The sequence below is a fragment of the Malaya genurostris genome, chromosome 3, assembly GCF_030247185.1.
Source record: "Malaya genurostris strain Urasoe2022 chromosome 3, Malgen_1.1, whole genome shotgun sequence".
NCBI classification, from domain to species: Eukaryota; Metazoa; Arthropoda; class Insecta; order Diptera; family Culicidae; genus Malaya; species Malaya genurostris.
The window spans coordinates 160,663,859-160,724,806 of NC_080572.1; the positions used below are offsets into that span (position 1 = coordinate 160,663,859).

The window sequence follows — 60,948 nt, forward strand, 5'->3', positions numbered from 1 at the left end:
GAGGAGCACTTTGTTCCTGGTTCGTCTCGTCATCCATTGTCGCATCGGTGGTATTGTTGTTGATTTCCGTGTTGAGTTCGTTGCTAGTTGCTGTAGATGCACCTTGTTGTACATTGGTTGCAGTTGCTGGTTGGTTGGAGGGTAAGTTGTTAACTGAAGCTGGTGTACTTTGTTCTATAGGGGATACTGATGGTTCCGTTGAAAGGGATGCTTCATTGTTGTTGGTGGCTGCCACAGGTGTATTAGGGTTGCTTGGGGTTGGTGTGAGGGAAGCACCGTTGTCCTTTGGTGTAGTTGTCTCCATCATCTCCATCCAGTTGGCCATCTGATTGTCATAGGTAACAAGTGATTTGCACGGGATTCTTGTACCCTGACCGAATGTCACATAAGAAAGTATAGGCCTCTTCAAGCGTATGCGTAACAAACGTACGCCATTTAGAATACCGGGGAAAAAGTTCTTCCACTTTTCTTTTTCGATAGAGAGAATCTCTCCGTATTGGGACATAGTTTTGCGAATATAAGGATCGATGACGCTTGAGGGAAGATCATGCACACGCACTTCTATAGCACTATCTTCCATATGCTGGAATGTTGTACTTAAATGAATAAATAAAATAATGTTTTAGTGCTCCACATAGTGCACATTGTTATTGTCTTTTGCGAATTGAATTACATCCAACTCTTTATAAAACTGGATGTAAACAACATTATTTAAAGCAAAGTCTTGGCATTACATTCCTTTGGTGGAATTTGGCCTTTCTGTATCAACAGACTTCGCAGCCTATTCTTAGTGTACAGAATCATTGCATGGCTAGTACTATGGACCCTACTGACACTAAGAATCCTTCCAGGTCGGGGCTCGAACATACGACAACTGGCTTGTAAGACCAGCGTCCTATGCATTGAACCGCCAACCCGGAATAAGAGTTTCGCACATTATCCTTGAAAACCTCAAGTAAATTTTCCTCAGGTTAAAAGTCTTGAATATTCAAAAAAGAGGAGGGCGCTTTAGTCAATAGAGAACTCTTTATACTACTTTCCCCTAATGACGTCTTTCTTCTAAATGAGTTTATTACTGTTATATCTGTTGTTATTTATTTCAAGTTTTAAATGACATGCGAACACCAAAGGGTAATGAAAATGGGGAAAAAGCTACAGCAGAGACGGTACTCGAACCCGTAGCTAGTTCCTATCCGGGGAATTGTTTTGTCATTTAAACTACCCTGCATGTGAAAACATATGAAAAAAAGCTGTTTTAATCCACCTTGTGGTGTAATGATGCCTTTCTCATAACAAACATACTATCATATATAATATTGTGGTATTCTTCAAAATAGAATTCTTCGATTCTTGAAAGATTAACCGGAATCGGTTTGTTTGACCGTCTACTGATAGAAACTATCAGTTGGAGAAGATTTGAGGTCGATTTTGAAATTTTTTAGAATTTTTTGCCCTTTTCGGTGATGGTATAAATTTTTAACACACTTTACCCTATATTTCCGGATCCGGAAGTCAGATTCGAATGAAATTTAAGAATTTCGTATGGGACCACAGGACCTTTCATTTGAACACAAGTTTGTGAAAATCGGTTTAGTCATCTTTGAAAAAAGCTTGAAAACATATTTTCATTTTTTTGAACATTTTATCCCATAACTCCGGAACCGGAAGTCAGATCAAAATGAAATTCAAGAACTTAGTATGAAATCTAAAGAGCTTTCATTTGAATATAAGTTTGGTAAAATCGGTTCAGCCATCTCCGAGAAAAGTTAGTTCAAAAAAACGTTACATACATACATACACACATACACACACATACACATACAGCCATTTTCCGTACTCGACGAACTGAGTCGAATGGGATATGACACTCGGCCCTCCGGACCTTGGTTCAAAAGTCGGTTTTCACAGTGATTGCATAAGCTTTCTATATGAGAAAGGCAACAAATGAATAATTGATTAGAAAAACCGAGCATATTTAGCTGTGATCGGGCGTCACTGTTTTTGACTACTACTGAATTTTATCCTAATCCATCATCCGATTTCGGAACTACAGGTCGATGGATGTTGAAAACGATCTCATAGGTGATGGCGAAAAATGGTACGTAATTTAGAAAAGTTGTCTCAAAATTGTTCAAATTTTAAGGTTTTTGTAGTTTCCGGCATGGCATCGTTTTTTTTTTCAAATAAATATCAATGAGAGAAGCATAGTCTCACTACTAGGCGGATCGAAGCAAGTATTTTTTCATAGAAATTGAAATTTTTAATTCATATATATATATTTGTTGTTGTTAAAATGCAATAATCAATCACTTTTTCAAGCGAGTTTTCTAATTTTTAATAGATCATTCAATGCATGTTCATTTTATATATTACAAACACATACACACACAGACACAGATTATTACAAACACATACACACACAGACTTACAAACCAGTTGTCGTATGTTCGAACCTCGACCTGGAAGGATTCAAAGTGTTAGTAGAATCGTAGCACCAGCAATGCAACGGTTCTGTACACTCTGAATCGGCTTTGAAATCTGTTGAAACAGAAGGTCAAATTCCACTGCAGGAATGTAATACCAAAGCTTTGCTTTTCATTTTAATTATAATATTCTAAAAAATAAATCTCGGTTGGAATTCTTTCTTTTGAAGCGAACAAAAATCTTCGTATTGATACTGTGAACTTTGAGCCGAGTGTTAGGTTGCACAAATAGTTACATTTTTTGGGAATACATTTTGATAATACTAGAAAGTGCTATACTAAATAACTTAAATAGCTATAAATATTATGGAATTACATCGATGAAACACGAGAAACGGATTCGATCGGCTCCCGTTCCATGGTTTACAACCCCTGGCATTCTCATCGTCGCGCACGGCTGCTGATGTGCACTAGAGGATGACGAAAACGACGAAGAATGGCAGATGAAAACGTGCTTCGCGATAGTTTTGAATGAACTCCAGGCGCAATGTTTGAATCGCAACTGGTTTTAGTCAGTCAGACGACTTCAACGTGCGCGGTATTGCTGTCAAGTTAGAAACATTAGCTCCGCATCCGTTTCGGCAGTTTGCATCGGCTTTAGCGTTTGTGTGTTTTGATGTGTGGGAAAATATTCCTTATTTGGTTTCGTGTGTTTATGTTTTCAGCGTGCTTGATCCATTATTGTAGTTATGTGCGTAAAGGAAAGAAGTTTGATCATTTTCTACTTTGGAATTAGTTTATCAATCAATCAATCTTATGTGAATTCGAAAATTGTGAACAGAGCTTTAGATCGTTATGGTTTGATTGATGCCGAAGTGAAGAGTGCAGACACATAACAGAGGAAAAAAATTATAGGCCTAAGTGATTATGCTGATAACACAGTTTCCTGCAAAGCATAACCAATATTTCATCATGTTGTGAGAGCAACTTGTGGCATGGAATAATTCAATAAAGTGAGTAAGTTAATATTTTTATTTTCACCGGTTTTACGATGAACAGTGGCTATGCTAACGAAAGATTTATGTGACTATTGAATCGATCCGTGGTCACGAAATAAGTAGAAAGGAAATCAAATGAACCTATGAAAAATAAATCTGATAATCAATATTTCTGGAATTAAATATTATGAAGAATGTGATATTGAAAGATATGTTTGAAATTTGATGTGCTGTGTGATTAATGAAATTAAATTGTGATAAGATACATTTGAAAATCGAGATTCGCATACTGTAAAACTTCACATACCCGATCCTTAGTTCTTATAACCTTCTAATGACCCATTTTCTACACAATTCCATGAAATGTTCTATTGAATCGAATCGCAGTTTCTATAATTATCAACCGTTAAACTTATGAATTATGTTATCGCTATCGTACTATTGCTCTGTATATATATGATCTACGGTTCAAGTTCATGCTTTTATTTTCTCTGTATGCGGTATGACAATGGCGCAGTAGGCATTTATGGGCTAAGTTAGCATATGAGGCTAATAAATAATAATTTCAATTCAACGTATTAAACAAGGAGACAATTTTTTTCACAAAAAAGTCTCAAATTGTGGGGTAATAGATTGAAAAGTTTTATTTGCGATAAATAGTAAACTAATTTCTCATTTCTGGAACATGAAAGATATGCGTGCGATAATAACTTTTTCCAATTTACCCGTACAATGTGTAACTGCAATGCTATTACGACGATTATCGTAATGTAATCTAAGCCCTGTTAGTGGTATTTTGTTAAAAAAATCTTTTTCAAACTTGACCTCTGTCAATTCTCAGCAAAGTAGAATCTCATGTTATTTAATATCAATTAAATTAATGAACGATTCCGGTAGCTGTCGTAAAAACTGCTACGCTATACACTTTTTCGTAACAACTGGGTTTTTAACCAAATGCAATTGTTAGGGATTCAAATATATTAACAACTGCGACATGCAGGAACACCATCCTAACTAGTGTTTGGAAGAAACTTGGGAATAGAAGGTTCGCGGTCAGCGATGCATGAATCTATTCTCTGATAAAGAACCTGTTTCCCTGAATCGTTTCATGCCGATGATGAAACTATAATTAGTTTTGGTTTGTTACCAGCGAAGGGAAACTTTTCTGTTGTGAGCCTTTGTTTTTTTTTATCCTCCCTTAAAACTACACAGACGGCTTTACCTTGTCTGACTGCATAAATGCATGTTTCCCTTGTTGCACTCTTTCGTTTCAATCTTAGACCATACTCCTCTTCGATAGATGGTACAAGAATTGAGTGAAAACAACCAGGAATATAGGTTCACTCAGCTGTATAATAACCACCATCGTCAGGGCAAAGTCATTATGGGATGGAAAAACAACGGTTAAGCTGAGAAGAACATGCACGCGGGTTTCGACATTCGCTTCCGCCAATGTCTTTCCTGGCGTTGAATTTAGGGAGAATAGAGAGGGTTCCCTTAGTTTCTGCCATAGTTCCGACATATGTTCTTCATGTAAACCTTGGGGTTTCTCTTACTCAATCCTAAAGGGATAGGTAAAGTCATAAGAAGTATTAAAAACCAGCATCGAAACTATGAGAAAATAATTTGTGGATGTTGTATGGCGGAAACCAACTTAGGTGCGGGAGAACAAACGGAGCTCATTTAAACGAAATTCATTGTACCATTCGGCCAGTTTGAAGCGTAAATATGGGCATGGTCAAATGTCATGGAATAACTTTTTTTAATATTTTGTTTGTTTAGCAGAGGATGATTTCTTTTTAGTTCAATTTGGTATGTTTTTATATACTTAATAAACAAAAAAACTTTATGTTACAACTATTACTATTCTATATATATTATATACTATACTATTTATGTAGTAGATAGTAGAGTTAGATATTTGTGTCATTTTTTTTGTTCAACACCAACATGCGTCTTAATAAATTTCGAACGCGTCGGTTTCTCCAGGTCAGTAATTTTTTGGCTTACTACACACACTGCTCTATTATTAGTTCGGTGTGCCTTGGCAAACAACAGTTTATAATTGAAACTGAGTTGGTGAATTTTGCAGAAAAATGTAGGCTTGATGTCATTGCATTCGATCTTGGATTCGGTGTTTCGATTTCTAATTGAGGCGCTTTTTTATTTTGGGTGCGTGTCAATGCCTGGGAAAGACATAAGGTGTAGTGCCCCATGAATCAAATAGTCCGCCACGTTGTAGGCTGGGTAAAGTCTGTTGCTTCATTTCTGTTCGCAGTTTTGTGCTTGAACACTAATAAATGCATCAGTTTTAATATAGACAGTTTGTTGTGTGGGCATCAATGTGTAATAGAATAAAATCCTAAAACAATTTTCTTCTGTTCGCTTATGTGTTGACATAATAATAAAGGGAAGTGATTGGTTTAACATATGATATCATCTGAGAAAATATCCGAAAGTTAAAACTAAGCGGACTCTCATATCACTAGGCAATCACTGTGAAAAACGACTTTTGAAACGAAGCCCGGTGGGCCAAGTATCGTATACCATTAGACTCAGTTCGTCGAGTACGCAAAATGTCTGTGAATATTTATGTGTGTAAGCAATAAAAATGTCAACTTTCTCATTATTTTAAATTCACAGTTCATGATAATTGTAATATCACAATCGATGTTTAATCTCTATATTGTTTTCTTCAAATTTAAACAACTGCATAGAACAAAAATGACTATTCTGCCTTTCATTATTATCGTCAAAAAGTAGTTTTGAAAAAAGTAATATCCTGGTTTTATTTATGTTTTATACACTTCTTGCGACTCCATAGTGTGATCGCCACAATCAAGCCAACAAATGTTTTTTAGGTTGCATTTCCGTTATCATTACGTTGGGAAAACCCACCGATAGCTATCTGAATCAATATAGATATTATATGTTACAATCTTATAATATCTAAGTTATTGCTACATCAATTCACCGTAACGATTTACATAACACAAAAAACATCTTCGTGCTCTTGTTGCAACATAGTTGGGCTAAGTGGTATTAGAACTAGTTACGGGTTGCGAATATTGGAGTCAAATAAACTTATTTTTAACTAGTAGCTAGAAGCATAGTTGATAATAAAGATATGTTTGGATTAAGTAACGGTAGCTTATAATTTATAATCAATTCAATATGACAAAAAGATGTGGTGATTTGAAACCTAAATAACTATTTCGTAACTAGTTATGTTATGAAGAAACATTGCTGCCACCTTGTTTTAATCAGTATAACATAAAAAACATATTCGTGCTCTTGTTGCAACATAGTTTGGACTTAGTCGCATCAGAACTAGTTGCGGATTGCTACTTGGGCGTACACCCAAAATCAACTAACTAACTATACCCGCCCAATTTATTTCTAAGACTATTTGAATGGTATTGGCTTTTGATTTTTATACTTATCAGCTTATAATTCCGGAACCGGATGCAATTAGGTATGGTTATATAAGATTGTAAGACCTTTTATTTGAAAGCTTGTGGAAATTAGATGAGCGGTCTCTGAGAAAATCGAAAGCACTCTTTCAGATCATTTTGCAAATTTTACCCCGTAACTATAGAACCTATAGAAAGATAAAACCTTTAATTTGTATACAAGCTGAACAAAATCATTTGAGCAGTATCTGAGAAAATCGAGTGAACTTTTTCTTCACTTTTTTGTTCATTTTACTCCATTACTCCCGAACCGGTTCGAGATGAGTGAAACTCAATAGTAATCTATGGGACCGTGATACCTTTCATTTGAACACTGTACTTGGATTAATTTTGAGCATTCTGAACAAAAGATTTTTTCGTTGTTTATTGTTCATATCTTCATAAAAAGGTTTTGATTGAAGGCGCATAAAAAACAGGTAATTGAAATTTAACTCCGCTCGACAGTTTTAAAATCGTTGTGAAATTTGTACCTTGTATTAAATTTGTAATTTCAAATACTATACTGTCTTTTTATTGTTGATAGAAAAACATTATGGATTCTTTCAATGTTTATAATGTCGATGGCGACAAAGTTTCAACTAGTTTACTTCAAAACAAGTTTTTTTCAAGTTATGAAAAATAAGTTATTTCAGTATGGCATTACAACGTAACGACAACTTATTTTTAGCCGTCATCGAAACTAGTAGAAATTGCGCTTTTTGAGTCACGCAAGTGGTTAGATGTTAGTAACAATAACTCAAATTTCTGGTTGCAAACTAGTCACAAATAAGCTAGCATAACAAAAATTGTTACTTGGGTAACTAACACAATGAAACACGATGAAACAACGTGCTATATTATATACATTCATCGATCTAACTTTCTAACTACGACACACAAACCAGATTTCCAATCACTATAGTATTGACTCGGGATAGAGTAACTCATGCACAAATGTCGGTTTTTTAAAAATATATATACGCTGATAAGTTATGTCAGCAGGTATACGAGGTCTGCTAAAAAAGTACCCGGAATTCTCATTTTTCTAAAAAAATATTTATTTATTCGTCTACATCTATATGGTCCCCTTCAAAGTAATCCCCCCTAGATATAATACACTTATGCCAGCGTTTTTTCCAGTCTTCGAAACACCCCTGGTAGTCACTTTTTGTAATGCTCTGTAGTACTCTCAGCGATTCTGCCTTTATCTCTTCAATCGAAGAAAAACGCTGTCCTTTCATGGGTCTCTTCAACTTTGGGAACAGGAAAAAAACACACGGAGCGATATCTGGTGAATAAGGAGGTTGGGGCATGATTAAAGTCGTGTTTTTAGCCAAAAAAGCGTTTGTTTTTTTGATCAAAATTCAGCAGTTTTGGAACGAATTTTGCTGCCACTCGTTTCATGCCCAAAACATTTGAAAAAATATGATGGCATGAGCCAACTAATATGCCAACTTCATCAGTAACTTCTCTAATAGTGATTCGGCGATCATCCATTATCATTTTTTCCACTTTTCCCACATTTTCATCGATTATTGACGTGCTGGGTCGACCGGAGCGTTCGTCGTCTTCAACGTCTTCGCGGCCATCTTGGAAACGCTTATACCACTCGTAAACACTTGTTTTTTTCATAGCAGACTCACCGTAGGCTCTCTGTAACATTTCGTACACTTGGTTACACTTTATTTCATTTTTACGCAAAATTTAATACAAATTCTTTGACTCTTCAATTCTTCCATTGTTTAAACTAACAAAAATCGCCGAGCTCAAAAAAACACGTCTACACAAGCCGCTACAAGACAGAATGTAAACAATGAATACAGCTGAAAGTTTCACCATACATTAGGGACATATGTACCAACACAATAAAAAAAATTTTGACCACCGGACTCTCCAGACGCGCGCAATTAAAACATTCCGGGAACTTTTTGAACAGACCTCGTATATATTGTACATATCACCTTGAGAATCATTGATCTAACGCTTCCTTGCACAACTTCACGAGCATTAATTTAAATTCCTTCTGCCTCAGCAAAACCGTATTTATAGCTTCGAAACATAGTTTTACTCAAACATTGCTTTCATTCAAACAGATTTTGTTACCCAGACGTATTTAATGGCATCTTCTGATTTCGAATTTTCCAGGATGTGATAAAATATAAATAGTACAAAGAACGGTTTTTGGAAACAATTCCACAAGTTGACGAAAAGTTTGAACTTTCACAAACTTCGTTTCAAATAAAAGATCTTATAGTCTCCTAGCCTGCTCATTGTTATTCCAGTTCGAGTGTAACGGGGTAAAATGTACAAACAAAATGAAAGAAAAGCGCACTCGATTTTCTCAAAGACCACTCAAATAAAAAAAACGATTCTATAGTCCCATAGTCTGCTATTGAAATGTCTTGAAATCCCATAGAACCTTATTTAATTTTATCTGAATACACCTTCCGGTTCTGAAATTATAGGCTTCAGGTCCGCTTTTATAGAAGGGCAGTGGGGGCACGTGCTCTAATTTCTCAGAAACGGCTGAACCCATTTTCCCTCACTTAGATTCGAATGAAAGGTATATTGCACCTAGAAATTGATGCAGAATTTTATCCGGATCTGGTTTTCGGTTCCGGTTATGTTAGTTGGTGACCAAACGAATCGATTTCAGCAATACCTGCTCCCGGTGCACGGTCCCGGAAGTACCGGAAAAAGTGATCATTATCAAAAACACAAAAAACGGACAGTGTTAATGTACGGCGGAGTCGATTTTCACGAACTTAGACTCAAATGAAAGGTCTTACTCAGAATTGCAATTTGTCAGTCACATCGAATGACCTTAAAAGACTGACTAAAATCATCATCAACTGTAATCGGTACTGTGAAAGTGACTGTCAAATGAGATACTCAAAACTTCTATGACCACGTAGAAGTATACTCAGTAAAAGACAGACGACTCTTCTTGTTTTCTCACTCATTCTCCTATTCCCTGTTAAAGTGAAAAAAGAAACGTGTCTAAACCACCTAGCAGTGAGATGATATCTTTTTTATCAGTCCGCATGTGTTGTTTTGCATGAATATTCTTTGGTGTTTTTAGTTTTCTGAAATTATATTTTGACCGTCGTTATAAATGACTGTATGAACCCTGTAATTTTGGAACTGCAAGTTGGATCGAAAAGAGAAATTCTATAAAGTCATAAAATTGTGCCTTTGAATGTTTACGGTACTTCCAGAACCGGTATTCAGGGATCAACATATCCCAAAACGGTTTGTATGTCGGTAAATTATAATGACAAATAAATTTGGGTAGTTTTGAGCCTGACTTTGGGTATCGTAATCTTCCATAACGGTTAAAATTTTAACAAAACTTTCATTTTTATCCGGAAATTGGAATCGGATAAAATTCATCACTTTTGGAAGTCTTTTAATTTAAATTTTTGTTTATGAAATTTGATTGGTCCTTTTTGGAGAAAACGATTGAGCTCCTCTACTTCCGGAATTCTATTACCAGCCGAAGTCAGTTAAATTCACCTAAGGGTTGTAAACTATTTCATTTGATTCGAAATTTTTGAAAATCAACGTAGCCATTTTTGAGAAATCGTAAATTAATTTTTATGTTCAGGTCATTATTTTAATTTCGTTACACATATCACCCTGTAGCTCCGGAACCAGAAGTGAGATTTAAATAAAATTCAGGAACCCTGTATGGGAGCATAGGGCTTTTAATATGAATTTTAGTTTGTAGATGAAACTTTCATTAGAATCTAATAGGTTAAGCAGTCTCTGAGAAAGTTAAGGAATCGATACAGGTAAAATTCAATAGCAGGCTATAGGACTAAGAAGATTTTTATTAGAATCTAAATTTGTGAACATTCGTCCAATTAACTGCGAGAAAAGCGACTACATGTTTTTTAACACACACGCATACACAGACACACACACAAACTGATACTTGGTAATCTCGAAGAACTGATTCGAATGGTATATGACGATCGATTCAAAAGTTGATTTTCTCAGTGATTGCATAATCTTTATATATAAGAAGGCAAAAACGCACAAAATGTCAAACAGTGCTTTGCTTTGCTTCCATCGCTTTATCTCGAAGCGTTCAAAATTGTTTTACTGGGGAAAGACACTTCCACAAAAATGTCAATATCTCCGTTACAAATAGACGGATCTCAACAAATAATGGCTTGTTTGAAAGGTATTAACATGAGGTGTCAACATTTTGGTATCAGATTTGTTTTTGAGATCAATTGAGACAGACATTTTAAACAAAACTGCTAATTAGTTTGTGCTATAAGTAAAACTGTTAAAACCAATACAATGAAGAAGGATGTACAAAGCATTCCGAAATACGTATCTGTATCTCCGATAAAAAACATAACATTTCAAAAAGATCATGTGTTCGGTTTGTTTTCTTGTAATAATATGGTCTACAACTTATCCGAAGAAATGAGTACACTATCACGAAATGGAGGCAAATTATTACTTTAGTCTCACTTCTAGGTGGTTTAATGTTAATTTTGATCATATCAAGTGAAGTGGACAATTCCAAACGAAATTTCTTCTTAAAGCATTAAGGCTCCAAAATCAACCTCAAAAGCGCAAACAGAAAACTCGTTTTGGAGTAACTGGGACCACTGTGCACTGCAATAGGCGGGAAAGTCGCTTTAACAAAAATACATGACGAGATGACTTTTCATTGGCGATTAGTTTGATCAAAATTGATCCTGTCATCTCTGAGATCTCGACCTTTTTGTTGACAATACACATAGTTCTAATTTGTGAAATTCATGAAAAAATCAATTGCAAATTTTTATCACATACACACAGATTCGAATGGCATTTAACACTTGGCCCATCGGGTTTAGATTCAACAGTAGTTTTTCACAGTGATTGCAAATCCTTTCTATATGAGAAAGACAAAAAGACTAGGTCATGAAATGTTATGTAGCAATTTTATTTATGCCTGTGTCGAATCATTTGCATTTATCGTAGTGTAACGAACCATCTCTTGTTTAACCTTTGTAAGGAATAAAATTAATCAATGGTTTATCGATAAGGTTAAATTCAGGTCCCTTTTCCGTTTTGGAAGGGGCCTTAGATAAAAAAAATAGATTATTTATGTACATAGTTTTCGGTGCACCTTTTATCGACGTTTTTAACAGACACTTTAAACGTTTCCAGTGGAACTATCATTTTTAGGTATTAAAATAAAAATTATGACTGTGAGCGAGAAAAGGTAATACATTTCTTAACGTTTTTTGTCATGCTATTTCAGTTGCGCATGTGTAAGACCCCCTAAATGTCCATTTATAAATCACAAAAATCCACAAGACCTCTGATAGATTTTAAGATTCGTGGAGAACGGAAAACATCTTCTAAATTTATAGGTCATATTAGTTGATGGCCGTACAAACTTATTCTAGCTATACAGGTTCCGCAAGTAGTGATCTAAATTTCCATAACAAAATTCACATAGATTTCTCGGAAATGATTTGAGGTTTGGGAACAGATAAAAGTTCGAGGAGGCCAGATCAGGTGAACAAGGTAGATGGACAAGTAATTTTAGCCCTAAACCCTTGATTTCGGCCTTTAATCGCTCCATTAATGCACGCTAATGCTTTTATTTTTCTCTTTTTTGAGGTAGTCCTCGAAAATAACATTGTGACAATCCCATAAAACCGGCATCATGATCATTTCGACCCACTAAGCCCCCTTTCCAGGTATTAGTGCCGCTTCGAATAACGACTTCAGTCCATAATGGATCCAGTCAAAGATGTACTCGAACTACACTCGCGTTCGTTGTTTTAGTCCTAAATAAGTATGTGCGAGATCTAGCGGCAGGATATCTTTCTTATCTACAGAATCTTACCGAACCATCCAGTACAGTTTAGTGTCTTATTATTATTGCTGTTTATTTTCCCCCGGATTTACCCTCCATTTTATTTAGTTTTGACACTGTTCGCTTCGTAGTAAACATTTTTGCCTTCCTCTATAGAAAGGTATTAGAATTGCTGGAAAAACCGACTTTCGAACGTAGCCTCGGAGACCCATAGTGTTATATACCATTCGCTCAGTTCGAAGAGATCGGAAAACGTCTGTGTGTATGTGTGTGCACTTTTCGAAGATATTTTTACCGTTTAATTTTCTCAGAGATGACTGGACCGATTTCAAACGTAGGCTCGTTCGAAAGCTACTGTCGGGCCATTGATCAAGTTCAAAGATCAAATAGCTGTAACATTTGGTTCAGGAGATATGATGGTATAAGTGACGTAGCCGACAAAACGCGTTTTTTACCGCGCAAGTTTCTTAGAGATGACTTAACCGATTTTAACAAACTTAGCCTCGTTTGAAAGCTACCGTCGGGCCATTGATCAAGTTCAAAAATTTTTTTAGATTAGCATCACTTTTCTCATATAAATAGGCAACGCAAATACCAAGCGCTTGGTTGGAAAAATGATGCCGACTATGTGGCTGAACTGAAGCATGCTTTTGCGAACTACTCGAATCAATCTGAATCAATTGAAGTCAAAAATGAGCCCAAATTAGTGTCTGAAATTATTTAATAAAAAGAAAAGAAATAAATATTTTCTTGAGATTGTTATGAAGAAAGAGAAAAGTATCCCCCTCCCCCCCTCTGGGTACGTGCTTGGTTAAGTATTCTAATAGTGTGATGAAACGATCAGCAATCTATCGAAATGCGCACGCAATTACTCGTTTGCAATTTCTAGGGCATCCGAATAAAAAGAACGGATCAATAATAAGTAAAATAGGTCTTCAATCACAATGAGTAACAACACAATGTACAATGGCTGGTTATTGTATCAACCAATAATAACCACATAGGTCTGCTTCCGTGCGTCGATATTGAACACACTTTCTATGTGTTTCGTGCTAATTTTGTGCGGCTCGATACAGTCAGTTCTCATTGATCAACTGAATCCCGACTGGTAAAAATACTGAAGATACATTTCCGCTCTGATCTACACAACACTTCCAATGTAGCGTAATTCCATTGAGCAGCAATCGGGTCACATGATGATTACTATTGATGGTATCTTGTGAGCTCTAGAGGGGTGAAGGGGGCCTGGGGTGGTTTCGCAGCGTTCGCCGATTATTGGCTTTCTTTGCCAGGCAAAATTACGTTACACGTCAATATATACAAATGGTAGTCATGTAGAAGGTTGAATGTTTGAACTGAAGAAGTTTTATAAAGAGGAGTTCGTTCCAGTCATTCGTTAAAATTTGAATAATAATAGTAATCGAAAAGATAAATATCTTTATTTTTTTAATTATTTCTTTTCGATCACCACCTTCTGAACTATCTTGATCGCGCACTGCAGTGGACATCATGAATGTTGGTATGGACTTTTTGTTTTTTTTGTGTTTTTAATAATTTGCATATTTGTCTCGAGTTGATTACCCTTGCGTCAATTTGTAATAAAGAAATTTTTATATCACTCACTTTTTCTTTAATTATGCTCATCTCGTGGTTACTGTTTTCAAGACTTGAAGCCCTGTTTGTAACACCAGTAACTCCAAGGGGACAGATAATAAAAGATAATCGATCGTTTTGTTGCTCGTCTGATGGAATTAATAAAATCGTCATCCGGTGAACAAATCATCATCATGATACATCAATAGACTCTAATAACAGCATCCACAGCACTGGTTTGACTAGATTGTAAATCAGTAATTATTGTTTTAATGCGCCGTATAGCTTCGGGAAAGCATGATCATCATGTGAAGCAAATAGATTGGCCTCTTTGCGAAGAATGCAGGGATTGATCACGTTTCACCCAACGCCAAAACGTGTCACAGCTCTTTATTTATGTATCATGGCAGTGATTATCAATTCTCACTGCGTGTAAGCTATTAAGATTTCTATAGTCATGTAAGACTGGAATTGAATTAATTTTCATTTCTGATTTTGTATTATTACTAGTTAGAATAACCTCGCATACCCATTGACTCAATAATATGATTTACTTCTCTCGTCTCATATGATCTACCTTAGGTTTAATATGTGAATTTAAATTTACTTACATCAAATTAGATATTATTTACGATTGAATGGTGAAATTTTGCTGTGCTGTTCGAAATAATAGCAGCGCTCGTGTATTTTTTAGTAACGGCTCCCTGTTTCATCCGAGCTCCTATTTCAGTTTCATAACTTTGAACATGAATCATATCCTCCATTTTACCTGAACCAAGCTATAAAATGTTTTGATATGTTTATTAAAGTTTTCGTCGCACTTTCTTATTAAAAAGTGATCCCATTTCAACCAGAATATTAGTTTATTTTCTGAATTCGATTGGTTAAAATTTGGTGCAACTAATCGATTGTTGTTTTAACTAAACTGTCATTTTTTTCGATTAGCAGAAACGATGGTTGAAACAACAAATTTAACTGTTTGTTAAAAAAAATGCTGTCAATTAGTGAGGACACATACCTTTCAATTTCAACAAATATTTTAGTTGAAATAACTGGTGTTGTTGTTGAAAAAAAATTCTGTTAGTTGACAAATAAATCGGTTTTATTTGTTTTAGACATTGCAAATAGTAGAATCAACTCGATCAATGTTATTGATTTGCGAAAATAATCAAAATATACTTACTGATACACGTCTTGATCTATTTGTAATAAGTTCGGTATGTTGAGATTCATGATACTTATCGTTGTTAAAATATAAACAGTATTTTATATTGACATGTAAAATCATTAGGACTGGGAAAACCACCGATCACTGCTGATTTCAAGTGATGTTAACCAAGGAATAAATTATCATTACGAAATCAGAACTGATCTGATCTATAAGTGATTTTGATTTTTGTATGATCATGATCATGTCAAATCGAGATCAGTAAAGATCTAAATTCTAAAAAAAATACTTCTGATTCGATCGGAAATGATTGATGTAGAGGCAAGTAAATTGGCGAAATTATTGAATTTACCTAAAATGAGTATTGAAAGATGATGCCTTCAAACGGTTTAACTAAAGTTATGCACTGATAATTTTAGTCAATTCATATGAGCTTGGGTGCATCAACCGCTGGGAATTGTAATTTTGCAGCGCGTTCTGTGTGTTTCAAACCCTTCGCTCCTGTTACTTTTATAAATTAAATTCATGTCACAAAAACGTATCAAACAGCTGGAAGTAAAGCAGTCTGCTGGAAGTAAATCAATGATCGAATTAGAAGCATACAATTTTTGCGCATACCTGAAAGATTACGAGATGATCATTCATTAACATTTTCTAACTTGTCACCAAATCTTTTTCATCTTAAACAAGGTTAACTTTATCACAACACCGCTGTTAGATAAACACTTGTTATCATAAATTTCTCAAATCGCATGAACACAATTTCACGAACGCGAACAGATTTCAACTAAAAACCTGTTTTAATCCACCTAGTGGTGTAATGATGCCTTTCTCATGTACATATAATATTGTGGTATTCTATTCAAAAAATTTCTCTTCGATTTTTGAAAGAAACCAAGTGATTGTTTATGCATAACATACAGAATAAAACAGTGCTTTGATTGCGTAAGCCATCCTTAAGAGAACGACACTTCCGGCACCGGAACCCGAGAAACGGTATAATCGAAGTCGGTTCGTACGGCCACCAACTAACATGACACACAAACTCTTCTAGTACGCACCCTATAACTCAGGATTCGGAAGTCGAATCCGGATGAAATTCAGGAATTCGTATAGGATCGGAAGACCTTTCATTTGAATCTAAGTTTGTGGAAATCGGTCAAACCATCGCTGAGAAAAGTGAGTGAGATCCATTTTGGTATATATGACCACTATTTCCGGTACTTCCGGAACCGGATACCGGGAACCAGGATAGCCGGAATCGGTTTGTTTAGTTGCCTACTGATAATGACTATCGATTTGTGTAGTTTTGAGACCAGTTTAGAAAAATTTTTACGTTTTTTGTTTCGCCGGTTTAAGTGACGGTGTACAATATTGAACACACTTTACCCTATAATTCCGGAACCGGAAGTCGGATCCGAATGAAATTCAGGAATTCCGTATGAGACCGGAAGACCTTTCATTTGAATCTAAGTTTGTGGAAATCGGTCAAACCATCGCTGAGAAAAGTGAGTGAGATCCATTTTGGTATATATGACCACTATTTCCGGTACTTCCGGAACCGGATACCGGGAACCAGGATAGCCGGAATCGGTTTGTTTAGTTGCCTACTGATAATGACTATCGATTTGTGTAGTTTTGAGACCAGTTTAGAAAAATTTTTACGTTTTTTTGTTTCGCCGGTTTAAGTGACGGAAGTCGGATCCGGATGAAATTCAGGAATTCCGTATGGGACCACGAGACTTTTCATTTGAATCCTAGTTTGTCAAAATCGGTTCAGCCATCTCCGAGAAAACCTAGTGAGATTATTTGACACATACACACACACACACACACACACACACACACACACACACACACACACACACACACACACACACAGACATTGCTCAGCTCGATGAACTGAGTCGAATGGTATATGACACTTGGCCCTCCGGGCCAATTTTCACTGGTCGGTTTTTCAAGTGATTGCATAACCTTTCTATATGAGAAAATGCCTCCGGCATTTGACAGAATTCAAAAGAACATATTTTTCTACTGCTTGAATATATGCAAATCAAAAACCATATTGGTTGAATCAAAAAGAAATTAGTTAAATCAACTATCGCAAAAATGAAAAACTGCGATATCGCAATTTTATGATCGAAGGGTTTTCCGTGTGGTTTTTGGTGCCTGCTACCGAAAAAAATGGAATTTAGTTTTGAAACACTTTCGGAGACCGCTGAACCGATTAGATTAAAATTAACGGGAACACCATAGCCTACTATGAATTCATCTTCGGGTTCCAGAGTTACGGGGTAAAATGTGCAAAATGAACTAGAAAACTGCACTCCTTTCAAATAAAAGATCTTACAACTCCGTATAACCCATCATGATCAGTATGAACATCTATCTATGGCTGAGGATGCTTAGTAACGTTCAAATTGAATTACAGCTGCTATCGTAGATTTTAATATCAACGGTAGCTCGAAATACAACGGCAAAAATGCATAAATTACTTGTACATAATCTATAGTCTTAGATTAAAGAACATTTGAATTATTGTTTGCATAAAATATACGGAGAAAAAAGGAAACATTTTTAGCTACGCAGTTGTTCTGAAATTTGTACTAAAATTTAACTGTGAAATCTGTCGATAAAGAACGCTATGATCGGGATGCAATATTAATTATTGCTAAACTCTTGAAATTTCTTTCATTATTTGATTTGTATACCAAACTATCGAGAAATGATGACGAGTAAAGTTTACAATGCCTTAGACCAAATCGAGTTTTTTGTTCAGAATGTTATATTATAACTGATCACCTAATCAGGTAAACATCAACACCTCTTCTAACCCCTTTGGAAACTAGAAAACCAAATTACATAATTGTGAGTGTTCCACGAACAATAATAATACAAAAAAGTCCGGAATGCGGTATAATCCAATATATTCAACGTGATCCGTACCATGTTTGAACAAATGGAATTTTGTTTTAGTCGAACACTTATTAAACAACATACAGTGAGTGTTACCAAATTTAATAAATCGCGAAATTTAGGTTTAACAAAAAAGTGATGTAAATCAAAGACAAATTATTCTTTGTTGAGAGCTGATCTAGACAATCATCGGTGTGATGTGAGTGGGATGTTCTAACGGAAAATCCAATTCGAATAAGATTGCGTCAACAATTTCTGTTTCACCGTGATCGAAGGAGCCTCTCTGATTGATAAAGAAGATAATGAAAATTCAATCGAAAACTTCACACGCAAGTTCAGCCCACGTATGCATGCAAGATTCGAAACCCCTCATCAAGTACTACATAACAACTAAAGAAGTAGGTGAAATATAAAGTCCGATGATAGCTTTTCCCTCTACCGTCTGGCTACATAATCAGCTGCTCAAGCAAACACGGCACACATGGCGTTCGGTTCGTATGCATAACTATAACAAATGATAGTAATTATTCGAAATTTGATTAGTAATGTAAAAGCCCAGCCATCACATGGTTTGCAGAAAATGTTTGTTAGATTTTCCAAATCGCATTGGAATGATGAATCATTCGTTATTTCATTACATTATCATCATATTGCACATAGACTGCCAAATTGTATCGTGTGAGTGCTTTGTTTTTGACGCCTTGCCATCTGTTATTACCTAGCCTATTAAAAATTTCAACAAAATGATCACCAAGAAACCGGACGGAATGCAAAAGTGAAAAAACTTCCGGTTCACGTATGTTTTCGAATTATTGTTTTAGATAAGTTTGTTTTTTTTTTGTTTCCAAATGTATGCGACATAAATTTGTTGTTCGATGTTAAAATGATGAAATTAAATGGTTTAGTGATAGATTTTGATATTCGCTTAAATTACGGTATTCGTCGTCATTGTCTTCGAACTCATCCTTTTCCACGTACTTCTTCCGCTTAAACTACTTAATGGGCAGAACTTAATCGTGAATATTTCGACTTGTATTAATGGCAGCAACATAATTCTTTCACTATTTCATCAAAAATATGATCGGGAATCTAGGATAATATTTTGAACAGTGAGTTACCACAAACCACTCAAAAATTTAGTTTTCTCAAAATTTGAAAACAACGCGGAGAACTCTTTATTTTCGCTTAGGTTTTTCGCGCAAGGACGACGATTTTGAGGTAGTCAGGCACATATCTTCAATTGAACGTTATAAAAGGGGAACCGTGGTCGAAAATCGATCATTCGTCATCTAACACTCGATGTGGATAGACGAATAACCTACTACGACTAATTTCGATTTTGTTTTATTTTTTTATTCGCAGTTGTCTACCTACCCAAGCTATGGGTAAAAACCGCCATAGATCCGAGAAGGATCCAAAGGATGCTAAGCGTCTGAAGCCAAGTGATGTACAGGTAAACGACCGTTTGCTGAGTAAAAACCAATATGCTGATCTGCCAGTTGATGTCGAAGAGGAACTGCAGAAGAAGGAAAAAATGCCGCCTTTCTACCTGAAGGGCTTCCCACCAACTCTACGCTCGGATTTCAATACACTGATCAGCAAAGGACTTCAGGCAACAATCCGTTTATGTACTGAAGGCTACAAAATAACTGTTCCGGCTTTGAACCACTACAAAAGAGTGGAATGTTATCTGAAGCAGACAAAAGCGGAATACTTCACACACGATATTGCCGCCAACAAACCTATGAAGGTTGTACTTCGAGGGCTACCCGACATGATGGAAGCCGAACTAAAGCAGGCACTGTCGGAGGCTGGACTAAAGCCTATGATGGTATTTAAAATGAAACGACATAATACGGACAAAAAGACGATATAATACGGAGATCAACTGTACCTGATTCATCTGGAGAAGGGCTCCATCACCATGAGTCAACTGAAAACGATTAAATCGTTATTTCACATAATCATCGAATGGCAAAAGTATAAACCGGTACATCGGGATGTCACACAGTGCACGAACTGTTTGAACTACGGCCATGGAGCGAGGAATTGCCACATGAAAAGTCGGTGCGGGAAATGTGCCGAACCACACAATACCAACGATTGCCTTCTAGATGACATCGCTGTAAAATGTGTGAACTGTGATGGCGACCATCCATCTACTAGCAAATCGTGTCCCAAACGTGCTGAGTTCACAAAAATTCGACAACAGGCGTCCCGTAAACAATCAACGCGCAAGAATGTTCTACAGAAGGATGAAATTAACTTCCCACGGCTCCCACCGAAGAGGGATATTCCAAATTTGCCGCCACTTCCTCGCAGCAATCCAAAAGATTCAGCCGCTGGATCACAAAAAGAATCTTCCTCAAAAATCTCTCCTGGATGGGGTAATAATCAACCACAAGCAAAGGATGACTCTGGTGATTTATTCTCTGCTGAACAACTGATCGTCATTTTTGAAACAATGACAACAAAACTACGAAACTGCAGAACGCGGTTAGATCAAATCAACGCCTTAGGCAAATTCATCATCGAATATGCAATATAATGAGTTGGTTATAGTAAATTGGAATGCTTGCTCACTCAGGAGCAAAACTGCTGAATTGTCCGACTTTCTTCAAGAGAAGAATGCCGATATTGCTATTTTAACTGAAACTCATCTTAAACCTGAAATTTCTATTTTTATTTCCAATTACAGGATTCACAGGCTCGACAGGACAACTGCCAGAGGAGGGGGAGTTGCCATTGCCATTAAACGATCCATTCAGCACAGGCTTCTGTCAGCCTTTAAATTGCAACTTATAGAAGCCATCGGAATTGAGATTACAACGACGATGGGACCCATCATCATCATTGCAGCGTACTGCCCCAAACAAACCAATCTTCGAGATGGTACGTGTGCATCATTGAAGCGAGATCTGGCTATGCTCACTCGACGACAGAACAAATTCATCATTGCTGGGGACCTGAACGCACGGCATGAGCTGTGGGGAAACAGTAGACAGAATCGAAACGGATTCGTACTTGCCGACAATACAACATCCTCGCTCCGGATCAACCAATGCGACTTTCCAGATCGGGAGTTCATTCCATTTTGGATATATTCATCAGCAACATCGCCATAGACAGCTCTCCGGTTGTCTTCAACGAGCTCTCTTCCGACCACTTTCCAGTAATATTGACGTTGGGATCTTCACCAGAAACAGTGCATATTCAACCTCGGAGAAACTATTATCGCACCGATTGGGTCCAATTTCAACAAATCGCCGACCAACATATTAATATCGATCTGCCACTTGATTCCCCGATGGAAATCGATGCGGCCCTATCTTCCTTCCAGCATTCAATCACAGTCGCTCGTGATAGGACGGTTCCAGTACAACATATGCCGAGTTCCTCTCTTCAAATCGACAGTGTCACCAAGAAACTCATCCGACTTCGAAATATTTACCGGAGGCAGTATCAACGAACTGGCATCCTAGATAGGAAGACTTCTTATAACAACTTAACTAGGATAATCCAAGAAAGGATATCTGAGCTTCGCAACAGGAACTTCCAGGAAAAGCTTCGAGAAATTCTCCCACATTCAAAGCCCTTCTGGTCCTTAACGAAGGTGCTTAAGAAAAAACCGAAGCCTATTCCTCCTCTGCTGCCACCACAGGACGCAGCTGAAGGAATACCTTTAATCACACCAGTAGAGAAGGCAAATGCTCTAGGCCAGCAGTTTGTGTGTTCTCACAATTTAGGACTCAACATTGTTAGTCCACATGAAAGAGCCGTTGCTGATAGCGTAGCTGAGGTTGACCAATCAGACAGCTTGGTTCCTGAGGAAAGTAGAGTGCGAATGAGCTGATGGCTATTGTGAACAAATCCAAAAATATGAAGGCCCCCGGTTTCGACAACACATTCAACATTGAGCTGAAACATTTGAGTACTCGCTCATTTGTCTTCTTAGCTAAAATTTTTAACAGGTGCTGGGTGCTTGGTTACTTCCCTTCAAAGTGGAAGTTAGCTAAAGTTATCCCAGTTTTGAAACCGGGGAAAGATCCTTCCCTTTCCAAGAGCTATCGGCCCATCAGCTTACTCTCTGCCCTATCCAAGCTGTTTGAAAAGTCAATGCAAAGGCGAATTCTCGCTTTCGCAGATGAACAGGATATATTTCTGGAAGAACAGTTTGGGTTCCGGAAAGGAAGAACCACCATCCACCAACTCACAAGGGTTAACAACGTCATCCAGCAAAACAAATCAGTGTCCAAAACGACTGCCATGGCAATATTGGATATTGAAAAGGCATTCGATAATGTGTGGCACGATGGCCTGGTATTTAAACTGCATCGGTATAATTTTCCCATGTATCTTATTAAAATTATCAAAAATTATCTTGCAGATAGAGCATTTCAGGTTTCTCTGAATAATGCACTTTCAGAAAGATTTACTATTCCTGCTGGTGTACCCCAAGGAAGTATCCTAGGTCCCATCCTATACAACATTTTTACATCAGACATCCCACCTCTTCCGGGTGGTGGTGTTCTGTCACAATTTGCTGATGATACTGCCATTCTTTACAAAGGTCGTGTCATTAATGCTCTGAAGAATAAACTACAGACAGGTCTGGACGCTTTAACGGAATATTTTACAAGCTGGAAAATTGTGATCAATGCAGCAAAAACTCAGGTCATCTTGTTTCCACATTCAAGATCTCCAAAACTTGTTCCATCAGACGAATGCAGAATACGATTCGGTGATGAGGTCATTCAATGGTCCGATGAAGTTATCTATCTAGGACTCACCTTTGACAGACATCTGATATTCAGGTCACATGTTGACAAAATCGTTAAAAAATGCAGCATACTCATTAGGTCTCTGTATCCGGTGATTTGTAGAACATCTAAACTGTGCCTGAAGAATCAGATGGCTGTCTATAAACAAATCATCTACCCCGCAATTGAATACGCAGTCCCTATTTGGCGGGGCTGTGCACGAACACACAAACTTAGGCTTCAGCGCATTCAAAGTAAGATCTTAAAGATGATTCTAAATCTACCCCCTTGGACAAGGACTAGTGAAGTACATGAGATGGCCTCCCTGGATATACTAGAACAAAAATTCGAACAATACTGCACGAAATTTGAAGAGAGGTGCTCAATCTCTGAAATACAAATAATTCAAAATTTGTACGTATTAGGTTAGGGATAGTTATAAGTAGGTAGATATTTTAATAATTAAAATAAATATTATGATTAAACATTAGTATGTAAAACAAGAGTAACTAAAACACCTATTATTAATAACGAATCGTATGAACAACAAAGATGAAAGGCCAAAGGGTCAAACACTTGTACTGTAAAATGTTGATGTAATACACAAAAATAAGATTAATAAACAGATATTTATGCAAAAAAAAATGCGAAAATCGATCATTTCTTCTTGTGCGTTGGATGGAAGCAGACGTCGGGGCGAGAAGACGCATTCAAACAGTGGCATCGGAGAGCGCACCTTCTGCGTGGTTAAAAACCTCAAACGCTCAGGTGGTAGTTCTCATTTGCCTTCCGGTCGTCAAGGCGAGAAGACGCATTAAACCAGTTTCGCATCATTTGGTACTGCGAGCGGATGTGTCGTTTTGTACGCAAAGCTAGTTTCAACTCAAACAAGAGCGAGCGATTGCATCATACAACAGAGCTGCTGGTCGTTTGCATTGGAGAGAAAGAAAACGAAAAACTAAAAGTGGCCAACATTATATACAATCAGCCGTTCTAACGGCTAAAAAAGTTATCTAAATAACTATTAAGATTACTTCTTTGTAAATCGAAGGTAAAAATCATCAGTTTTGTGAAAATCCAAAATAATTTGATTTGCTTCGTGCATTTTGGTCCTTCTAAAAGGCAGAAATGAATCATTTACAGCATCTTGATTGTTTCTTTCAATGAAATATGCAAATCCGAAATGAGATAATCGACGTCTAAAATCGTTTAAAGTTCTAATAGTGAAAAGAGGGAAAGTTTCACAATTCACATAATCGATCAACTATCAATTCGAACTCGAAAGTATAAATAAATCGTGACAGTTTTATTCGTATTCACGACATCCAGTTATGTCTCTGACATTACACACCCTCACTTTTTGCCTTTCTCATATAGAAAGGTTATGCAATCACTGTAAAAACTGACTTTTGAACCGAGGCCCGGAGGGCCGAGTGTCATATATTATTCGACTCAGTTCGTCGAGTACGCAAAATGTCTGTGTGTATGTGTGTATGTAACGTTTTTTTGCACTAACTTTTCTCGGAGATGGCGGAACCGATTTTCACAAACTTAGATTCAAATGAAAGGTTTTGTGGTCCCATACAAAATTCCTGAATGTTATTTGGATCCGACTTCCGGTTCGGGAGTTATGGGGTAAAATGTGTAAAAAAAGAAAATATATGTTCTAACTTTTCTCATGGATGGCGCGATCGATTTTCACAAACTTAGGTTCAAATGATAGGTCCTGTGGTCCCATGCGTAATTTTACAGCAATTCTAACTTATATTAATTTTCATTCTGACATATTTTTCAGTGCTAAAATATGTAAATTTACACGATTACTTAAAAAGCGGGGTATGTTTGACGTATATTTACATCATTTTTGTAAAATTCAGTCGTTTCACGGATTACGTTCTTATGAATTGTGTCATATGTGGATTTGCGTTACACACTTAAAAAAAATCCCTGTGATTTTACATCTTATAAGATGCACATAAATGGAGCGTCACAGTTCACGCAAATTCACGTACAAGAACATTTATTATTGTGTCTAAAATTCCATGACATGAAATTCATTAAAAAAAAGAATACTGATAGCAACCGCCGCGACTTGAACCGAGAATCATTGGATCGCAAGTACGTCTGTTAATCGACTGAGTCACAGAAGCATACATCTGCTTGGTTGGTAAAAGGTGCATTTAAATGCATACAGTCGAACCTGCTAGCAAAATTCAAGTTACAGTCGAAACCAGTAAAATTCTAGCTAATCTAACATTAAGTCATTGAAAATGAAATTTTCAGTCATTTGACAAATTGGGTCTTCATGAATTACATCGTAGGAGGAATTAAGTTGCCTGTATTATTCAAAATTTTTTGGTGTGTACCTATAAATTTCATTATAATTTGCTGTGTAGGTTTGAAAATTCGGTTTTCACAGTGATTGCATAACCTTTCTACATGAGAAAGGCAAAAACAGCGAGTGGTATTACTAAGCCACGCTCTGCGATATCCCAGGAACTATATCTAATATCTAAATCTTTTATTCAATTTGTACCTATTTGTTAGTATTATTACAAGTCACGATAACGATTCTTTTCTAAAAAAGTCTTGCCTTTTTATATAGAAAGTTACAATCACTTGAAAAATTGACTAGTGAAAATTGGTGCAAAATAAAATAAAGAAAAATTCTTATTAACTTGACATAACTGGAAATACCCAAAAAAAAGTCTTATTTTATTCAAATAAGAAAAAAAATTCTTGACAAAATCTTCAAGTGATATTTTTGAAAAGGCATCATTACAACACTAGGTGGATTAAAAATAGAAATTTCCATCAATCTGTGCAAATGAAACTTTCTTATGATTAATATGAATCGCATGTTGAAATATTAATATGAATTGTATGTTAAAAATAAACAATCGAGATTTAAATAAATAAAATATACTTACTTCGTTTACAAAATTTTGTGACATAAGAAATTCACACGCGATCTAGACTGTACCTATTATCATTTTCTATTAAGAAATGCACTACTGTGTGATGTTTTCTGCGTTCATTACGTAGCCCTAAAGGTTCCATTTGTACAAAATGTCTCGAGTACCATAAATCACCTCCCCTCTCTGAAATGCACCAAGAGGTTATTGTTTGTATCATGCTTCGGTGCATCGGGGTAGTCGTTCGTGAAATGCCGGGACCCAACGACTCGCCAACTACATACTCTGGCATTGGTTGGTATTATTGGTGCAGTGTTCGGTCAGACATGCATTCAAAAGATTAACAACCTAAGCTCAGGCCGATACAGAAGCGGAAACGCATGATTGACTTTCGGCGGATGTCCACGGCGGTTTAGTTTGGAGGGTGACCACAATTTGTAGCGATTATTCGCTGCATTTCCCCACGGTACCAGTATGGCAACAGTTTGATGTGATCACTATGCACATGTTTAATTGTCTAAATCACGGTTAGCATTCAAGGTTCATCGATTAATTACCATCTATCGCCGGACGGAAGGGAACGGAGCATTTTAATTGCAATCATTCATCCATTGTAATCCGACGTAAGCCATGTGGAACAGTTGGCTATAAATTTCCCTTCTTTTGCCTTTGCCTTATGCCCCGTTTACACTTCTGCTGGCTGCCAGCATGCTGGTGTCAGTGTACTTCCCTCTGAGGAAAAAAACGTTCAACGGTGGTCCTCCGTTGGTCTAATACTTTGAATCATTGGACCATAGTTGAACGTTTTTTCCTAAGAGGGTAGTACACTGACACCAGCATGCTGGCAGCCAGCAGAAGTGTGAACGGGGCATTAACCACTTGCAGCTTCAGTGCATCTCCGATGGTCAAGTTTAAGGGTAATTGGTATCACCATCTATTATTATTGGCTTCGGTGGTTTCAATTGTTATAGTAAGGGAATGCAACACATGTTTGAATTTACACGGGAGTCGTAATGTGTTTTGTAAAATCACAATGCAATCGAAATTTTCGCATTAATAAATATTACATTCTAATCATAGAGATCTTCTTCGTACTCCCCATTAACATGAAACAGTCAATAATTGAAACATTCTTTTCTGATTTACTATGAATTTATCCATCTCTGCACTTATGTTAAATATATTGCTTCGATTTCAATGTCGCAAAAAATTAACCAATGTTTTTTATTATTTTGACAAATGTGATATTATAACCGAAGTATCTTTCATGTGGAACTGCACAATGTATGAGACATGTGCGCTCATTTATGTGTCTTTAATTTGATAGAATGTATCGATTATCGAAAAGGCGTCGACAGCTGCGCGTGTGCATATTATCACCTACCCTTCTCAAACATCTGGCAGTGGAATGTGCGCTTCGCCTAAGGCGATCGATGGATTATCCTCTTACCGCTTTTTATACTGGTTTCCTCTTTAGGCATTCCATTATAAACTGGTGCGATCTTTGTTATCCGTTGGCAGTAAATGTGTCAAATTATAACTGGTAAGCAGATAATGAGTTGACGGTATAATACAATTCTTCACAACCAGTTTCAGCGAAACAAAAAGTGACAGTTCACCCAGTCGGTGTTGAACAGTCGTTCGCACCGCACGCGTATAGCTCTTGGCTCCTGGAATTTTTTTCTGGCTACCTAGAGTTTTATTGATTCAAGGCTTCAGTCTTTTTCAAGGCTACCTGAATCACTAACTAAGTGATATTAGAGTGACTAAGTGATACAAAGAGTGTCTAAGAAATTAATCAGCCTTTTTTAAGGCTAGCTAGGAGTCTAATCGAAGACTAATTTAGCCTAGTTAATTTAATTTAAAATTTCATTGATTTCAAAAATGCCTGCATCCAACCGGAAATGCAACAAGCCTAAGGCTAAAAATAATTCAATACGGAATAAATCACAATCCGTTATTCAACATATTTCTAATAACATTCACGATCTTATAGAATCTGAATGTAAAAATAAAAGACAACGGACGGATTTCCCTTCCGTTGATCCTATGCCGTCTAACAATATTTACGAGATTCTTCCTGAATCCGATTGTAGCGACATAGAAGAAAATTCTTCAAAAATTCCCAAAATGGACGCTTGTCGTTCTGGGAAGAAACATCAATCTATGCCACCAGTGACGGTGATGATTTCCGACTTCAAAGCATTCCGTACTGAGCTTTCTACTTTTCTCCCGGAAGTAAAAGTCTCATTTCAAATCGGACGAAGAGGAGAATGTCGAGTCTTGGTGGATGGATTGGAAGATTACGAACGTCTCATTCGATATTTGTCCGAGAAACTCATAAATTTTATTCATATGATATAAAATCAGACAGACCCTTCAAGGCTGTCTTGAAAGGATTATCAAATGATCAAAGTATTGATGAAATTAAAAATGAACTAAAAGAATTGCTTGGTTTTGCCCCTTCCCAAGTAATACTTATGAAAAAAAGAGCGAATGGTACTTCTAAACCACGCTCTGGAATTTCCCATGAACTTTACCTAATACACTTCCATCGAAGTGATGTAAACAATTTGAAAACTTTAGAAAAAGTACGTTTCATTTCCCACATTAAAATTCATTGGGAACATTATAAACGGCATAATCGTATTGCAAACTTAACGCAATGTCGTCGTTGCCAAGGCTTCGGTCATGGAACCAAAAATTGTCATATGGATATACGGTGTTTGAATTGTGGTAAATCGCATTCGAAAGACGTTTGTCCAATGAATGAAACCACTGATAAATTTTCATGTTCAAATTGCAATGGAAATCATAAATCCAATTATTTGAAATGTCCTGTCAGGGAAAAAGTACGGGTGTGTAATGTCAGAGACATAACTGGATGTCGTGAATACGAATATGACACGCTTTATTTATGCTTCCGAATTCGAATTGGTAGTTCATCGATTGTTTGAATTGTGCAACTTTCCCCTCTTTCATTACTAGAAATTTAAACGATGCGCCTAGACTAAATTACAGATTAGTTACATTAAACATTCTGAAACGCAATTAAATATTATGAAATAAGCAGTATAGTTCTTTATAATAAAAAAAATGGTGACGATTTGAGTTAGTTCAGCACGCAGACTCTGAATTCTAAACCCATATTCCAGAACTAAGCTCTAAAACACGAGGACGATTTTTCGCCATGACTACCAGAATGGGTTTTATAGAGTACAGAGTAAAGTAAATTTCCGCATAATTCTTTAGGAGTATTATTATGGTTCTAAAAAGAACCGAATAGAAGAAGTCTGGAATAAAGAACTGGATCCTGAGTTCAAGAACTAAATTTAGAACCAATAACAGACTCAGAATCCAGTGTCAATTCTAGAATTGCAATTTCGAAACTCAAATTAGTTCCGGAATACAGTTCCAGAATCCAGTTTAAGCACGCAGGCTCTGAATTCTAAACCTATATTGCGGAACTAAAATCTGAAAATTGAACTTCTCGTTACGACTACCGAAAACCAAATGAAGGCAGGTGCTCTCTTCGTCGCTGCTGGTTTAACTCCCGCGATGGCAGTCTGCTCGCCTTGAAGGCCAGCAAGCGAATGAAAGTTGCTACCTGAGCGTTTGAGGTTTTAACCACGCAGAAGGCGCTCTCTCCGTCGCTGCTGGTTGAAGGTTTAACTCCCACGACGTCTGCTTCCATCGAACGCACGAAAAGAAATGATCGATTTTCACCACGGTTCCCCTTTTATACGCATTCAATTAAAGATATGTGCCTGACTACCTCAAAATCGTCGTCCTTGCGCGAAAAACCCAAGCGAAAGTAAAGAGTTTTCCGCATTATTTTGAAATTTTGAGAAAACTTAATTTTTGAGTTGTTTGTGGTTATCTCACACTGTTCAAAATATTATCCTAAATTCCTGATCATATTTTTGATGAAATGGTGAAAGAATTATGTTGCTACCATTAATACAAGTCGAGATATTCACGATTAAGTTCTGCCCACTCTTCCATATGGCTAATTTTGAAAAGGCACCCCATAGTAAAGTAAGTCGTATTCACGACAAAAATTTTAAACGCTCGTTCGCTTCGACAACAAGTCAAATCAACGACCTTAAATTTACAGAACATACCTGAAAATCAAAAAACCGTTACAAGTGCCACGCCTAATTCTTCTAAGGCACTGATTTCTTCTAAACAAAAAACAGGTACGCCTGCCAATTCGTCTTCTAACGAAAACAATTTATTGACAGGTAGATCGACCTCGTCATCATCTTCTTCTAATGTCAGTTATGCTGGTATATTAGGTAGAAATCTATCACCTATTTCTTCTATTGTAAATAATCAAAACACAGGACCGCCTTGCAGTTCTTCTTCTAACGAAAACAATTTATTAATAGGTAGACCGGCCAAATCATCTTCTTCTAATGGCAGTCTACCTACAAATATTCCTTCAATGCCATTCGCTTCTTTAAATGGAGTCGATTTAGGCGATATAACTGAAAATAAAATGATCTACCTACAAGATCAACTTTTTCAAATGATCATCCAAATGAATTCGACTTCATCACTTTTTGAAGCATTTCAAATCGGATGGAAATTTGCAAATAATATTATAATGAATTTAAAATTTAACAGTGATGTTAAATAATTATTTGAATATTTTAAATTGGAATGCTCGATCTTTGAAATCGAGTGAAGATGAATTTTATAATTTTCTCAAAGTTCACAAAATTCATATTGCCATTGTGACAGAAACTTTTCTTAAACCAAATGTAAAATTGAAAAGTAATCCACATTATGTGGTTCATCGATTTGACAGGTTTACTGGAATGGGTGGTGGAGTTGCCATTTTTGTCCAACGGCAAATTAAACATCGAATTTTACCTTCTTTCAATACTAAAGTTATTGAAAGCTTGGGAATCGAAGTTGAAACCATTCATGGAATTTATTTCATCGCTGGAGCATATTTGCCATTCCAATGCACCGGCGAACAATTAAATTTCTTTAAAGGCGATTTGCAAAAACTTACAAGATATCGATCGAAATTTTTCGTAATAGGGGACTTAAATGCTAAGCATGTCCAGTGGAATTGTAGGCAAAATAACAGTAATGGTAAAATACTTCATAATCAACTCTCAGCTGGTTACTTCACAGTTCTTCATCCCAGTAATCCTACTTGTTTCTCTTCCGTGAAAAACCCATCTACAATTGATCTGGTTCTAACGGATCAAAGTCACATTTGTAGTCAACCGATTACACATGCTGACTTTGACTCAGATCATCTTCCTGTAACATTCAGACTTTCCAACGAAGCTATAATTAATCCAATTAGTTCTATTTTCAACTATCATAGAGCTAATTGGTTGGATTACAGATCTCACATTGAAAATCATGTGGATCATGAAACTATTTTAGAAAATTCTGCGGACATCGACACAGCAATTGATAATTTGAATCATTATATTATCGAAGCTAGAAATCTTTCAATTCCCAAAGCTCAAACTAAATTAAATTCTCCTATCATCGATGACAATCTTCAACTGCTCATTCGGTTGAAGAATGTTCGTCGACGACAATATCAACGTTCTCGTGATCCTGCTATGAAAAACATAGTTAAGGATTTACAAAAAGAAATTAAACATAGATTTACTCTTTTGCGAAATGAAAATTTCGCTAAAGAAGTTGAACAAATTAAACCATATTCTAAACCTTTCTGGAAACTTTCTAAGGTTCTTAAGAAACCTCAGAAACCAATTCCTGCTCTCAAGGAAGGAAATCAAATACTTCTTACAAATGGTGAAAAAGCTCAAAAACTTGCTCAGCAGTTCGAGAGTGTCCACAATTTTAATTTAAACGTTGTGAGTCCTATTGAAAATGAAGTCTCACTGAAATATGATCATATTTCAACCCAAGTGTTATCACACGATGACATTATTGAGACGAATTCTGATGAAATTAAATCAATTATTAGGAAACTCAAAAACATGAAGGCTCCTGGTAATGATGGAATGTTTAATATTCTTATTAAAAATCTTCCCGATGTTGCCTTGAGACCAAAAAGATGGAAAAACGCTAAAGTAATTCCTATCCTAAAACCTGATAAAAACCCAGCAGAAACATCAAGTTATCGCCCAATTAGCTTATTTTCTTCAATCAGTAAACTTTTTGAAAAAATTATCTTGTTGAGAATGATGACTCATATAAATGAGAATTCAATTTTTTTACCAGAGCAGTTTGGATTTCGTCATGAACATTCAACTACTCATCAACTTGTCAGAGTAACGAACATGATAAAATCAAATAAATCTTCTGGGTTATCCACTGGAGTTGCTCTTCTAGACATAGAAAAAGCATTCGACAGTGTCTGGCACAAAGGTTTAATAGCAAAAATGTCTGATTTCCAGTTTCCTATTTATTTGATCAAAATGATTCAAAATTATTTAACTGATCGTACTCTTCAGGTTAGCTATCAGAATTGTAAATCTGAATTGCTACCCGTACGAGCCGGTGTTCCGCAGGGTTCGAGTGTAGCTCCAATCTTGTATAATATTTTCACTTCTGATCTTCCAAATCTACCCGTTGGTTGTCAGAAATCGCTATTCTGTGACGACACAAGTCTGTTAGCCACAGGTAGAAATCTAAGAGTGATCTGCAGTCGCCTACAAAGAAGTTTAAATATTTTCAGTGATTATCTGTCAAAATGGAAAATTAAACCAAATGCAGCAAAAACGCAATTAATTATCTTTCCTCACAAGCCAAGAGCTTCTTTTCTTAAACCAAACAATAATCACATTCTCAAATTGAATGGCTTGGAATTGACATGGTCTGATCAAGCTAAATACCTAGGTTTAACGTATGACAAAAAACTCACTTTCAAGGATCACATTGAAGGAATCCAGGCAAAGTGTAATAAATATATTAAATGTTTATATCCTCTTATAAACAGAAATTCTAAGCTCTGTCTAAAAAACAAATTGTTAATTTATAAACAAATTTTCAGACCAGCCATGCTTTATGCGGTACCAATTTGGTCCAGCTGTTGTTCCACCAGGAAGAAAACGCTTCAAAGGATTCAGAATAAAATTCTGAAAATGATTCTGAAGCGTCCTCCCTGGTTTAGTACAAATGAGTTACACAGACTCACAAATATAGAACCATTAGATGTAATGTCACATAATATTATAAGCAAATTCCGACAAAAATCGATGCAATCTTCAATTGAATCGATTCGCTCTCTGTATTAGTTAGTAAGTTAGTATATAAGTTCCTTTTCCCCATTACACAATACAAGTAGGTTTAGAATTTTCCCTACACAAAAATCTCAGAATTGCGGAAGCAAACGATGTCTTCATGGTAATAACCAAATCATATATATATATATATATATATATATATATATATATATATATATATATATATATATATATATATATATATATATAACAGGGCTGAAAAGTCACCACTTGTGGCTGAACACTCAATTTAAATCTTAATAATTTAATTTTAACTCATATTCCAATAAATAGTTATTTAAAAAAAAAAAATAAAAAAAAAAAGTGACAGTTACGATGATTTTCTACACTAAATGGAATTCAAAGTAACTGTAAGCAGAGTGGCAAAAGCTGTCCGTTTAAATGAATCATATTTTTTGTCAGTGTTATTTCAAACGAGCATACGACCTGTCAAGTCGAGTATAAAATTCCAAACATTTTCTAACATTTTAAATAAATGTTGCCTTTCTCATGTAGAAAAGTTATGCAATCCGACTATTGTGAAAACCGACTTTTGAACCGAAGCCCGGATGGCTGTTAAGATGGCAAAAATGGGTTTTGATGATCCGGCGCCTTCCAGCAAGAACATCCGGCCATATAATAAAGAATTTCGCTCTACCAGCTTAAACCCGCCTGATGGTTTGTTTGTTAGGTTCGTCTTGCTCATTTCAGACCTTCAGGGAGAAACACAAAGCTTCCCCCACGTGACTCAGGTTGGCAATCCTCTCCATCAACCAGTCATTCACTTGTAAGATACCCTGATTCACTCCCTGCCCCTCCCCGTTGTCGATATAATTGAGCATAATACTATATAATATAATATAATATAATATAATATAATATAATATAATATAATATAATATAATATAATATAATATAATATAATATAATATAATATAATATAATATAATATAATATAATATAATATATATATTAATATAATATAATATAATATAATATAATTTAATATAATATAAGACGATAATATATGAAGTAATATGCTATGATACAATATATATCAGTTGATGTCGCAGTGTAAGTTATGCTCTGTATTTCGTCGCAGTACTGCAGGAAATATAATTATAATAATAGTAATAACAATAATTATTATTATTACTATTATAATTAAAAACATTATAACATTATAACAATAAAAATATATAATACAATGTAATATAATTCAATTCAATATATAACAAATAATGCAACAAACAGCAGAACCATATGTTTCCATATACTATGATAAATATTGCACTTTAGGATGGGCTTCAACCTACAAGCCATTTCGCACCCTCTCATTTTTCTACTAACGCAGAAGGCGAGATCACCCAGTCGACGCCGTTCTATTGACCAAATGTCATCATAGACGCTCGGGGAGGCATGAGATAGAAATTTGTGAGGACTTAGTTATCTCACCATTTGACGACCTCCATAAGCACCGGAAATAATGGCCATGTAATTTAAAACGGATCTCACTCACTTTTCTCAGCGATGACTTTACCGATTTCCACCAACTTAGGTTTAAATGAAAGGTCTTGTGGTCCCATATTGAATTTCTGAAATTCATCCGGTTCTGTAATTACAGGATGAAGATTGTTAAAATATGTATACCATCACTAAAAGCGGCAAAGTAAAATACATAGATACTTTCTAAACTTGCCTCAAAACTATTTCAATCGGAAAACATTGTCAGTAGACGGCCAAACAAATTATTTTTAGCTTTCCTGGTTCCTGGTTTTAGATTGGAATATTGCAATATTGGAACTCACTTCGTTTTCTCAGAAATGGCCTAGCCGACCTGAGTACTGTTTCACTCTGTAAGTTATACTAGTTTATGGATAAACCTTTTTGTTTTCCAAGTAATCAAGAGAAGTGTTCCACACATACATATATACATTTGAATATGAGAGACATGAGAAAGGCATCATTACACAACTAGGTGGATAGAAACAGATTTTTTAATTGTTGCCATCATTACGGCTGTGATGTCGTCCTTATGAAATCGAACAGGATAGGATTTCTTATTAGTTAACGAACGTCTCGAATTGAAGTCGAAGAATCATACTATGTTTGCTGACGATGTACGGTATATTTTGGTTTCCATGATAAATTAATTACAATTTACTTCGATCGAGATTTCGCCTATTTACTCTCCGGAACAAGTTTGCGCTAGTTTATCCGAAAAACTGAGCCTGAGCGAAGATTTATTCAAAGCTTACTGCTGTGTTTGAATCATTTGCCCAGGGCAGTGAGAATTAGGTTTTCTTATGCCTAACGGAAATAACAGAGGGGCGTGAAATTTAATCATTTTTATCTGTCATCAAGTTAAAGTGCAATTGAATGAACTACAACAAACTAGTTGACTGCCACAGCCGGGCTCTAACCCTCAACCAACGCTCCAGGCATGCTTTACGAGTTAGCCTTGATGTAGGTGGAAACCAACATAATACATATTTTGAATTGCACAAGTCGCAAGACACAATGGCCTGAGTTGTCTTGAGTCACCGGTGCGTATCGCCGCCATGCCATGTTTCTCGGATTGTGTGTTCTGTTTATGTACGTTCTGTACTACTGCACATGGTGCTATGTACAATCCAGGAAACTACCGCCCAATCAAACGAAATACAGGAGCAATTTTGTTGAGGAATGTATTTTTTGTGTAATCATGATTTCAGAAAATGAAATCTTTTCTTTTCCGGTGTTTGATGATCAATAAGTAAGGGATATTTGATGATGTCTGCTCAGGTCCATTGGACTCGATTCCTGATGCAATTAATATTAGTATGGCATTTGAAGAATCACTACAAATTTTGCAATCAAAAAAGATTACAACTACTGTATAAAAATAGAAACGAGTAGTTAACAAAAAGCACGTACTGATTTACTAAACTAGCATTTTGCAATTTCTGCTGTCTCAAAAGAAACCTAACCAAAAATATGTCAATTACGACAAATTTATCATTATGTCAAGTGACCGCGTTTCTCGTACAGCAAATTTCTAATAGCAAAGTTTACTCGAATCAACTGTGAGAGCGGAAATGTGTCGACAATTTGCTTCAGAAGAAACAATAATAAATTGTAACCCCATAAACGGTTCCGCCCTGAGAAAATAGCAATTTGATGCAAACAAAAGAGTGACTTATGATATTTTAATGGATTAATTGTGTGAATTGCGTAATCAAATGCGGAAAGATGACAATGGGAGAACGGATTGCTACTTAATCCTTCCGATCTCTTTTATGTGATTTCTCAGTGGTTAACGCAGAGAATAATTAAAAATGTCTGCTATATGGCTAATTCATCAAGCAAATGTAGACGATGTATACATAATTTACAATGATTCATTTATTATATGCATTATTACGACTAGTCTGGTATTAAATTCGATTTTTGGACATTGTATGGTAAGATATTCATAATATTGATTACAGTTACGTTTTATTTGATTGACTTGACTATTGCCTGCTTAGCGGTTTAAATTGAACTGCTAGGCGGAAATGGCAGTTCAATTTGAACTGCTTTAAGCACTGACGAGCCGAAGGCGAAACGCAAAGAAAGTTTTTTTTTATTTGAAAAGTGCCTAACAATCTATTTACGATAAACTGGGCGTTACTTACTATGAGCTACTCCAATCGAGTGAAAGCATCACGTGTTCATGGCACATGGCTTGTTAGAGCAGCTTTTCGAAACCTATGAAATTACCGAATACTGGATCGAATCATTCATCGAATCGTTCTAAGTTTTCAAAAGTGTTACCCTGGCATTTTTATGTTTATACAGCAGAGAAACCGAAGAAACTTTTTCTGGTTTATAAACTTTCTCAAAGATTTTCTACTAACGTTGGTGATATTTTTCGCTTATTGATTTTGTAACCGTCTCTGTGTACATATTTCATATACTTGAATTCGAACATGAAGGTTCGTTGTTCGTAGAGAGTTCGTCGTATCAGCAAAAGAAATAAACATTTTCTTATATTTTCTAGTTTTCAATTTAATTCTAAGTTTCAGTTTTACTGTCAAACTTTGGCTCAGTTGAAGTGAAAAGTTTCAAAATCCATGACGGTGACTTTCAGATAAATTTTTTTTTTGAAACTCGTTATAGAATGGTTATTATCTGAACCGATTTGATACTGGAAAACGATGCTTGAAACAACTCCAGTCTATTCGTCAAATCCACTCCTTGAATTCATGAGTAACAGGATCTCATAACTCTACACGGAGAACCCGCAGATCACAAAATTACAATATTGCAATTGTTGTTTCACGCCTTGGTTGTTTCAACTAATATGTTGTTGATTTAATTAACATATCTGTTGATTTTGACATAACCATTCAGGTAACCGAAATTGTTGTATTCAAATGCTGTCACTTGGCAGAGAACGAAGACAGCAAAAGGCAGAACAAAAAACCTCTTAATTTCACTAGAAGCGTTTCATATTGAAAATTTTCAATGGTAAATGAACGTCATTTATGTTAGTTACGTAGTGGTCGTTTTATGTAAGTGAAAGTATGCGGGAGAATATAACAGTTAATTGTAAAACAAGTTTTCCATGTGTTAAATAGATATTCCTACAGTATAAATGTTTTAATTTCATCTGAGAGTAATGTATTCTAGGACAGTTCATGTCAATGTTATTAAAACCGCTTAACGCTTAAAAATTTGCTGCTAAAGTGAAGTGGTACTATTTGTATTTTTTTGAAAGTGTATCTGTAGCATTAGGTTTACCAGCGAGCCATTCTGCAAGTGAAGGAAAAATTTCCTAATTCCCTGTGACCATTTTTCTGATGAGTTCCCTTTTGAGAATTGTAATCTTTTGGTTCATTTCCATATCCTTTGTGAGTTTAGTGATAAAGATCTAAGCAGTTAATTAGGTAAAATTTCGTTGTTCAAGCAGTGAACGATTAGCTGCCCCCGAAGAGGCTAACAGTAAAAAATATTTATTGCAATTGGCGTTTTAAGTTCAAATAACTGAATAATTGGTTGAAACAACTGAGACATTTTTTTTGCTTTCATGCATAAAAGTAGCTTTGCTGGGATTGTGTCTTTGCTCAATTGCACGAGTGACATCTCATTGAAATGTTTCATTGTTCGCTCAGGGTGTTTGGCATTGCTCAACTGAAACGTTTCATTACTTGTTGGGTGTTGTTGCTAAGCTGCCAGCATGATAAATCAAAAATGACAGATTAGTTAAAACAACAGTCGATTAGTTGTACCAAATTTTAACCAATCAAAATCAGAAAAACAACTAATATTTTAGTTGTTTTGCGATCGCTGGCTTTTCCGTGTACTTGTCTGACGAACTCAACAATTAAAGCGAGGCGGAACGTGTGTTCAAACGCTGCAAACAATCGTCTGTTCTTGATAACTCTGATGGATGTAAATACAAGCGAGACAGTATCATAAAAATGTGGTGTGATCTGTTGATGTACAAACACATCAAATCACACCTTACAAATCGTCTCTCAGTGGGTTATAATATTTGACGTGTGTTCAGCGCCCATCTGCTGACTGCTTGGCACTATGATGTTTAAGAGGTGTTTTCGTTGTCCCTTTGTACATATTCTCAAATCGCTCAGTGATGCTTTTGAAATCGATTAGCGAGTGAGTTGAGCTCACTGATGATGAAGTACACAAATGATGATTGGCAGCCTTGCACGGAAAGACCGAAATTAGCATTTTGGCGAAAAAATTAGTTGATTTTCTGATTTTAGTTAGTTAATTTTTGAGACAACTAAAAAAATCTTACTTTTGATAATCTAAATATTTGTTGAAATAACTATTTTTTTAGTTGAATTCACCAATTAAACGTTCTGTCATTTCTTAGATAAGGCACACTTCATTCCCATTCAACTAATTTTTTAGTTGAATTAGAGAAATAAAACGTTGTTTTCAACCAACATGAATGGTTGAATTGGTTTCTGCAATTTGCAGCTATATGGCGCTTTGTCACCGAAAAAATGTTAACACCGTAATGACTACTAGCCACTAGATGGCACACTACTACCGAAAAAAAATTCAGTCGCGGTTGTCTTTTCTATATTGGCAGGTATAAATACGATGTTATAATGGATAATGGTATAAATACGATGGAGAAAAAGACATAAACGAAACATAAGCTTCTTTTTGAAATTTTTTGTTCTAAATCGCTGTTTTCTTCATTCGATTTCGCGAAATCGACTCTCTCACTGAAAACTTTGAGCACTTGGAAAACAAAAACCGAATACAAGTAGTACACCGGACGGCGTAGCCCGGAAGGTTGGAAGATACAAAAAACATCATTTGACATAAACAATTAGAGTGCAACATTCGAAACATACTTCACTGTTCCGCGTAAAAACATTATTACGCACAATCGTTTCAAATGCGCACAAATTTTGAATAAATGCACTTTTCACTAAGAGTTTACGTCATTTTTACAATTCGTTTGGAAATTTATATATCGATATATCGTAACACATGCGAAAAACATCTAAACAATTCGCAAGCAGTTTCAACAAGACTGTCCTTTTTAGCTTTTTAATGGTTTGTTTAGCTTTGACACTTCTCATGAGATTTTGGCTAATAAACTTGTTAATAAAACCCATTTCATTTTTGTTTTCTTTTGCTGTCCTTCAGTAATGAGAATTTCGTGTTGGATTGAAATATTGCTGGTTTGTGTCCAGGATATTCGCCAACTAAACACATTCTCTAAAAATAAGAGTTTTTTTCAGCAAAGTAAATTCTCAATTTTAACTAATTTTATAGTTATTTTGAAAATTTTGTTGTTTAAATCAACTAATTCAAAATCAGTAAAACGAATTAGGCGTAGGGCTTTCGGACGTTCCGTGTGGTAACAGAAGGTCCATTTTCATTGGGTTTAGATGTTTTTCGCAGGGCCGTAGTGAGCAGCTTTATGGCAATTACGACAAGAAGTAAACTGATTATCGTAGGTTCTTAGCAATTTGCACTGGAGCTATGTGTCTTGATCGTAAGTCGCATAAGAAGGTATAGGTTCTACATGCGTAATACATGCATCCCACCTTCTGGTTCGAGAGTTACGGGGTAAAATGTGCAAAAAATGTGCACTCGATTTTTTCAAATACCGTCCATCCAATTTTCACAACCTTAAGTTCAAATGCAGGGTCCTACAACCCCATATAACACTACCAAATTTCATCCGGATTCGACTTCCGGTTCCGGAATTACAGGGTGATAAGTATAAAAAATCCATTTACAGGAGCGTGGTTTTATATATGGCACGTAAAAACAAGCCAAATACGTTCAAATAGCCATATAATTCTTCAACTAGGTTGGTATGGGCTGTTTATGACTAAATACGTTGACTTAAAAGTCAGAGCTGCAAAATGTCAGTCATGTCAAATGACCTTGACAGACTGACTAAAATCATCGTCAACTGTAATCGGTACGGTCAAAGTGTCTGTCAAATGAGATACTAAATAGTTCTATGAACAAGTAGAAGTATACTCAGTCAAAGACAGGCGACTTTTTTGTTTCTCTCTCTCATTCTCCTATTCCCTGTTAGAGTAAAAAAAAAAAATCATGAGAGTACTAACATAAACATAAATTGATAAAGTTCATTGTTCTTCGCAAAAAGCCATCGGACTTCGGAGTTTATTGGTGTAAATGAATTTAATTCATTGTTTATGCTGCTTGATTAATATTTAGTCACATCGTAATCAAGCAGTGACAGGAGAAATGAAGATAATATCAATCGCATCGGCAATCAATGAGCGTCCTGGTGAGTGTAATATCAAGAGAATTTAAGCTACGACAGATCGGCTCTCAGATACTCAATATATGATGATTGGTAGAGCCTGATTTGCAGCAGTCCAGTGACATAAGCTTTCCAATCTTCGTCGTGCAAAGTTGCTAGTTGATAGTGACATTTAGCAGCTCTGCTTCCAGTATACCGGATCAACGTTTCTGGTTCCTGAGTGCTCGTGTACTACAAACCGGAAACCACTCCAATTTTTCAGAAAAGGCTAAACTGATTTTCACAAACTCAGATTCAAATGAAAAGTATTATGTTTACATAATTCGATGTAGAATTTTATCCAAATCTGGCTTCCAGTTCCTAAAATACAGGGTAGTGTGTATGAAATTGTAACCTATCATATAGAGCGATAAGGGAAAACATGTAAAAATCCTAGGCACAAAGGTTTAATAGCAAAAATGTCGGATTTCCAGTTTCCTATGTATTTGATCAAAATGATTCAAAATTATTTAATTGATCGTACTCTTCAGGTTAGCTATCAGGATTGTAAATCTGAATTGCTACCCGTACGAGCCGGTGTTCCGCAGGGTTCGAGCGTAGCTCCAATCTTGTATAATATTTTCACTTCTGATCTTCCAAATCTACCCGTTGGTTGTCAGAAATCGCTATTCTGTGACGACGCAAGTCTGTTAGCCACAGGTAGAAATCTAAGAGTGATCTACAGTCGCCTACAAAGAAGTTAAAATATTTTCAGTGATTATCAGTCAAAATGGAAATTAAACCAAATGCAGCAAAAACGCAATTAATTATCTTTCCTCATAAGCCAAGAGCTTCTTTTCTCAAACCAAACAATAATCACATTCTCAAATTGAATAGCTTGAAATTGACATGGTCTGATCAAGCTAAATACTGAGGTTTAACGTATGACAAAAAACTCACTTTCAAGGATCACATTGAAGGAATCCAGGCAAAGTGTAATAAATATATTAAATGTTTCTATCCTTTTACATACAGAAATTCTAAGCTCTGTCTAAAAAACAAATTGTTAATTTATAAACAAATTTTCAGACCAGCAATGCTTTATGCAGTACTAATTTGGTCAAGTTGTTGTTCCACCAGGAAGAGAACGCTTCGAAGGATTCAGAATAAAATTCTGAAAATGATTTTGAAGCGTCCTTCCTGGTTTAGTACAAATGAGTTACACAGAATCACAAATATAGAACCATTAGATGTAATGTCACATAATATTATAAGTAAATTTCGACAAAAATCGATGCAATCTTCAATCGCTCTCTGTATTAGTTAGTAAGTTAGTGTATAAGTTTCTTTTCCCCATTACACAATACAAGTAGGTTTAAACTTTTCCTACACAAAAATCTCAGAATTGCGGGAGCAAATGATGTCCTCATGGTAATAACCAAATCATACACAGTTTCAAACAATCTCGTGATTCTACATCTGATTAGATGCACATAATCGGAGCATCATATATCACACAAATTTTTATTCAAGAACATGTAAAATTATGTGATTTGAAAATTACACGGCTTGAATTCGAACGAAATAAACAACAAAAGTTCGTTAGCAGCATCGCGACTTGAACCGATAAACATTGGATCACAAGCACATCGGTTACTCGACTGAACCACGGAGCTCATATTTGTTCGTTGAATAATTGATACATATAAATCCAAACAGTGGCACTTGGTAGGTAAAATTTTGTGCGAGTGGAATATTGCGTCATTTCAAAAATTAAGTTAGTTATGAATTGTATCGTTTGTAGAATTCTGTCGCCAGTAAAATTCATAATTTTTTTCTGTGTATATATAATAAGGCTGAAAAGTCACCACTTGAGGCTGAACACCCAATTTAAATCTTAATAATTTAATTTTAACTCATATTCCAATAACTAGTTATTTAAAAAACCTGTTTCAATCCACCTAGTGGTGTAATGATGCCTTTCTCATATCAATCAAAATATCATATATAATACTGTGGTATTCTTCAAAATTTTTTTTCTTCGATTCTAATCGAAATAGATTTGTTTGACCGTCTACTGATAAAAACTATCAATTGGAAAAGATTTGAGGTCTATTTAGAAAACTTTTTACGGTTTTTCGCTCTTTTCAGTGATGGTATAAAATTTTTAACACACTTTACCCTATATTTCCGGATCCGGATGTCGGATCCTGATGAAATTCAGGAATTACGTATGGGACCACAGGACCTTTCATTTGAACCTAAGTTTGTGAAAATCGGTCGCGCCATCTATGCGAAAAGTTAGAACACATATTTTAATTTTTTTGCACATTTTACTCCATAAAGTTAGGGCAAAAAACGTTACATACACACATACGCACATACACACACACACACACACAAACACACAAACACACACACAGACATTTTGCGTACTCGACGAACTGAGTCGAATGGCATATGACACTCGGCCCTCCGGGCCTCGGTTCAAACGTCGGTTGTCACAGTGATTGCATAACCTTTCTATATGAGAAATGCAAAAAAAAAATTTTCTTCGATTCTTAAAAGAATAACCGAAATCGGTTTGTTTGACCGTCTACTGATAAAAACCATCAAATTGGAAAAGATTTGAGGTCGATTTAGAAAATGTTTTAAGGTTTTTCCTCATTTTCAGTGATGGTGTACAATTTTTAACACACTTTACCCTATATTTCCGGATCCGGAAGTCGGATCCGCATGAAATTCAGGAATAACGCATGGGACCACAGGACCTTTCATTTGAACCTAAGTTTGTGAAAATCGGTCGCGCCATCTATGAGAAAAGTTAAAACACATATTTTTTTTTGCACATTTTACCCCATAACTCTTGAACCGGAAGTCGGATCGAAATAATTTTCAGGAATTTTGTATGGGACCTCAAGACCTTTCATTTCAATCTAAGTTTGTGAAAATCGGTTTAGCCATCTCTGAGAAAAGTTAGTGCACTTATTTTCACAATTTTTTGCACATTTTACTCCATAATTCCGGAACCGGAAGTCGGATCCAAATAATATTCAGGAATTTTGTATGGCACCACAAGACTTTTCATTTGAATCTAAGTTTGTGAAAATCGGTTCAGCCATCTCCGAGAAAAGTTAGTGCAAAAAAACGTTACATACACACATACGCACATACACACACACATACACACACATACACACACAGACATTTTGCGTACTCGACGAACTGAGTCGAATGGTATATGACACTCGGCCCTCCGGGCCTCGGTTCAAAAGTCGGTTTTCACAGTGATTGCATAACCTTTCTATATGAGAAAGTCAAAAAATGTAAAAATCCTACTAAATTTGTATGTATGTATGTATGTATGTATGTATGTATGTATGTATGTATGTATGAAGCCGTTCAAGGTACTACCAGTGTATGAGGGTAGACTTACAGTAGATCCCAATTTGATTATCAGATAGCTTTAATATAAGTGCTGTTAAGAAAGCCAAAATGGGTTGTTGAGGACCCGGCGCCTTCCAGCAAGAACATCCAGCCTTATAATAAAGAATTTCGCTATACCAGCTTAAACCCGCCTAATGGTTTGTTTGTTAGAAGGGTGCCTGTTCTCAAGTTAAATTTTTTAACTATTTCATTCTTTTATCACTTGCAATCAGTTAACTGTTTATTCAATATATCAATGCATTTGCTAGAATCTAGTTTAATTCTCTGTTGCACTTTCTTTTATTTCAGTACACCACTAACAATGAAAGCTTCGTAACACCATGATATTTACGCGATGGAAAGAGTTAGCATTGCCAATGAGCTACCGCAAAGTACAAAAGGGTTTCCAGAGAAATCCGCATCAATGGTAAGTACATGATTTTGACCTTTGTTACATTATAACGGGTGGCAACTAAAATTTTTAAATTCCTTTCTCAAGTTGTCAAAAAAAGACAAACATACTTGGAGGAGATCTGATTTATTGAAATTATAGATACATTGTTCATTGTTGAAAAAAAAATTAGTGAACATTTGAAAACGGTCCGTAATCGGATGTTCGGCGAAGCTTCCGTTTGATGTCGGAACAAGAGCGTTGTACGGCCTTCATGTCAACTTCGCGAATGCATCTCTTGATTCTACCAATCAACTGTTAGCAATTCGTGGCTCTCCAGTTATTTTTGTACACCAAGGAGCTCAAAACCCCGAAGAAATCTTCGATTAGGCAACACTGAGGTAGATTTATCGGGTTGTGGTTTTTGGGTACAAATGCGATCGAATGGGTATTCAGGAACGATTGTAATTTTTGGCCCGGCGGTTTTTTAATCAACCAGCGGCATTGGAAATTCAGCATTGAAATTTGTACATCAGTATATCCCGGGGCTCGTGTCTTTTTTCGGTACTTTATTCCGAGTCTTTTTAATGTTTTGCAGATGTACTGGTGAGAACAGTTGAACTTTTTTGCGGCATCCCTTTGACTCAGTGAATCCTTGTTGTTGAAGGCACGAGAAAGAGAACGAAGTCCTTTTGTGTCCATAATTTTGGCTGGTCTTCCACTACCTTCCTTACGTGCAGTTGTTGGGCATCTTAGGATATTGTAAACTGTCGAAGCCGCAACATTTTTGCTTTTGAAATGTTGTACTGTATACTATTTGCATAGATTTATGTGCAGTTCGTAGAACTGTACAATGCGCTCGTGAAATACTTCTTGTTTCGATGGCATTTTGAGCAAAACTGAGCAAGCATGAACAAAACAGAAAATACTAGCAGAAAGAGGAGAAAGAGAGCTAACACATACACACTCTTAGTTCTTTCTGAGCTCGTTTGTTGTTGAGCATACAGGTCTCGAAAAAAATCCAAAATTTTAGTTGCCACCCGTTACTACAAATCAAACCACATCGAATTGCAATAGGATGTTTCCTATTCCGTGCGGTGCCTTATTTATTGGGTGTGAATCAACAGAAATTGGTTTGCATATTTGAGCACCTAAAAGCTTGAGGCAAACCGCATTTCTTTGTGTTGCTGAAAGCTATACCGCATTACCATAAGCGACATAAATGGGTTTGGGCCACGCAAGGTCGTTGATTTTTGGGGTGTGGATAATAAACAGTGCAGCATAGACTAATCCCATCACATTGTGGGTTTTTTTTTTCAATCGTGATTCATCCGTTAATCGACACCCTCGGCACAGTCTCGCCGCAGACTTTTATGTGTAGATAATACAGGTTGTGAATAGAAGAAAAAAACAACCGACAAAGCATCGGGTGATACGTCCTAATAATACACAATTGAAAAGAAATTATCGCTGGTACACTTTCCTGTTTCCTAGCGAAGGTTTTGATTTTGATTAATGTATGAACACCAGCATGTTGGCCAGATGATGATGGTTGCCATTCCTTTCGGGTGCAATATGAACTCGTTTGTATAGATTTTACCGCATCAGAACTGGTGTTGGGTTTCACAGTTCTTCTCTACAATAAATCGGTTAGGGTATGCAAATTTTACATGCTATGAATGGACGTATTTAGGAATACCAAAAATGTTACGAAATGACTGTAGTAAATAGACATTTTAAATTAAGAGATTTCTTTTGGTTCTCTGCAGAGCATTTTGTCACATCACGCGCATCAACAACAACATCAACAGCAGCAGGCACATCAGCCACCAAGGGTGGCCCAGTTGGAAACACTAGAAGCAAAGGTACGGCAAGTTAGATTAAAACAAGTTCAAAGTCATCACGGGTCCACATGGAAGGTTACTTCGGTTCAGTGACCACAACAAAACTAATAACAAAAATAAAGCACACGATATTCATTAGAGCGTTTTACTGCTCTTCTTTTCCACCCGCAGATGGCGAATATAGAAGTTTCGCTCAGCACGGCTACGCCAAGGAGGCGCAAGGGGACTTCGTTAGGAGGAGGGTCACTTTCTGCCAGATCATCACCAAGACCTGATACCGCTCCAAGCAGAGAGCTGCGAACCGCACTTCAGGATCGCGAAGCAGTTATTCAAAAGTAACATATCAGCTAAATTAATATGAATCGATAAAAAAGTGGCACTAACATTTTCGATCCAATTTCAGCTTACGTCTACAGTTGGGCCTAGGTAAATTACCGCGTCCAGCGGGACCAGCTTTTGATGATACGGAAAGACCGGCCGCTGAACAGAGGCTTTCGAAGTTACGCACCGAAGCGGAAAATAAGAAAGTAGCAATTCGGAATCTTAAAAGCGCACTCGAGAAGTTAGATATTACAGAGTAAGTTCAATTTTATAGCCGCTTATATTAGGCATGTGTGCGATAAATTTAGATGCAAAATGATCTTTATTCGTTATATTTCTGGTTCCATTAGAACTATCTTGTCTTATCTATTAGAACTGGTCAATAAATAACGAAACTATAAAATCATCTTTGATCAAATCAGGTTTATCATCATTTATCTTGTTTGCAAATTAGCCTCAAAATACGATATCGTCCAAGGTTTAACGTTGATCCGTACAAATGAAGTAACTTGTATTCATTTGGAACTGATTTCCGGTTTCGGAATTATAGAGTTCCTAATTTTTATTCTAATCCAATTTCCGGTTCCGGAATTACATGGTGATTTCGATGTTGAGTTTGCTTTTAGTTTTTAGTTTTTTGTATGAGTGATGATGATGGTTGATTGGATCCACAATTCCGATTTCCGAAGTACCGGAAATAGTGTTTGAAAACTTCGAAATGGAACTCACTTCGATTTCTCAGAGACGGTTTCATCGATTTTCACAAATACGGATTCTAACGGAAGGTCTGAATGTCTGAAGTGTAACTCGCATCGATTCCTCATATCGAAGGTAAATAAGATGTAAATACATCTTATTAATAAGATATCCAGCTCTCACGCCCCGGTTGGTGTTTTAATGTATAGGGCGCTGATCTTACAAGCCAGTTGGCGTACCGTCGGGTCCCGACCTGTTAAAATTCTTAGTATCAATAGGATCGTAGAACTAGCCATGCGACGATTCTGTATGCTAAGAATAGGCTCCAAAGTCTGTTGAAACAGAAGGCCAAATTCCACCAAAGGAATGTAATGCACGTACTTTGCTTTGTTAAGCTCTTACATTTCATGAACAAATCATAATCGAATTCCTTTTTTGTGAGCATGGTGTCCTCAGGCGAATCCGAATCGAAACTTGTACATACAAGTAGGTGAGAGAAATGCCAAATTCGTGCGCCGAAAATAGCAGCACTGCGCACCCATACAATTGACATGATATGTTCAATGTGATGCCATGCGATGGCGTTGCTGAGCTGAGGATTGATTTCGCTCCAAGCTTACAGGGTCTGTAAGAAGTTAGTTTTGCATTTCTCATCTTACAGTCAATGTTATACAATCACTTGTAAATCGACTACTAAAAAATAGTTTGATTAGTGGGTTATACCAGGGATCGGGACAATAAATAATACTTGTGTAAATAATGTTTTTTTTATAAACTACTGATTAACTCCAAATGGATCAGAATAGATGTCGTTACTATTTGTGTTAACAGGATTCACTATAAATTGAAAATAAATTAATTTGTCTCTCGATTTTCTTCTTCAAAATAATTGATTTATCTTCATAGAACACCAATTCTTGTGTCAAAACATAGGCTGGATTTTCTGTCCTTATAGTTTTATTGCGTTTTGGCTTGAAGCAACACCCGTCTCAGTCTTGAGTGCAACTGTAGTCAAGTATACGGCACAAATCTTCAAGTATCCAGAGGAACGTGCCACTTGAGAAAATTTGTTTTGATTCTTCTTGGGGTTGTAGTTGAACCAATTTCAGTTATGTTCAAGCGAAACGAACTCACTAAATTTAGCATGCACACTTTGATTTTATTTCGCTGTTCGATCGATCGATTCGCAATTTCGGTAACCTTGATCAAAAAGTTTTCCGACAGTAGTTAGTAGAGTGTTTCGACAGCGATACGTTGAAGAAAACAGTCGTTTATCAGTGGCACGAACGTTTCTGAAGTGGCCGTGAGTCTGTGAATGATGATGAGAGAAGTGGTAGGCCATCGACATCGAAAACCGACGAAAACATCAACAAAATCAAAGAATGGATGACCGTAGACCGCAAATTGACTATTAGGAGTATTATTTGAACGTGAGACATTTGCGTGAAGCAATTCGTCGAAAAAGACCAGATTTGTGGACAAACGAAACGAATACAATTCAGCAGTCACCGAATTCACCTGAGTTGGCTCTCTGCGACTTTTTCCTATTTGGTAGACTCAAGAAACCGTTCGAGATGAGATTATGGAAAAATCGCAAATGGCTCTGATGGCCATACCGAAAACTAAATATAAAAAATGTTTCGAGGAGTGGATCAAGTGCTGGTATAAGTGTGGTGCAATCAATGGGGAATACTTTGAAGGGAACAATGTCGATTTTGATAAATAATCATGTATTATTATTTTTCTGCATAAGTCCAGGGAACTTTTTGATAAGAAAAAATCATTATGTTTTAAAGAAATTATGCGAGTTTTCACATACCGATATGTTGATCACACGTTGTTTTAGTGTACTTATTTAAATAATTTTCAAGTTGTACACTAAATATGGATAATCAGCGAGTACGGTAAAAACACAGCCTGAAGTGTATAATCAAATTATAATTACTGAACTTCTGTAAACTTGATAATCAATGACAATTAACTGTCAAACCGTAGCGGCTGTAGTCGGGTAAGCATGTAAAATTTGCCCCCAAATAGAACTTATATTGTTGTGCCACATTTGGTGGGTTTTGGTGTTTGGTGGGAAATTTCCCCAAAACTTCAACTTTTTAATTATCATATTGACAAAGCTACGATGGTTATATTGATTAATATTCTAATTGATTTTTGAAGCAAATATTCTACCTAAAATATGAAGTATAAAATTTTTCAAATATTTTGGATAACAAATTTTGTCACACATTTCGGTACAACTTTGGAATTTTTATTGAAAAACCTTGGTTTATTCGTCCTAGTGGTATAATTATGTCTTTCTCGTATTACTTATATTTTCCAAAATATTACTAGAAAATTCGTTTTCAAGTTTCTTTGGGTATGAACTAACATAACCTTTTCAATTTGTCAACAGTTATGTCAAACTATTAGGAATTTTTCCTTATTTTTTTTATTTGTTTTAAGCCCCCCGGTGAATGACCGATAGGTTAAAACCGGGCTAAAATAAACAACTAACTAACTAACTCCTTATTTTGCATTGTCGCACTAAATGACGGTTTTAAATTTTAAACACACTTTACTCATAGTTCTGGAATCGGAATTCAAACCCGAATGGAATTGCATGAACAGCAAGCTATAAGACATTCATTTAAGTCTAAGTTTATGAAAATCGATCAAACCATCTCTGAGAAAAAAAAGTAAGGTTCGTTTTAGAATGTATGACTACTATTCAGGTTCTTCCGGAACCGGAAACTGCCGGTATGAGAATCAGAACTAATTGGCTCAAGTGGCACGTTCCCCTTAGAACAAATCAAAACAGCGATAAAAACGGTTTCAATGATGCGACGACATTACAAATGTTAGAAGAGTGTTTCGGCAACGATGTTCTAAAAAAAATCATTTATCAGTGGTACGAACGTTTCAGAAGTAGCCGAGAGTCAGTGAATGATGATGAGAGAAGTAGTAGGCCATCGACTTCGAAAACCGACGATAACATCAATAAAATCAAAGAATGGATGACCGTAAACCACAAATTGACTGTTAGGAGTATTATTTGGGTGTTATGGGACATTTGCGTGAAGTAATTCGCCGAAAAAGACCAGATTTGTGGGCAAACTACTCGTGGGTCTTGCACCACGATAACGCACCGTTACACAATACTATCGTTATCCGTGAAAAAAAAACTAAAAACGAAACGAATTCCATTCAGCAACCACCGAATTGATCTGATTTGGAATCAGGAATCAGAACAAATTGGCTCAAGAGGCACGTTCCCCTTGATATTTGGAGATTTATGACTTGCCATCAATTGGTTTTTAGCGTCATTTCCCCGATATATAAGAGGGAAGGATTCAAGGGAAATGGTAAGGTTTGGACGAGGATGGGGTAAATTGACGACACAAAAACACAAAAAAGCAGAAGTAAATTCTGCACCCCTAAGGGTTGCTGAGCAATCTGCTGGGGATCACATTTAGTGGAAGCAGAAGTAAATTCTGAACCTCTACGAGGTTCCGAACAGTTTGCTTTTAAACCTATTTAGGTTTGTTACTATGTGCGTTCTTTCTGATGAACGATGAACAGTTAATAAAACCTCCAACCCCCGAGAGGATTTGGAGATTTTACAAAAGCGACACCATTCTGCACTCCCGGAACGATTCGCAGTATGTACGAGCAGAAGTAAATTCGGTACCCCATAAAGGATGCCAAACAATCTGCTAAACCCAAGGGGAGGACGCTTAGAACAATGTGCCAATCACACATTAACACAATGCATTGGCACATTTATCAATATTGGCACTTTCGTTTTCATACAGTTGCACAGTTGCGGCACACAAAGGGCTCAGTTTTGACAAGTAGCTGTTTCATGGGGAACAGCGTGGCACACTTAGACTCACTGTATATTACGTGTTTTTTCAGAGGCACAATATAGTTTGTGTTAAGCGACTCTCCCCTTGGCTAAACCCTATTTAAGGTGAATACAGAAAGGATTAATTCACTGCAAGAAGAATAATGAACTCTTCTGACTATAGCTCCTTATCACATTGGGTGAGAAACGAGAGAATACCCTTTTGTTGGCATGTTTGGATGCAGCCCAAGAACAAATCTTGTGCTTTATCCAACTAGTTGAAAGTGGTAAAGCTGGTTCCGGACCAACGAAATCATTCGTTGCACCAAATCTAGCCAACTCATCATTGACGATTGTATTCCACACAGAATCGCGTAGATTTCTGCTTCGAACACAATACAGTATTTACCAAGTGAATGAGACTGCTCTAGCCTCATTTCACGACAGTAGACACCAGTACCAGCACAACTATTCAACAGAGAACCGTCCGTATAACATACTATGTGTTCATCAAGTTGTCGTTCCAAATAACCAGACAATCATTCCTCACGAAGAGGATAGCTCACATTGAATGTTTTGAAAGGATAACTGCATGTGAGAATTAGGTCACTAGGAGCGAGTAAATACTCATCCCAGGTAACCATTTGAGACCACTAGCGAGTGTAGGTAGTAGCATAGTCTATAGGATTACTGTTCCAAAGCCCTGTAACCTTAAGACGGTATGCACAAGATAATGCTTCCACATGTAGTGGTTTAATGCACATTAGCGCCTCTAGAGCAGCAGTAGGAGTTGTCGTGAATGTTCCTGTCATCGCTATTAGGACCATCCTTTGGAGATAATTTAGCTTTGACTAAACTGTCGCAACTTCTCCTTTCTGCCACCATACAAGATATCCGTATGCTAAAATTGGTCTAACGATAGTTGTGTAGATCCAATGAATGTATCTGGGTTTGAGTCTCCATGACTTTCCAAAAGCAGACCAATTCAGTTTTGAATCAAGAATAACCCTGATGTATTTAACTTGATCAACCACAGTAACCGAAGAACTGTAACGGACGAGCTCCTGTGATTATCCTACGATAATTGAAAAGCACCATTGATGTTTTGCCCGGATTTACAGATAATCTTACCTGACACCTGACATTGTTGAACAGATCGCAGGGCTTGCTGCATTAAATCAAAAAGAGTGATAATGCTTATACCGGTCATCAATATATGATAATCGTCGGCAAAACCATAAGTCGAAAATCCAAGGTTATTAAGTTTCCTTAACAAACCATCAGCGACTAGGTTCCAAGATATTCCGTTCACGACTGCATTGTTTAACCTCCTGCAGCCATTCAGTCGTCGGCACGGAAATATCCCTTGACTTAGGACTTCCTATTTTTATGGCCTTTTACGATATGGAACCGGAAACCAGTGGATCAATTCTTGGTAGAAAATAATTCCGCCGGATGCCACACGGCTTACCTGTTTGGTGGACTTATACCACCGGTACAGGTGGACCGTAGCATTATTCTTAGCCAGTTGGGAAACCGCTACCGACACTACACGGCTATCTAGGTTGCTCAGAAAGGAAAGTTGACATTGATGGACAATATCCATGGATGGCCGAGCAGCCGTTAAGTAATTCGCTGAAAAAGACCAGATTTGTGGGCAAACTACTCGTGGATCTTGCACCACGATAACGCACCGTTACACAATACCATCGTTATCCGTGGACCTTTCGCTAAAAACGAAACGAATTCCATTCAGCAACCACCGAATTTACCTGATTTGGCTCCCTGAGACTTTTATCTATTCGGTCAACTCAAGAAACCGCTCCGTGGAACGCGTTTCTGCACACGAGATGAGATTATGGAAAAATCTCAGATGGCTCTGATGGCCATACCGAAAATTAAATTTAAAAAATGTTTCGAGGATTGGATCAATCGCTGGCATTAGTGTGTTGCATTCGATGGAGAGTACTTTGAATGAGAAAATATCAATTTTGATGATTAATCTTGCATTTTTAATTTTCTGAATAAATTTTGAATAAATTGAGGGGAACGTGCCATTTGAGCCAATTTGTTCTGATCCCATTGTGTAGCGCTAATTTTCTCCACTATACACAGCTTGGATAAGGTCGGAATTCGTGAAAATATCAGGATTATATGGACAAATTCCCGTAACAAGCTTTCGCATTGTACCCCCCTGAAGCAGCTCTTATCGAAAGATGGTCTCAAGACAAGCGCGAAAGATGGTCTCAAGACAAGCGAAAACTGTCTCAAGACACTAAACGAAAAAAAGTGATGAGACCCAACCCTGATTACATGAGTGGCCCAACCTAGACAACAAGCTTTTTTTCTAATCGCGAAACAACACATGCGAACAGGTTAAAGAAATAATATTTTCTTTTAAAAAACTTGTTAATAGTTAACCACATAATGCAAATATATACTTACTGTGGAGGTGTCATCATTTTTGTCCAAGTTTTGAGCTGTTTTTCACGGTTATTCCGAAACTTTTTGAACTGCCAAAAACAAGTCAAATGAACAAAACTTTCACAAAACATTCTTCGTGACAAACAATGCATTGAAAAGTTTGCTATCATTGAGAATAATACTTCCATGATATAACCGAATTCCGGTTTTGGAGATTTTCTTCATTATTATCGTTGTTTGGAACCGAAAACCGAGGACTAATAGTCCCAAAGTAGGTTTATATACCCACCAACTAACACGATCTGTCAATTAGATGAATTTATTTGTGAAAAAATACTCATTACATGGAAAATGTTTCACTTATCGCGCTGTAATACCGGAACTGGAAGTAGGGTCCGGTTTAAAAAAAATTAAGAGCATTTATTGGCATAATAATATATAATATAATACGATATAATATAATATAATATAATATAATATAATATAATAAAATATAATATAATATAATATAATATAATATAATATAATATAATATAATATAATATAATATAATATAATATAATATAATATAATATAATATAATATAATATAATATAATATAATATAATATAATATAATATAATATAATATAATATAATATTAGCTAACATAATTCATCATAGTGCCATATGCACCATTCCATAAGATCTTCAGATGCCCTGATGTCCTGGTGCTCTCGCTGTTTTAGTATTTAGTATTGTATTCTGGTGCATGCGTATCGCAAACTGTTAAACAATATTGAATTAGTAACCTTTTTCATCACGAGATGCTGTAACTGTGATGTGTTTTTCGATTTATATTGGATTAATTAGAGTGGTTAATATTTATATATGATATATTTGTTGGTAAGCTAGATCATATATTAAATCTCTATAGGGATTGATATTGTGGTCGAAGAAAAATGTTTTGGTACGAAATTCCGAGGAAGAGATCGGCTTATTGATTCAACAGATTTTTCAGCTCACTTTAGTGTGTGCTTCGACAACTGCGAGCCGTGCTTTTCGAAGCTACGGGTATTCAGAACTTTACTGCAAAATATACTCTTCTGAGCAGCGCTATGTTCGTTAGTTAGCGCTATTGAAAAATGTGTTTATAAGCAGATCACGTTACATTTGCCATTTTTTTTATTCTTAGGCGCAATGCGAACGTCGTTATGAATGTAACTGGCTTAAATAAATAAAAACCAATATACATAGAGGGCTAAAATAAATTAGGCAAATCATCCAAACCTCTTAAAAATTTATTTGTAGTATTTTGAAATATACGAAACATGTTCAAACTGTTGTAATCACAACCCACGTTTTTTTTCGTTTCTAGTAATATTGATACACGGATACGACAAGCTGAACTGGAATATGCGCTGGGCCGTGAAGAGTTGCAACTGTTATCTTTGGTCGAGGAAGCACGTGCTCTTCAGGCGCGCTTGGATAAATCAAAACCAGAGTCTAATTCGTTATACGGGATGCTTCAATCGGGTGTCAATCTGACTTTTCATGCTATTCAAGCAACACCGGGTCGATGGAATGCGAGTATGAGAACCGATTTTCCCGGATTTTGGGTAGACTGGGCTCTAGAAGGTGAAGGACTTCAACGGGGTGATCGAGTTATTGAAGTTAATGGGAAAATAATACCCGGGAAAACTCGAGAAGAACTACAGAAGCTCATGAATACTTCTGGAAAATGCGAGATGGTTATTCTCAGGAAAAAATCAATTCCTTTCTCGCAGCAACAATTGCAGCAATCTCAAGCTGATAATGTTCGATTACAGCATCGAATATCATATCTTGAAGATCAGGTGAAAGAATTGTTACTGACGAGGGACAATACAGATAGCGGAAGCTCCCAAGCCAGTATAATAAACGGAAATGGAGGAGCGCACGTCACATCAATTAGTATCACATCGCCGCCCTCGACACCTCCGGATAACAAACCCCAAATTTTTCAGCGTGGGTCATTCGTAACGACTATTGTGGATGGTAAACCTGCTAAAAATCCTCCAAATCACGAAAGCTCAAAACCGCACCATGGTCATGTAACCACAACCACAATTATAAAAGAGTGTGATAAAATCAATGGTGAGCTAACAAGTGGCAATATTTTACGACACAATCTTAGAAACTCGATGTCTTCATCGAAGATATCACTAAATAGTGATATGAGTAATAGTACTGCGCTATACTATCAGAAAAAAGAACGTGATAAACGAGAACGAGAGGCTCGTAGGTTAGAACGAGAAAGGTATATGCAACAGTACGGCTCGAAGTTGCAAAGAAGTAGTAATGATTTGCAAAGTGACTCTGATCGAAGACATTCACATTACCATAGAAATCATGCACGAAGTGCGGAATATCTTAATGGTACATCTGAGAAACGCAAAATGGCTATTGTAAGCGACACATCCAGTACTCGCCGAGAAATGAGAAGCGTAAAAAGTCTTGATTTTGAAAGTGATACTAACGAGCAGTATGCTTCAGAGCCTTCAGGTCCAATTAAACTAAGACCAGCACCTCCAAAGAAGCCGTTACGGCTATCCTTACAACGAGCACAAAGTCTTCAAACTGTTGATGGTATTTTAATCGATACGACCTCTGATAAGAAACGCGGCATGAAACGATCTCATCGCAGTGGAAAGGCATCCGACATGTCATCACATTATATAGAGAACAGTGTCCCTCTGCAAACAGCCTCTCTAGGAAGACAGAAATACATTTGAGTTTTATAACTCACGTAGGACCAAATCTTTCCATACGTACTGAAATTAAGTTCCATCCGACACAATAATTCTAAATGGAGTGCATTATTAAAACCTATGATGTATATTTCTTACAAATATTTAATAAACAAAATCGGAATAGCAATTTAATCAGAATTTTTTAATTTTTAACGCATCAATAAACAGAGATAATTTTTGTGAGTATGACAAAATGTAAATTAATAACTAAATTTGCAAATCTGGCATCTTTATTTAAAAGATATCACAATATTGCATGCAAGTTTTCGGGAACTGCTGAGTCGATAACTGAAATGCTGTGAAGAATGTGCTGCACTCTATACGAGGAAAAATCATCAGAGTTTGGAAAAATAACCTCATTGATAGAGTGACTATAATCAGAGTGGCGACAGCTGTTCGTTTGGAATGACAGCTCCCAGTTCCAAACGAGCAAACGACCTGTCAATTCAATGTAAAGCTAATGGAATGTTTTGAATTGTTGCCAAACTTACGGATGAGATGTCGTCACTCTGGTTATAGGCACTCTACTCATTGAGTTCGCATGGCAGCGAACAGTGATGTAAAATTTATTTTTTATTTACAGAATGCAGGATTAAAATAGCAACAACCAGCATTTCATTTTAAAGAGTCGATTATTGTTTTGCATGTTTCCGTTCAAAAGATATTGAATATGAAGTTATATTCCATCAACGGATAATTTTGATTTACTTAGTGTAAGGATTTGTGCGAACTACATAACTGTAACTAAAAACAACTAACAAGGTGTGAAATAAGGTAAAAGAGTTCAATTTTTCTAATTTGGGTCTCTGGTTCAGGTTTTAGCCTTCAGGTCTTTAGCCTCTCGGGGCCAGAAAAACTTGATTTTTAAAGTACCTTAAATCAGTAATTTTCAAATCTTGCTTGACAACACATAAAGTTGCCATCTTTGATTTTTAAATAGCTCAAAAATTATATTTTGACAACAATTTGCTATACCCGTTCCAAAAAATAACATTATAAGAATTGGCTTTAACCTCGATATAGTGTAAGTCGTCAATTTGTGTTTAATAGTGATCAATGTTTGAAACCTTCTCATCGAACTTATTCCAAAATATCTATATGTAGAGATTTGAAACAGTATCGATAACAATGATCATTGACATCCACTCATCAAGCTGATTGACACGTTCAAACATCACTCAATTCAATCCAATTTATTATTATAAATAGCACATGCTTTTGCTATACCTTAGTTTATTGTTTCGGAATCTACTGGTTGTTAAATTCCGATAATCATCGATAGTCTAGTCCTAAGTGTAAATGAAAGTTTCTCTTTGTTTACATTCTCTTTCAATTATTACGAAATATTTCTGTATTTTTCGGTAATTTCTTCAATGCAGATTAAAAGATGATAGTTATTATTCTTTGCAAACGGTAAGAGTGATTGATTGCTAATAGTACCATAATAATGGAAAAAAATTGTACACAAAGCAAATCTTTCATTTGCACTTCGAGAAATAGTATAAATCCATCTTCAAATCACTTTGTTAGGCGTTTAAAATTACGGTAATTTTGAGTCAATTCTGATAGTACAGCGTTGTTTACAATTCCATATTTCACTAGTGAACCATATAGTTAATAGCGAATTGTAGTTCAGTGCACACTCACACAAACGAGAACATGCTTGACATATTTGGCACACCGATCAGATGACTACTCGTCGAACGAATGCCGAGACGAGTTTTAGCAATTTTAATGCCAATATTATGCTTCATAAGACTATATCAATTTTTAACCATTCAATTGAATTACATGCTTATTGTTAGTTCAGTAAATCAATCCATGTTTGTGAGTACAAAATTGAAGCAATACTTTCGAATCAAGTCAAATGTGGCGATCAACAAATAAATAGATTGCCTTTTGTGCGATAGTTCGTACGGTTAGGAGGATGATATCATTATGGCAAGCTCTGATTCGCCCGTGAACAAAAGATCAATTAAATCTATTTTTCAATGGTATACTATTGAAATACTTAAATGACGTTATTTCCGATTGGTATTGGTAGTTAAATTATAAAAATCCATCAACAACTGACTAAGTTTTAAGCGTTCAAAATTATGACAGAAAATGAATACGCGGCTAGATTTGCATTTTTTAATTGACACCCGATCTCGTGTAGTGATTAGTAAGGCATTTTTAATGCAAAAAAAATTCAGTGCCAAAATCAGGCGCGAAAATTTTTAACCGCGTTTTCAATTGAAAAAAATCATCACACAAAGCGAATCATGCGGAACCGACACATAAAAAAAAGAAAAGAAAAGAATTGTTTCAGTGCAGTGGGCTCACGACATGTTTTTAATACATATATGAAAAAGACTCATTTGTGCATGTTGTTTAAGACGGTAATTTTGGTTGTTCAATGTATAACCAAAATGCTCTTATGATTGATTTTCTCGCCTTTTGTGAAATTATTCATTCTATGTTACAGATCAAAACTATTGGAATGATGACAATACTTCACCTAGCTGATTCCAACTATATAACATTTTTCAACAGAACTGAATAATGTTCAAACAAGATCTTTTTTATATGGAATTACAACTTATAAGATGTTCACTGAAAATATCAAGTTTGTGAAGAGCATATCATATCAGTATAGAAGTGAATAATACTATAGCATTTCTCACCGCCACTTTTATTATTTCATCTTTTAGAAATCTTATTTTGGCATTATTAAAATCGGTTTGTGGATATTCTTTCAAATCGCTATACAATTTGTATTTTTGAGACTGGTTCGACAAGAAAGTTAACTGCTAGCATAGTTCTACTCATACGACGGTGATCGTTGTAGAGCTGCAGTACTTCACGTTTTATATCGGGACCCAATGGACGGTTACATGTTTTGTTAGGAACAGCCAATAGTCCTTGCTCTTAAACTAATTCTTTTGCCAGTGAGACCGTTCACACTAAATTCCTTCATCGTCATTGGAACAGACCACGAGTTAGGTGAAATAAAGAGTATCAGTATTTTATCATCTCTTGAGTAATCTAATCCGAAAATCCTTTAATTTATTGTTGATTTCGTCGATTGCTGCAGCTTTAGCTTTCACTGTCTGAACTCATTTTGTGATGAATGGTTGAATAGTTGTTTCTTGATATCTTCAATGATTTTGGAATACATTTCTTGACTATAGTTGTCAGACCTGTGCTTTTTAACTGCTATAAAAGATACATCAATTCCAGAAATAAATTATGGGATATCTCATTTTGATTCTTTAATTCATTCGCTAGATCGCTATGTTGGGAGGATTATTTCCCGATGTTGCCGGCGAAGCTGTCGTATAATCTGACATCTCGTTTTCGCTGGAAGCTAGTTTCTCTGTACTTTTAACAGACACAGGTCGATATAAATATAATCGATATAAGTCGCAAATATGCATTTTATTCACAGTAATTGCACTCTGCTTGAAAGCAAAGTGTTGAATCATACTATCTATTACTTTATGACACTCAGACGAATAAGGTTTTCCGTTAGCACGAAAGGTCAACAACAATGATATTTTCCCACCATTAAATTACACTCACTGAATACTATAGTTATTTGCCTTTCTCATACAGAAAGGCTGTGCAACCACTGTGGAAACCGACTTTACAACAGACTTCGACTCAGTTCGTCGAGATCACAAAATGTCTGTGTGTGTATGTATATCTGTATGTATGTGACAAAAAATTAATTTCTCTCAATTTTCTCAGAAATGGCTGAATCGATTTTCACTAACTCAGATTCAAATAGTTTACTATTGAATGTCATCTTCATCGGACTTCCGGCTCCGGTATTACAAGGTAATATGTGCATATCTATAAAAAAAAAATACACACTCAATTTTCTCGGATATTTCTCAACCGATCCCAGTTCTAGTGTTACAAGGCGATAAGTGAAATTGTTTTAATTTCATGAGTATGTTTTCACAAGAGATGGCGGAACGAGGTGAAAATTTGTAAGGTAATTACTGGTAAGTTCATCTAGTTGGCAGATTTTGTTAGTTGCTACTGTGGGACTACTTGTCTCCGGCTTCCGGTTACGATAGCACCGATTTTCACAAATCTTGATTCAAATTAAAGTTGTCTTTGATACTGTGCAATTTCATCCAAATTCGACTTTCGGTTCCGGAATTATATGGCAATGAGTGTCGAAACATTCAAACCGTCATACAAAATGACGATGCAAAACTGATACGTG

The 60,948-nt window shown here is 36.2% G+C and overlaps 1 protein-coding gene across 2 annotated transcripts; it reads left to right on the top strand.

The window, feature by feature from the left end:
* Positions 1-3,008: 3,008 nt before the first annotated feature.
* Positions 3,009-56,893, top strand: LOC131436512 (uncharacterized). Of its 2 annotated transcripts, none has more exons than XM_058605255.1 (6): positions 3,009-3,440; positions 44,755-44,872; positions 46,606-46,701; positions 46,852-47,015; positions 47,084-47,257; positions 55,316-56,893. In XM_058605255.1, exons 2-6 carry the CDS (start codon positions 44,801-44,803, stop codon positions 56,709-56,711), a joined length of 1,902 nt encoding a protein of 633 aa, XP_058461238.1. In that variant the 5' UTR covers positions 3,009-3,440; positions 44,755-44,800; the 3' UTR covers positions 56,712-56,893. The 2 variants fall into 2 exon arrangements, with proteins under 2 accessions (XP_058461238.1, XP_058461237.1); XM_058605254.1 differs by having other exon boundaries at positions 3,009-3,436.
* Positions 56,894-60,948: the final 4,055 nt, after the last annotated feature.

Excerpts from the sequence above, each read along its gene's own strand:
- LOC131436512 (XM_058605255.1), top strand. The coding sequence starts at position 44,801 with ATGGAAAGAGTTAGCATTGCCAATGAGCTACCGCAAAGTACAAAAGGG. Across the intron at positions 44,873-46,605 it reads CAGAGAAATCCGCATCAATG|AGCATTTTGTCACATCACGC; the intron begins GTAAGTACATGA and ends GGTTCTCTGCAG. Across the intron at positions 46,702-46,851 it reads TGGAAACACTAGAAGCAAAG|ATGGCGAATATAGAAGTTTC; the intron begins GTACGGCAAGTT and ends TTCCACCCGCAG.